Genomic DNA, 72,089 nt, shown 5'->3' on the forward strand with positions numbered 1-72,089 from the left:
ATTTGATTCTAAAAGCTTTGTTTAAATGTGTTTGACTTTCATTTGACTCAATTAGCTTTGTTGAATGTGTTTGACTTTCATTTGATTCAAAAAGCTTTGTTTGAATGAATTTGACTTTCATTTGATTCTAAAAGCTTTGTCGAAAGTGTTTGTCTTTTATTTGACTCAATTAGCTTTGTTGAATGCATTTGACTTTCATTTGATTCAAAAAGCTTTGTTTGAATGTGTTTGACTTTCATTTGACTCAATTAGCTTTGTTGAATGTGTTTGACTTTCATTTGACTCAATTAGCATTGTGGAATGCAATTGACTTTCATTTGATTCAAAAAGCTTTGTTTAGATGAATTTGACTTTCATTTGATTCTAAAAGCTTTGTTGAAAGTGTTTGACTTTCATTTGACTCAATTAGCTTTGTTGAATGCATTTGGCGTTCATTTGACTCAAAAAGCTTTGTTTAAGTGTGTTTAACTTTCATTTGACTCAATTAGCTTTGTTGAATGCATTTCACTTTCATTTGATTCTAAAAGCTTTGTCGAAAGTGTTTGACTTTTATTTAACTCAATTAGCTTTGTTGAATGCATTTGACTTTCATTTAATTCAAAAAGCTTTGTTAGAATGTGTTTGACTTTCATTTGACTCAATTAGCTTTGTTGAATGTGTTTGACATTCATTTGACTCAATTAGCATTGTGGAATGCAATTGGCTTTCATTTGATTCCAAAAGGTTTGTTTGAATGTATTTGACTTTCATTTAAATCCAAAAGCTTTGTTGAAAGTGTTTGACTTTCATTTGACTCAATTAGCTTTGTTGAATGCATTTGGCGTTCATTTGACTCATAAAGCTTTGTTTAAGTGTGTTTAACTTTCATTTGACTCAATTAGCTTTGTTGAATGCATTTCACTTTCATTTGATTCAAAAAGCTTTGTTGGAATTTTTTTGACTTTCATTTGACTCAATTAGCTTTGTTGAATGCATTTGACTTTCATTTGATTCAAAATGCTTTGTTTGACTTTCATTTGACATAATTAGCATTGTTGAAAGTGTTAAACTTTCATTATACTCAATTAGCTTTATTGAATGCCTTTGACTTTCATTTGATTCAAAAAGCTTTGTTTGAATGTGTTTGACTTTCATTAGTCTCAATTAGTTTTGTTGAAAGTGTTTGACTTTTATTTGACTCAATTAGCTTTGTTGAATGCATTTGAATTTCATTTGATTCAAAATGCTTTGTTTGAATGTGTTTGACTTTCATTTGACTCAATTAGCTTTGTTGAATGTGTTTCACTTTTATTTGACTCAATTAGCATTGTGGAATGCATTTGACTTTCATTTGATTCAAAAAACTTTGTTTGAAAGTGTTTGACTTTCATTTGATTCTAAAAGCTTTGTTGAAAGTGTTTGACTTTCATTTGACTCAATTAGCTTTGTTGAATGCATTTGGCGTTCATTTGACTCAAAAAGCTTTGTTTAAGTGTGTTTAACTTTCATTTGACTCAATTAGCTTTGTTGAATGCATTTCACTTTCATTTGATTCTAAAAGCTTTGTCGAAAGTGTTTGACTTTTATTTAACTCAATTAGCTTTGTTGAATGCATTTGACTTTCATTTAATTCAAAAAGCTTTGTTAGAATGTGTTTGACTTTCATTTGACTCAATTAGCTTTGTTGAATGTGTTTGACATTCATTTGACTCAATTAGCATTGTGGAATGCAATTGGCTTTCATTTGATTCCAAAAGGTTTGTTTGAATGTATTTGACTTTCATTTAAATCCAAAAGCTTTGTTGAAAGTGTTTGACTTTCATTTGACTCAATTAGCTTTGTTGAATGCATTTGGCGTTCATTTGACTCATAAAGCTTTGTTTAAGTGTGTTTAACTTTCATTTGACTCAATTAGCTTTGTTGAATGCATTTCACTTTCATTTGATTCAAAAAGCTTTGTTGGAATGTTTTTGACTTTCATTTGACTCAATTAGCTTTGTTGAATGCATTTGACTTTCATTTGATTCAAAATGCTTTGTTTGACTTTCATTTGACATAATTAGCATTGTTGAAAGTGTTAAACTTTCATTATACTCAATTAGCTTTATTGAATGCCTTTGACTTTCATTTGATTCAAAAAGCTTTGTTTGAATGTGTTTGACTTTCATTAGTCTCAATTAGTTTTGTTGAAAGTGTTTGACTTTTATTTGACTCAATTAGCTTTGTTGAATGCATTTGAATTTCATTTGATTCAAAATGCTTTGTTTGAATGTGTTTGACTTTCATTTGACTCAATTAGCTTTGTTGAATGTGTTTCACTTTTATTTGACTCAATTAGCATTGTGGAATGCATTTGACTTTCATTTGATTCAAAAAACTTTGTTTGAAAGTGTTTGACTTTCATTTGATTCAATTAGCTTTGTTAAATGCATTTGACTTTCATTTGATACAAAAAGCTTTGTTTATATGTGTTTGACTTTCATTTGACGCAATTAGCTTTGTTGAATGTGTTTGACTTTCATTTGACCCAATTAGCATTGTGGAATGCAATTGACTTTCATTTGATTCAAAAAGCTTTGTTGAATGTATTTGACTTTCAATTGATTCTAAAAGCTTTATTGAAAGTGTTTGACTGTCATTTGACTCGATTAGCTTTGTTGAATGCATTTGACTTTCATTTGATTCAAAAAGCTTTTTTAAATGTGTTTGACTTTCATTTGACTCAATTAGCTGTGTTGAATGTGTTTCACTTTTATTTGACTCAATTAGCATTGTGGAATGCATTTGACTTTCATTTGATTCAAAAAACTTTGTTTGAAAGTGTTTGACTTTCATTTGATTCAATTAGCTTTGTTAAATGCATTTGACTTTCATTTGATTCAAAAAACTTTGTTTATATGTGTTTGACTTTCATTTGACTCAATTAGCTTTGTTGAATGTGTTTGACTTTCATTTGACCCAATTAGCATTGTGGAATGCAATTGACTTTCATTTGATTCAAAAAGCTTTGTTGAATGTATTTGACTTTCAATTGATTCTAAAATATTTGTTGAAAGTGTTTGACTTTCATTTGACTCGATTAGATTTGTTGAATGCATTTGACTTTCATTTGATTCTAAAAGCTTTGTTTAAATGTGTTTGACTTTCATTTGACTCAATTAGCTTTGTTGAATGCATTTCACTTTCATTTGATTCAAAAAGCTTTGTTGGAATGTTTTTGACTTTCATTTGACTCAATTAGATTTGTTGAATGCATTTGACTTTCATTTGATTCTAAAAGCTTTGTTTAAATGTGTTTGACTTTCATTTGACTCAATTAGCTTTGTTGAATGCATTTCACTTTCATTTGATTCTAAAAGCTTTGTCGAAAGTGTTTGACTTTTATTTAACTCAATTAGCTTTGTTGAATGCATTTGACTTTCATTTAATTCAAAAAGCTTTGTTAGAATGTGTTTGACTTTCATTTGACTCAATTAGCTTTGTTGAATGTGTTTGACATTCATTTGACTCAATTAGCATTGTGGAATGCAATTGGCTTTCATTTGATTCCAAAAGGTTTGTTTGAATGTATTTGACTTTCATTTAAATCCAAAAGCTTTGTTGAAAGTGTTTGACTTTCATTTGACTCAATTAGCTTTGTTGAATGCATTTGGCGTTCATTTGACTCATAAAGCTTTGTTTAAGTGTGTTTAACTTTCATTTGACTCAATTAGCTTTGTTGAATGCATTTCACTTTCATTTGATTCAAAAAGCTTTGTTGGAATGTTTTTGACTTTCATTTGACTCAATTAGCTTTGTTGAATGCATTTGACTTTCATTTGATTCAAAATGCTTTGTTTGACTTTCATTTGACATAATTAGCATTGTTGAAAGTGTTAAACTTTCATTATACTCAATTAGCTTTATTGAATGCCTTTGACTTTCATTTGATTCAAAAAGCTTTGTTTGAATGTGTTTGACTTTCATTAGTCTCAATTAGTTTTGTTGAAAGTGTTTGACTTTTATTTGACTCAATTAGCTTTGTTGAATGCATTTAAATTTCATTTGATTCAAAATGCTTTGTTTGAATGTGTTTGACTTTCATTTGACTCAATTAGCTTTGTTGAATGTGTTTCACTTTTATTTGACTCAATTAGCATTGTGGAATGCATTTGACTTTCATTTGATTCAAAAAACTTTGTTTGAAAGTGTTTGACTTTCATTTGATTCAATTAGCTTTGTTAAATGCATTTGACTTTCATTTGATACAAAAAGCTTTGTTTATATGTGTTTGACTTTCATTTGACTCAATTAGCTTTGTTGAATGTGTTTGACTTTCATTTGACCCAATTAGCATTGTGGAATGCAATTGACTTTCATTTGATTCAAAAAGCTTTGTTGAATGTATTTGACTTTCAATTGATTCTAAAAGCTTTATTGAAAGTGTTTGACTGTCATTTGACTCGATTAGCTTTGTTGAATGCATTTGACTTTCATTTGATTCAAAAAGCTTTTTTAAATGTGTTTGACTTTCATTTGACTCAATTAGCTGTGTTGAATGTGTTTGACTTTCATTTGATTCAAAAAGCTTTGTTTGAATGAATTTGACTTTCATTTGATTCTAAAAGCTTTGTCGAAAGTGTTTGACTTTTATTTGACTCAATTAGCTTTGTTGAATGCATTTGACTTTCATTCGATTCAAAAATCTTTGTTTGAATGTGTTTGACTTTCATTTGACTCAATTAGCTTTGTTGAATGCGTTTGACTTTCATTTGACTCAATTAGCATTGTGGAATGCAATTGACTTTCATTTGATTTAAAAAGCTTTGTTTGGATGAATTTGACTTTCATTTGATTCTAAAAGCTTTGTTGAAAGTGTTTGACTTTCATTTGACTCAATTAGCTTTGTTGAATGCATTTGGCGTTCATTTGACTCAAAAAGCTTTGTTTAAGTGTGTTTAACTTTCATTTGACTCAATTAGCTTTGTTGAATGCATTTCACTTTCATTTGATTCAAAAAGCTTTGTTGGAATGTTTTTGACTTTCATTTGACTCAATTAGCTTTGTTGAATGCATTTGACTTTCATTTGATTCAAAATGCTTTGTTTGACTTTCATTTGACATAATTAGCATTGTTGAAAGTGTTTAACTTTCATTATACTCAATTAGCTTTGTTGAATGCCTTTGACTTTCATTTGATTCAAAAAGCTTTGTTTGAATGTGTTTGACTTTCATTAGTCTCAATTAGTTTTTTGAAAGTGTTTGACTTTTATTTGACTCAATTAGCTTTGTTGAATGCATTTGAATTTCATTTGATTCAAAATGCTTTGTTTGAATGTGTTTGAATTTCATTTGACTCAATTAGCTTTGTTGAATGTGTTTGAATTTTATTTGACTCAATTCGCATTGTGGAATGCATTTGACTTTCATTTGATTCAAAAAACTTTGTTAGAAAGTGTTTGACTTTCATTTGATTCAATTAGCTTTGTTAAATGCATTTGACTTTCATTTGATTCAAAAAGCTTTGTTTATATGTGTTTGACTTCCATTTGACTCAATTAGCTTTGTTGAATGTGTTTGACTTTCATTTTACCCAATTAGCATTGTGGAATGCAATTGACTTTCATTTGATTCAAAAAGCTTTGTTGAATGTATTTGACTTTCAATTGATTCTAAAAGATTTGTTGAAAGTGTTTGACTTTCATTTGACTCGATTAGATTTGTTGAATGCATTTGACTTTCATTTGATTCTAAAAGCTTTTTTTTAAATGTGTTTGACTTTCATTTGACTCAATTAGCTTTGTTGAATGTGTTTGACTTTCATTTGATTCAAAAAGCTTTGTTTGAATGAATTTGACTTTCATTTGATTCTAAAAGCTTTGTCGAAAGTGTTTGACTTTTATTTGACTCAATTAGCTTTGTTGAATGCATTTGACTTTCATTTGATTCAAAAAGCTTTGTTTGAATGTGTTTGACTTTCATTTGACTTAATTAGCTTTGTTGAATGTGTTTGACTTTCATTTGACTCAATTAGCATTGTGGAATGCAATTGACTTTCATTTCATTCAAAAAGCTTTGTTTGGATGAATTTGACTTTCATTTGATTCTAAAAGCTTTGTTGAAAGTGTTTGACTTTTTTAACTCAATTAGCTTTGTTGTATGCATTTGACTTTCATTTGATTCACAAAGCTTTGTTTGAATGTGTTTGACTTTCATTTGACTCAATTAGGTTTGTTGAATGTGTTTGACTTTCATTTGACTCAATTAGCATTGTGGAATGTAATTGACTTTCATTTGTTTCAAAAAGCTTTGTTTGAATGTATTTAACTTTCATTTGATGTTAAAAGCTTTATTGAAAGTGTTTAACTTTCATTATACTCAATTAGCTTTGTTGAATGCATTTGACTTTCATTTGATTCAAAAAGCTTTGTTTAAATGTGTTTGACTTTCATTTGACTCAATTAGGTTTTTGAATGTGTTTGACTTTCATTTGACTCAATTAGCATTGTGGAATGCAATTGACTTTCATTTGATTCAAAAAGCTTTGTTTGAATGTATTTGACTTTCATTTGATTCTAAAAGCTTTGTTGAAAGTGTTTGACTTTTATTTGATTCAAAAAGCTTTGTTTGAATGAATTTGACTTTCATTTGATTTTAAAAGCTTTGTCGAAAGTGTTTGACTTTTATTTGACTCAATTAGCTTTGTTGAATGCATTTGACTTTCATTTAATTCAAAAACCTTTGTTTAAATGTGTTTGACATTTATTTGACTCAATTAGCTTTGTTGAATGTGTTTGACTTTCATTTGATTCAAAAAGCTTTGTTTGAATGAATTTGACATTCATTTGATTCTAAAAGCTTTGTTGAAAGTGTTTGACTTTTACTTTTCTCAATAAGCTTTGTTGAAAGTGGTTGACTTTCATTTGACTCAATTAGCTTTGTTGAATGTGTTTGACTTTCATTTGACTCAATTAGCTTTGTTGAATGTGCTTGACTTTCATTTGACTCAAATAGCATTGTGGAATGCAATTGACTTTCATTTGATTCAAAAAGGTTTGTTTAAATTTATTTGACTTTCATTTCAATCTAAAAGCTTTGTTGAAAGTGTTTGACTTTCATTTGACTCAATTAGCTTTGTTTAATGTATTTGACTTTCATTTGATGAAAATAGCTATGTTTGAATGTGTTTGACTTTCATTTGACTCAATTAACTTTGTTGAATGTGTTTGACTTTCATTTGACTCAATTAGCATTGTGGAATACAATTGACTTACAGTTGATTCAAAAAGCTTTGTTTTAATGTATTTGACTTTCATTTGATTCTAAAAGCTTTGTTGAATGTGTTTCACTTTCATTTGACTCAATTAGCATTGTGCAATGCAATTGACTTTCATTTGATTATAACCACTTTGTTGAAAGTCTTTGACTTTCATTTGACTCAATTAGCTTTGTTAAATGCATTTTACTTTCATTTGATTCAAAAAACTTTGTTTATATGTGTTTGACTTTCATTTGACTCAATTAGCTTTGTTGAATGTGTTTTGACTTTCATTTGACCCAATTAGTATTGTGGAATGCAATTGACTTTCATTTGATTCAAAAAGCTTTGTTGAATGTATTTGACTTTCATTTGATTCTAAAATCTTTGTTGAAAGTGTTTGACTTTCATTTGCTTCGATTAGCTTTGTTGAATGCATTTGACATTCATTTTATTCAAAAAGCTTTGTTTAAATGTGTTTGACTTTCATTTGACTCAAGTAGCTTTGTTGAATGTGTTTGACTTTCATTTGATTCAAAAAGCTTTGTTTGAATGAATTTGACTTTCATTTGATTCTAAAAGCTTTGTTGAAAGTGTTAGACTTTTATTTGACTCAATTAGCTTTATTGAATGCATTTGACTTTCATTTGATTCAAAAAGCTTTGTTTGAATGTGTTTGACTTTCATTTGACTCAATTAGCTTTGTTGAATGTGCTTGACTTTCATTTGACTCAATTAGCATTGTTGAATGCAATTGACTTTCATTTGATTCAAAAAGGTTTGTTTGAATGCATTTGACTTTCATTTGAATCTAAAAGCTTTGTTGAAAGTGTTTGACTTTCATTTGACTCAATTAGCTTTGTTGAATGCATTTAACGTTCATTTGATTCAAAAAGCTTTGTTTAAATGTGTTTGACTTTCATTTGACTCAATTAGCTTTGTTGAATGCATTTCACTTTCATTTGATTCAAAAAGCTTTGTTTGAATGTTTTTGACTTCATTTGACTCAATTAGCTTTGTTGAATGCATTTGACTTTAATTTGATTCAAAATGCTTTGTTTGACTTTCATTTGACTCAATTAGCTTTGTTCAATGTGTTTGACTTTCATTTGATCTAATTAGCTTTGTTGAATGCATTTCACTTTCATTTAATTCAAAAAGCTTTGTTTGAATGTATTTGACTTTAATTTGATTTTAAAGGCTTTGTTGAAAGAGTTTGACTTTCATTTGATTCAATTACCTTTGTTGAATGCATTTGACTTTCATTTGATTCTAAAAGCTTTGTTAAAAGTGTTTGACTTTCATTTGACTCAATTAGCTTTGTTGAATGCATTTCACTTTCATTTGATACAAAAAGCTTAGTTTGAATGTTTTTGGCTTTTATTCGACTCAATTAGCTTTATTAAATGCATTTGACTTTCATTTGATTCGAAAAGCTTTGTTTGAATGTGTTTTGGGTGTTTTTGTCCCTCGGGAGAGTTACAACTCAAAGACTGGTCCGGGAAGCTTCTGTACCTGCAAAACCAACGGAGACACCGTTTGGGTGGTGTTCCGCCTCCGAAGATCAAGTTAGTAACTTGAAGGGGAAAAAGTTGCGGAAATTTAGGAGGGGATCTGCTAGGTTGTCTAGCTCAGTTGTCTCTATCAAAGGGACAGTTGTGTGTAATCAATGAAGGAACGTGCCCTCCAAAAGAGGGGAATCTCCCTATTTATAGGGTCATTGGGATTTGTGCCCCTGATTAGGTGACAGAACCCTAATCATAGATGGGCTGCGCCGTTTTGCGGCTTTCTCGGGATTTGGGCCAGAAGGCCGACATTCCCCCTGACATCTGGGAAGACACATGTCACCCAGGGATTGGACCATTTTGGTCCATTCCTAGGCTGACACGTGTCACCCTCTGATTGGGCCACATGTGAGGGGTAAAATTACCCTAAACATTTGCCCCTCACAGATGTGACGTGGCACGCCACGTGGCATCTGTGACACGTGTCACGCTACGAGTGGTGGTAATTTTACCGCCCATTTTCAGCTTTTCAAATTCTGGGTAAATTACGGGAATACCCCTTCTTTTATCCCCCATATATAGGCGTTTTACCCCTCAGATTCTTATTTACGCTTCACAAATTTCCAAAACAAACTTAGAGAATTTCCTTGAAAGAGAGATCAGAAGTCACCCGTCTGAGTCAGGCGCACTTTTCCGAAGAAACTCAGTCGCATCAACACAGGCGGACCCGTCTACCTTCAGATATCAAATCTAAAGGTACCGTCTCTGACTCTTTCAGCTCTTTTTCATTTTTCCGTTTGTATATATTCCTTGCAATAAATGGATTCATCACCAACACACACGGCACAACCTAGGGTACCGTTCACCAGGAACGGCTGAGTCTAGGACCGGTAGTGCCGTCTTAGGGTGTTGGGACCACCCTCATGCTTGGATTCCGACCATTTGCGCGTCTGTGCAGGACACAATGGCTCGGACAATGCAGACGGCACGAGATCCAGATTACCGAAGTGATGCCTCAGGCGGTCATTCGCCTGATGGGGAGTCGTCTGGCTCTGGACACCAGACGGCTCCGGAGAGATCTCCGCCTCGAGGCCCCCCAACTCCTCCAGATTCCTTTTTGGAGGAGTGTGACCTAAGTGTGGAAGAGACCCACAACCAAGGCGGTGCAGAGGCCGTCTCAATCTCTTCGTCCTCATCTGGGGAGGAGGCGGAAAGTAGTCTCAACGCCTCTTCTTCAGACGACATAGATGATCTTCCTCCCTTTGAGGATAGTGAAGAAGAAGAGAGGAAGACGTGGAAGGAGAAGGAAGATCCGTTTAAGATCCACGTCTCCTCAAAGGACATTGACCTCATGCAAAGAGGTCTTGAAAAATTCTTGCAGACTCACCGCATGGGAGACGGGTGGAAAATAAGGGTGCCTCCCCCAGACGGCACCATTTGTTGGGAAGACGATCAGCGCAACGCAGACGGCTATTTTGGCTGCTATGAGGCCACATTCAAGGCGGGGCTTCGCTTACCTCTTCACCAGGCGGTGAAGGCAATTTTGAGAGGCTACGGCCTCGGCGTCTGGCAACTTACCCCCAATTCTTGGGCAAACATATTGGGGTATGTTGCCGCCTGTGAGTTTCAAGGGGTTCACCCCGGCTGGGAGGCATTTGCCAAAATGCATTATCTAAGTCGCAACCTAGGCGGGTATAGAGCGTGGTATACTCTGACCACGTTCCCCCAATATATGATGACCTTGGACAAAGTGTCCAAGTTCGACGGCTGGAAGAACAGGTTCTACCTGTGTACGGCTCCTACCAGGCGGGAGAATTCCGAACTCCGCCGGTATAATAAAAAGCCCGAGCTAATGGGGCGAAAATGCTGTCTGCCTCGTATCCCGGATGAGGATTACGACGCAATAATCGAGGCTGATCTCTTTGGCCTTAAAGACGCAACTCTGTCTACAGGCGAGACAATAAAGGTTCCAAAAAATTGGATCCCCAAAAGCGCCTGGTTCAGAGACGAGTGCTTCCTAGCCGCCTGCGGGCTAGGGTACATGTTTGAGAGACGTATGCGCCTGCCTTGCTTTCGTTTGTATTACTTTTGTATCGGAAGTCTATTTCTTGAAATTTGTTCTAACTGTTTTCCCGTCTAATCTTTGCAGAAGAAGCTCTGAACATGTTTCCGGAAGAGAAAACCACCAGACGGTCCTCCGCTCAGATCCGCCGGGACTTGGCGGAGGCTCAGGCGAGGGAACTCAGGGCCAAGGTAAACGCCTGACCCCTTTTCACAAGTTTCATTTCTTCGCCTGCTGACAGTATGTTGTAATTTTTCAGGGAGGCATTATAGACAAATCGTTTGAGAAAAATCTCAAACGGGCGAGGGAGGAGACGCCTGTCTCCAAAAAGTCCTCGAAAATGGTCGCCTCCTCCGTCACCACCCCCGTTGCCCCGTCTGGGAGGCAAATGAGGATTGGGGGAAGGAATGAACAAGTGTCAGGCCCCTTTGGCCTGGATATGGTTCCCCGTCTTACTGCAACCGGGGGGATTCCCACGACTGCTAGTGGCTCTCGCCACGCCGGCTCTGCAGGTAAGAATCCTTTTTAATCCCCGCCTGAGCTGGGATGGCCGTTGCGAGTGAAATCACACTCTCAGCAGACGTCATCCTCAGACGGTCGAAACTAGATAGGCGCAGCTTTAGTTACTCAATCTGACGCTGATTATGGTACAGATCGGTCGCCTTGCTGGCCAGACGTCCAGCAGCACGCGCGGGCTATGCTGGAGGCTGTGGGCAAACGGGATAAGGATGCTATCCCAAGGATTGAGACGTTCAATCTGGAACGCATCCTGACCCTTCTGGCTGAGGTAACTTGGCCATTTTTCTTTTATTTTTATCTGTTCTTTATACTCTTTTTTCCGCCTGCATTCCGGAACTTGACTTCTTTTGCAGGCCATGCTGCGGGTAGACGGGCTGAAGCGTCCCTACACCCGCAAGCGGGATGAGGTAAGACGGGCCAATCAGTCTGCCACTACTGCCAATGACGTTGCTTTACACACGTCTATTGTAAATGAACTTAAAACTAAAGCAACCGAAATGACGCAGGCGACCAAGGTCTCAGAGCTGGAGTCGCAGCTGCAGGCGGCTAACCAGAAGGCTGAGGCTGCAGAGGCGGCTCAGAAGAAGGCGGAGGCAGACCTTCCCAAGCTCAGGGAGGACCTCCAGAAGGCCCAGGAGAGCCTCCAGGCGCTCCAAAACGCCTCTTCAGAAAATGCTGATCTGAAGAGTAAAGTGGCCCGTCTGGAGGAGGCGGCAGCCAAGGCCCAGGAGAACTTCAAGGCCACCCTCGAGGCGGAGCAAAACCGCCTGGTCACTGAAATGTCCAACGACCAGGACGCCATGATGAGGATCGCCTGGGAAGCTCTTTACCCTGGGAGGGAGTACGGCGTCTGGGCTCTGGCTCACAAGTATGCTGATGAGGTCATCTACTTGAGAGAGAAGGGGCTGCCTGAGCCGGAATCCTTCAGAGTCTGGGCCGAGACGGAACATCGTGAGCCGGGGGACGAAGCCGAAGCCAATGCTCCAGAGGTTGAGATCCTGGAAGGAGGCGGGAACGACCAGGAGGGGCCGTCTGCGGGGCAATGATTTCAGCGGCTGTGTGCCAAGTCTTACTTTTTTTTATTTTTTTTTTCTTCTGCGGCAGTATGCCAAAAAAACTTGCTTTTCCGGCCTGTGTGCCGAGTAAATTTGTATCTTTACCGGCTGAGGAGCCGTGTTATCAAACAATTTCTTTCTTTCCGGACGGGGTCCGGGTAACAATTGATCCACTACAGTCGTTTGGCTAGGTGGAATATTAATGAATGCACCGACTGAGTCGGTTTTGATATTTTCTGCGCTTGTGTTTGCACTTCATTTTTTATTTTTTGCCTAACTTATCAAAAGCATACGGCTTCAATTTTTTTAATTCTTTGCCTAACTTATCAAAAGTATACGGCTGTCCTTGCCCCTTGACGGCTGTGTGCTTGGTTTTAAGCCGGGTTGCCCCAATGCCAAGTGCACAGCCATACATATACAGGCTTTTCCGCTTCTACCTAGTCGGTTTTGACCGCCTAGGTGAAGTTCACTGAGTCACTTATGCGACTCTTTTGCCCCAAATGAGGCTGCGTACAACTTTAATGCGAAAATACGCTAAGTAAGGAATGCAGTCGGTAAAGGAAACCGTCTGATGTCAATTGGCATCTGGTTCTCCAACCTTAAGACTTCCTTAGTTTGCTTGGGCAGACGGCTATGGACGGCTGACTCAGCTGTCCAATTGCGGCCGCCTGCATTGGTACGTAGAGTTAGCATGTTGGCTTCTCTCTGCGACGATTGCACCCGGGGGGGTGTCGCCGGACGCCTTGTTCCATGTTGGGACAGGCGGTTTTATGGGGTAATCAGCCGTCTGGCCGTTGGCCAATTGTCTTGTTTTAGACCGGCTGTGTAGCCACTGAGCGTTTTTGTGCTCAGCTTAGGTATCTGGCCATTGGCCTCTTTGCCAATCTGGCATACATTCAATTCCCAAGTATCAAACTTAGAAAAACAAACATGCAACCCGTCTATGTTTCAGACGGAAATAAAAACTTAGAGATGAAAACAAAAAGGCCTTTTCTCATTAAAGTACACTTCTTGCTTACAAGAAATTATTACAAAATCTCAGACGTAGTATCTTTTGAGATTGTCTACGTTCCAAGTTCTAGGCAGGCGCCTGCGGTCTGGAGTTTCCAGGCGGTAGGTTCCGTCTCTTACTTCTTCATAAATCCGGTAGGGGCCTTCCCAATTCGGAGTCAGCTTTCCAAGCTCATTGGCCCTACCGGTTGCCTCCATTTTTCGTAACACAAGGTCGTCCACTTTCAAGGGACGCCTGTGTACTCTCTTGTTGTAGGCTCTTGTCATTCTCAGACGGTAAATCTCATGGCGTAAGGCGGCATTGCCCCTACGTTCTGGAAGTGAATCCAATGCTAGACGCATTGCCTCCCAGTTTACCTCTTCATCATATAACATGACTCGAAGAGTAGGCTCATAGTGCTCAATAGGCAAGACGGCCTCAGCACCATAAACCATGAGAAATGGGGTTTCACCGGTTGCCCCTTTTGCAGTTGTCCGGATGGCCCATAGGACATGAATTAATTCCTCAGCCCATAAGCCACCGGCTCTCTCAATTTTCTTCTTTATACCGTCTGAGATTAACTTGTTGAAGGCTTCAACTTGGCCGTTTGCTTGAGGCCGGCCAACAGATGCAAAGTAACTTGAGACCCCCTGATCTCCCAACCAAGTTTTGAGCTGAGGCGTCTCAAATTGAGGCCCATTATCAAACACCATAGACATAGGGACCCCAAACCGGGTGATGATGTTCTTCCAGATGAAGGAGATCACGTCTGAGGTCTTGATATTTTTTACCGCCTCAGCCTCTACCCACTTGGTGAAGTAATCCACAGCCACCAAGATGTAGCGCTTCCCGCCTGGTGCAGGCGTGTAAGGACCCAAGATGTCCATGCCCCATTTGGCAAACAGGATTGGGCTGTGGATGGCCATCAGATCAGTAGCCGGACGGTGAATAAGCTTGCCAAATTTCTGGCACTTGTCACATTTTCTCACCAATTCCTTGGCGTCTGCCTCTAAAGTGGGCCAAAAGTAATGTCGTCTGGCTCTGACGGCTAGGGATTTGCCGCCTATATGGGAGGCGCAGAACCCCGAGTGCAAATCTTCAAGAACTTCCTTCCACTTTTCTGGGGTTACACACTTCAAAAGAGGCTTAAGGAACCCCGCCTTGAAGAGCTCTCCATTTCTTAACTCGAAGTTTGCAGCTCGCTTTTTCAGGACGGCCGCCTCCTGTGGCGAATCAGGAAGTGTCCCGTCTGAGAGATAAGCCCGGATGCCATCCATCCAGGTAGAGCTTCGGTCTAGGACTCCAATGGGATCTTCATAGATGCTTCTTTTTTCAAGTACTTCCCATAAGACTGACCGAGGCGTGTCATGGCAGGCGGAGGATGCAAGTTTAGACAAAGCATCCGCCTGGTTGTTATCTGACCTGGGCACCTGATTCAGATGGAATTCCTCAAGTAACCCCGCCTCATCTTTGACCGCCTGAAGATATTTGATCATAGCCGGGTGAGTTGCTTCAAATGTACCCTCATATTGGCTAACGACCTACTGTGAATCAGAGTAGGCGTCAATTTTTGTGGCCCCTGCCGCCTTACACATGCGGATTCCGGCTAGCAGGGCTTCATATTCCGCCTCATTGTTTGAGGCCTGAAACTTGAACCGTAGTGCATACTCATATCTGTCTCCCTCAGGAGACTCACAAATTACGCTTGCACCACAGCCGTTTTTAGTTGAACTCCCGTCTACGTACACCTTCCAAACCTGTTTGAGGTTATCCGGAGCCACCGGACGGGTCATTTCCACAATGAAGTCGGCAAACGCCTGACCTTTCACTGCCTTTCTTGGTTCGTAAGTGATTTCAAGACTTTGCATTTCAATAGCCCATTTTAACATTCTACCGGATGACTCCAAGGTGGACATTGGCCGTTTGAGTGGCTGGTCGGTGTAAATCACCACCGGATGAGCCAAAAAGTAAGGCTTCAGCTTTTTGAATGCCATGAACAAAGCAAGACCAAATTTTTCCACCACATGGTACCGGAGTTCGGCATTTTTCAGAACATGGCTAATGAAGTAGACTGGGAGTTGAACGCCGTCTCGCTCAGCAAGGAGAACGGCACTGAGAGCATGATCTGAGACGGCTAAATACATATACAACGTCTCCCTAGCTAGAGGACTGACCAGCCTAGGCAGAGAGTGCAAGTGCTCTTTCAACTTTTGGAATGCCGCCTCAGCATCGTCTCCCCATTCGAACCTGGTCTTCTTCCTGATTGCTTGGAAGAAGTAGAGGCATTTGTCACCTGACCGGCTGAGGAACCTTCCCAAGGCGGCCAAGCAACCGGTTAGTCTTTGAACTTCTTTGACAGAACGGGTTGACTTCATGTCAATCACCGCCTGTATCTTTTCGGGGTTAGCCTCTATCCCCCTTTGATCAATCAGGAATCCGAGAAACTTCCTAGACTCAACACCAAAGACGCATTTCTTGGGGTTTAACATGACCTTATGCCGCCTGAGGGTGGTGAATGTTTCTCGGAGATCAGCAAGGTGATCCGCCTGCTGCTTGGATTTGACTATCATGTCATCTATGTACGCCTCCATATTCCTCCCAATTTGATTAATGAAGACCGTATTAATCATCCGTTGGAAAGTGGCAGGCGCATTCTTCAAGCAAAACGGCATCACAGTATAGCAGAATAACCCCAAGTCAGTGACGAAGGCCGTCTTCTCTTGATCCTTTTTCCAGAGGGGTATCTGATGGAAGCCGGAATAGGCATCCATGAAGCTCATCAAGGCATGACCGCCTGTAGAGTCGACCAGATTGTCGATCTTTAGAAGCGGGTAACTGTCTTTTGGACACGCCTTGTTGAGATCTGTGTAGTCTACACACATGCGCCAGGTTCCATTCGGCTTCTTGACAAGGACCACATTGGCCACCCAGTCGGGAAAATTACAGGGCCGAATGAACCTGGCGTCTAGCAGCTTTTTGACTTCGGCAGCTGCCGCCTGACTTCTTTCCTCGCCATGGTTTCTTTTCTTTTGCCTGATGGGCTTCTTTTTGGGATCCACGACGAGTTTGTGGACAGCGAGATCCGGACTGACGCCTGGCATCTCTTCCACTTCAAAGGCAAAAATGTCTTTGAACTCTTGCAGCAGAAGGTGCAAGCTTGCACCCAGAGTAGCATAAGCAACCGTCCCAACCTTCACCGTACGCTCTGGACGGGTGTCGTTCAGAACGAGATCAATACTTTCTCCAGCCGGTTGGGGACGGAGCTCGTCTGACCGTTCACCGGTCAGTGATTGCTATTTCTTCTCTTTCTTCACCTCCACCAGCAGAGGCGCCTTTCTTTTCTTACCAACGGCTGGTGGGGCTGGGTTGGCTTCCTTGACATCGTCAAGGTCTATTGGTTCCTTCCCTTGGCCGTCTGAGGCCACAGTATCTTTTACGGCTGAGAGGTAGCACTCCCTTGCCGTCTTCTGATCCCCGTTCAGGGAACCAACAGAGCCATCATCCCGCTCATACTTAATGAGCATGAGAGATGGGATGATGACCGCCTTAGCTTCGTTGAGGGTTGGCCTTCCAAGGATGATATTATAGGCGGTCAACTCCTCAACGACCAAGAATCTGACGACTATATGCCGCCCTTGGCCTTTTTCACCCAGCCGGATGGGCAAGTCGACTCTACCGGCTGGGTAGACCATCCCACCCCCAAAACCAACCAAGGGGTGGGTGACCGGATGCATGCTACTGGCATTATATTTTAGCTTCTGCAGGCACCGGAGACTGATTATATCTGACGAGCTGCCGGTGTCAATAAGGATCCGTCCAACCAGCTGGTTGGCAACCTTACATTCAATGACAACCGGGTCGTCATGCGGACGGCGGACGCTGCCCCTATCCTTCTCAGTTATAAGAACGTCTGGGAAGGTGGAGGAGGCAGACGCCTGCTCATCATCATCCTTATCCATCTTTCGAAGATGGCTCTTGGTGCCCCGGATGGTAGGGCCACCACATGAAAATCCGCCTGCTATAGTGTAGACCGGATCCTTGTCAGTTTCCGAGCTACTAGCCGGATGGGGGTCAGCCTTGGAGGCCTGACCCTTACTCTTCTTCTTTGCCCCGACAGGGGACTTAGAGATGTAGGACTTGAGGAGCCCCTTCTCAGCCAGACGGTCCAACGTCCGCTGCAGACTGAAGCAGTCGTTGGTGTCATGGCCAACCTCCTCATGGAAGTGGCAAAATTTATTTTTGTTCCGAGACTGGACGGAACTCTTCATCGGATTCGGCTTCTCAATAGACAGCCGGTCCTTCACCTCCATGAAAATGGAGTTGCAGTCTTTGTTAAACTCGTACTTGGGGACGTACGGTTTAAACTCTTTTTATTCTTCTTCTGGGACGGCTGGTCAGACTCACTAACCGCCCAGACTTCTTTTCTCTTCTTGCTCTCTTCTTTTTTGTTACCCGGCTGAGCAGACCGGCTTTCCTTTTGCTTGTCATACTTCTTGGAGTCTGACTGGCTACCAGGCGAGCAGAGGTCGGTAGCCTGGATGTAGCTCTCCGCCTCCCTCAGGGCCGCCTGTAGCGTAAATGCCCCTTTTCGGACAAGATCGAACTTAAAAGCCGACCCATCCTTCAGACCCTTGAAGAAGTCTGTGAAAGCTACCTCGTCAGACAGCCCCTGGATCTGTATTCTGACTAGATTGAACCGCCTGACATATGAGCGTAGCCCTTCTCTCTCACCCTGCCTGACGGTGCTCAAATCAAGGCTCGTCTTTTTGGCAGGGATGTTCATCGAGAAGTTGGTAGCAAACAAGAAGGCTAGCCTCTTGAAGCTGTCAACAGAGCCGGCTGGCAAGTTGCCAAACCACTGCTGGGCAATGCCCTTCAGTGTAGCCGGGAAACATCGACACCAGGTGGCATCGTCCCATCCTTGTAAGCACATAAGGTTGGTGTATGCCATCAGGTGGTCTTCAGGGTTGGTGGTACCATCATAGGCGCCCACCAATACATTCTTAACCTTGACCGGCTGAGCCGCCTCGGTTATATTGGCTGCAAAGGCAGACGGTTTCTCACCTAGCCTCATTAGCCGAAGCTGCCAGTCTAGAGGCTGGGCAGGAGGATACGCCGCCTGACCCCCAAAAGGAGGCGGCTGCATGAATTGAAGGCCATACTGCCCATACTGCGCCTGAGGTGCGTATGGCATTGACCCTATCATCAGTTGAGGATCGGTGTTGACGGATTTACCGCCTGTCCGACTCTCATGCAAGGACATTGAATTCCTTGCTGAAGCTTGTTTAAAGCTGTCTGGAAAGCTCGAGGTAGAGGCTGACTCAGACTGCTGTTGCCTCCTTCGATTAATGACTTCTCTTGCATCGAAGGTAGGCGTCTTCTTGCCCTCCGGCTGGGGTCGCCGAGGCATCAAAATTTTAGACCAGTCAAGTTTTGCGGTTGCCTTCTCCTTTGGGTGAGGAGTTGGCTGCCTGTCCTTGACTGGCTTCTTCTTCTTCCCGTCATTGGGAGTCTTTTTAGCCGGCTGACTCTTGCTAGAGCCTGCCTTGTTTTGGTTGATCATGGCCTTGATCTCACCTTTGAAAGAGTTCATGAATTTCATGAGCTCATCTCGGGTGACTGGAGCCTGACCTTTGGCCTTCTGGGTTTCCCCTTCTGGCCTTCCAGATGGGCGCCTTCTTGGCCCCGCCTGGTCTTCATTTCGCTCCAGCTGATCCTTGGAACGAACAGACTTAGAGATGAGGGAGCCATCCTTAGATATGTAAGTCTCCACATCATCATCTTCATCTTCTTCCTCCTCCTCAGTGAATACCTCTGGCTGAGGCTGAGGTGGAGGCTGGGGGATTTCAAACCCCACCGGCTGAATAACCGGGTTATCGTTCGGGGCACCCGTCTGAGTGCCCAGACGTAGAGAGGTAGAATTGAGAATCGGTACAGAATTTTCAACCATCTTGAGGTACTCTCCCCACAGACGGCGCCAAATGTTTTGGGTGTTTTTGTCCCTCGGGAGAGTTACAACTCAAAGACTGGTCCGGGAAGCTTCTGTACCTGCAAAACCAACGGAGACACCGTTTGGGTGGTGTTCCGCCTCCGAAGATCAAGTTAGTAACTTGAAGGGGAAAAAGTTGCGGAAATTTAGGAGGGGATCTGCTAGGTTGTCTAGCTCAGTTGTCTCTATCAAAGGGACAGTTGTGTGTAATCAATGAAGGAACGTGCCCTCCAAAAGAGGGGAATCTCCCTATTTATAGGGTCATTGGGATTTTTGCCCCTGATTAGGTGACAGAACCCTAATCATAGATGGGCTGCGCCGTTTTGCGGCTTTCTCGGGATTTGGGCCTGAAGGCCGACATTCCCCCTGACATCTGGGAAGACACGTGTCACCCAGGGATTGGACCATTTTGGTCCATTCCTAGGCTGACACGTGTCACCCTTTGATTGGGCCACGTGTGAGGGGTAAAATTACCCTAAACAGAATGTATTTGACTTTCATTTGATTCTAAAAGCTTTGTTGAAAGTGTTTGACTTTCATTTGACTCAATTCGCTTGGTTGAATGCATTTGACATTCATATGATTCAAAAAGCTTTGTTTGAATGTGTTTAACTTTCATTTGACTCAATTAGGTATGTTGAATGTGTTTGACTTTCATTTGACTCAAATAGCATTGTGGAATACAATTGACTTTCATTTGATTCAAAAAGATTTGTTTGAATGTATTTGACTTTTAATTGATTTTAAAAGCTTTGTTGAAAGTGTTTAACTTTCATTATACTCAATTAGCTTTGTTTAAATGTGTTTGACTTTCATATGATTCAAAAATCTTTGTTTGAATGTGTTTGACTTTCATTTGACTCAATTAGGTTTGTAAAATGTGTTTGACTTTCACTTGACTCAATTAGCATTGTGGAATGCAATTGACTTTCATTTGACTCAATTAACTTTGTTTAATGCACTTGACTTTCATTTGACTTAATTAGCTTTGTTGAATGTGTTTGACTTTCATTTGACTCAATTAGCATTGTGGAATGCAATTGACTTTCATTTGATTCAAAAAGCTTTGTTTGAATGTATTTGACTTTCATTTGATTCAAAAAACTTTGTTTGAAAGTGTTTGACTTTCATTTGATTCAATTAGCTTTGTTGAATGCATTTAACTTTCATTTGATTCAAAAAGCTTTGTTTGAATGTGTTTGACTTTCATTTGACTCAATTAGCTTTGTTGAATGTGTTTGACTTTCATTTGACTCAATTAGCATTGTGGAATGCAATTGACTTTCATTTGATTCAAAAAGCTTTGTTTGAATGAGTTTGACTTTCATTTGATTCAAAAAGCTTTGTTTTAATGTATTTGACTTTCATTTGAATCTAAAAGCTTTGTTGAAAGTGTTTGACTTTCATTTGACTCAATTAGCTTTGTTTAATGTATTTGACTTTCATTTGATGAAAATAGCTTTGTTTGAATGTGTTTGACTTTCATTTGACTCAATTAACTTTGTTGAATGTGTTTGACTTTCATTTGACTCAATTAGCATTGTGGAATACAATTGACTTACATTTGATTCAAAAAGCTTTGTTTTAATGTATTTCACTTTCATTTGATTCTAAAAGCTTTGTTGAATGTGTTTCACTTTCATTTGACTCAATTAGCATTGCGCAATGCAATTGACTTTCATTTGATTATAAACACTTTGTTGAAAGTCTTTGACTTTCATTTGACTCAATTAGCTTTGTTAAATGCATTTTACTTTCATTTGATTCAAAATGCTTTGTTTATATGTGTTTGACTTTCATTTGACTCAATTAGCTTTGTTGAATGTGTTTTGACTTTCATTTGACCCAATTAGTATTCTGGAATGCAATTGACTTTCATTTGATTCAAAAAGCTTTGTTGAATGTATTTGACTTTCAGTTGATTCTAAAAGCTTTGTTGAAAGTGTTTGACTTTCATTTGACTCGATTAGCTTTGTTGAATGCATTTGACTTTCATTTTATTCAAAAAGCTTTGTTTAAATGTGTTTGACTTTCATTTGACTCAAGTAGCTTTGTTGAATGTGTTTGACTTTCATTTGATTCAAAAAGCTTTGTTTGAATGAATTTGACTTTCATTTGATTCTAAAAGCTTTGTTGAAAGTGTTTGACTTTTATTTGACTCAATTACCTTTGTTAAAAGTGGTTGACTTTCATATGACTCAATTAGCTTTGTTGAATGTGTTTGACTTTCATTTGACTCAATTAGCATTGTGGAATGCAATTGACTTTCAATTGATTCAAAAAGGTTTGTTTGAGTGTATTTGACTTTCATTTGAATCTAAAAGCTTTGTTGAAAGTGTTTGACTCTCATTTGACTCTATTAGCTTTGTTGAATGCATTTGACGTTCATTTAATTCAAAAGGCATTGTTTAAATATGTTTGACTTTCATTTGACTCAATTAGCTTTGTTGAATGTGTTTGACTTTCATTTGATTCACAAAGCTTTGTTTGAATGAATTTAACTTTCATTTGATTCTCAAAGCTTTGATGAAAGTGTTTGACTTTTATTTGACTCAATTAGCTTTATTGAATGCATTTGACTTTCATTTGATTCAAAAAGCTTTGTTTGAATGTGTTTGACTTTCATTTGACTCAATTAGCTTTGTTGAATGTGCTTGACTTTCATTTGAGTCAATTAGCATTGTGGAATGCAATTGACTTTCATTTGATTCAAAAAGGTTTGTTTGAATGTGTTTGACTTTCATTTGACTCAATTAGCTTTGTTGAATGTGTTTGACTTTCATTTTACTCAATTAGTATTGTGGAACGCAATTGACTTTCATTTGATTCAAAAAGCTTTGTTTGGATGAATTTAACTTTCATTTGATTCTAAAAGCTTTGTTGAAAGTGTTTGACTTTCATTTGACTCAATTAGCTTTGTTGAATGCATTTGGCGTTCATTTGACTCACAAAGCTTTGTTTAAGTGTGTTTAACTTTCATTTGACTCAATTAGCTTTGTTGAATGCATTTCACTTTCATTTGATTCTAAAAGCTTTGTCGAAAGTGTTTGACTTTTATTTGGCTCAATTAGCTTTGTTGAATGCATTTGACTTTCATTTGATTCAAAAAGCTTTGTTTGAATGTGTTTGACTTTCATTTAACTCAATTAGCTTTGTTGAATGTGTTTGACTTTCATTTGACTTAATTAGCATTGTGGAATGCAATTGGCTTTTTTTTTATTCTAAAAGGTTTGTTTGAATGTATTTGACTTTCATTTGAATTCAAAAGCTTTGTTGAAAGTTTTTGACTTTCATTTGACTCAATTAGCTTTGTTGAATGCATTTGGCGTTCATTTGACTCAAAAAGCTTTGTTTAAGTGTGTATAACTTTCATTTGACTCAATTAGCTTTGTTGAATGCATTTCACTTTCATTTGATTCAAAAAACTTTGTTGGAATGTTTTTGACTTTCATTTGACTCAATTAGCTTTGTTGAATGCATTTGACTTTCATTTGATTCAAAATGCTTTGTTTGACTTTCATTTGACATAATTAGCATTGTTGAAAGTGTTTAACTTTCATTATACTCAATTAGCTTTGTTGAATGCCTTTGACTTTCATTTGATTCAAAAAGCTTCGTTTGAATGTGTTTGACTTTCATTAGTCTCAATTAGTTTTGTTGAAAGTGTTTGACTTTTATTTAATTCAATTAGCTTTGTTGAATGCATTTGAATTTCATTTGATTCAAAATGCTTTGTTTGAATGTGTTTGACTTTCATTTGACTCAATTAGCTTTGTTGAATGTGTTTGACTTTTATTTGACTCAATTAGCATTGTGGAATGCATTTGACTTTCATTTGATTCAAAAAACTTTGTTTGAAAGTGTTTGACTTTCATTTCATTCAATTAGCTTTGTTAAATGCATTTGACTTTCATTTGATTCAAAAAGCTTTGTTTATATGTGTTTGACTTTCATTTGACTCAATTAGCTTTGTTGAATGTGTTTGACTTTCATTTGACCCAATTAGCATTGTGGAATGCAATTGACTTTCATTTGATTCAAAAAGCTTTGTTGAATGTATTTGACTTTCAATTGATTCTAAAAGATTTGTTGAAAGTGTTTGACTTTCATTTGACTCGATTAGATTTGTTGAATGCATTTGACTTTCATTTGATTCTAAAAGCTTTGTTTAAATGTGTTTGACTTTCATTTGACTCAATTAGCTTTGTTGAATGTGTTTGACTTTCATTTGATTGAAAAAGCTTTGTTTAAATGAATTTGACTTTCATTTGATTCTAAAAGCTTTGTCGAAAGTGTTTGACTTTTATTTGACTCAATTAGCTTTGTTGAATGCATTTGACTTTCATTTGATTCAAAAAGCTTTGTTTGAATGTGTTTGACTTTTATTTGACTCAATTAGATTTGTTGAATGTGTTTGACTTTCATTTGACTCAATTGGCATTGTAAAACGCAATTGACTTTCATTTGATTCAAAAAGCTTTGTTTGGATGAATTCGACTTTCATTTGATTCTAAAAGCTTTGTTGAAAGTGTTTGACTTTCATTTCACTGAATTAGCTTTTTTGAATGCATTTGGCGTTCATTTGACTCAAAAGACTTTGTTTAAGTGTGTTTAACTTTTATTTGACTCAATTAGCTTTGTTGAATGCATTTCACTTTCATTTGATTCTAAAAGCTTTGTCGAAAGTGTTTGACTTTTATTTGACTCAATTAGCTTTGTTGAATGCATTTGACTTTCATTTGATTCAAAATGCTTTGTTTGAATGTGTTTGACTTTCATTTGACTCAATTAGCTTTGTTGAATGTGTTTGACTTTCATTTGACTCAATTAGCATTGTGGAATGCAATTGGCTTTCATTTGATTCCAAAAGGTTTGTTTGAATGTATTTGACTTTCATTTGAATCCAAAAGCTTTGTTTTAATGTATTTGACTTTCATTTGATTCTAAAAGCTTTGTTGAATGTGTTTCACTTTCGTTTGACTCAATTAGCATTGTGCAATGCAATTGACTTTCATTTGATTATAAACACTTTGTTGAAAGTCTTTGACTTTCATTTGACTCAATTAGCTTTGTAAAATGCATTTTACTTTCATTTGATTCAAAAAGCTTTGTTTATATGTGTTTGACTTTCATTTGACTCAATTAGCTTTGTTGAATGTGTTTTGACTTTCATTTGACCCAATTAGTATTGTGGAATGCAATTGACTTTCATTTGATTCAGAAAGCTTTGTTGAATGTATTTTACTTTCATTTGATTCTAAAAGCTTTGTTGAAAGTGTTTGACTTTCATTTGACTCGATTAGCTTTGTTGAATGCATTTGACTTTCATTTTATTCTAAACGCTTTGTTTAAATGTGTTTGACTTTCATTTGACTCAAGTAGCTTTGTTGAATGTGTTTAACTTTCATTTGATTCAAAAAGCTTTGTTTGAATGAATTTGACTTTCATTTGATTCTAAAAGCTTTGTTGAAAGTGTTTGACTTTTATTTGACTCAATTAGCTTTGTTGAAAGTGGTTGACTTTCATTTGACTCAATTAGCTTTGTTGAATGTGTTTGACTTTCATTTGACTCAATTAGCATTGTGGAATGCAATTGACTTTCAATTGATTCAAAAAGGTTTGTTTGAGTGTATTTGACTTTTATTTGAATCTAAAAGCTTTGTTGAAAGTGTTTGACTCTCATTTGACTCTATTAGCTTTGTTGAATGCATTTGACGTTCATTTAATTCAAAAGGCATTGTTTAAATATGTTTGACTTTCATTTGACTCAATTAGCTTTGTTGAATGTGTTTGACTTTCATTTGATTCACAAAGCTTTGTTTGAATGAATTTAACTTTCATTTGATTCTAAAAGCTTTGATGAAAGTGTTTGACTTTTATTTGACTTAATTAGCTTTATTGAATGCATTTGACTTTCATTTGATTCAAAAAGCTTTGTTTGAATGTGTTTGACTTTCATTTGACTCAATTAGCTTTGTTGAATGTGCTTGACTTTCATTTGATTCAATTAGCATTGTGGAATTCAATTGACTTTCATTTGATTCAAAAAGGTTTGTTTGAATGTGTTTGACTTTCATTTGACTCAATTAGCTTTGTTGAATGTGGTTGACTTTCATTTTACTCAATTAGTATTGTGGAACGCAATTGACTTTCATTTGATTCAAAAAGCTTTGTTTGGATGAATTTCACTTTCATTTGATTCTAAAAGCTTTGTTGAAAGTGTTTGACTTTCATTTGACTCAATTAGCTTTGTTGAATGCATTTGGCGTTCATTTGACTCACAAAGCTTTGTTTAAGTGTGTTTAACTTTAATTTGACTCAATTAGCTTTGTTGAATGCATTTCACTTTCATTTGATTCTGAAAGCTTTGTCGAAAGTGTTTGACTTTTATTTGGCTCAATTAGCTTTGTTGAATGCATTTGACTTTCATTTGATTCAAAAAGCTTTGTTTGAATGTGTTTGACTTTCATTTAACTCAATTAGCTTTGTTGAATGTGTTTGATTTTCATTTGACTCAATTAGCATTGTGGAATGCAATTGGCTTTTTTTTTATTCCAAAAGGTTTGTTTGAATGTATTTGACTTTCATTTGAATCCAAAAGCTTTGTTGAAAGTGTTTGACTTTCATTTGACTCAATTAGCTTTGTTGAATGCATTTGGCGTTCATTTGACTCAAAAAGCTTTGTTTAAGTGTGTATAACTTTCATTGACTCAATTAGCTTTGTTGAATGCATTTCACTTTCATTTGATTCAAAAAACTTTGTTGGAATGTTTTTGACTTTCATTTGACTCAATTAGCTTTGTTGAATGCATTTGACTTTCATTTGATTCAAAATGCTTTGTTTGAATGTGTTTGACTTTCATTTGACTCAATTAGCTTTGTTGAATGTGTTTGACTTTTATTTGACTCAATTAGCATTGTGGAATGCATTTGACTTTCATTTGATTCAAAAAACTTTGTTTGAAAGTGTTTGACTTTCATTTCATTCAATTAGCTTTGTTAAATGCATTTGACTTTCATTTGATTCAAAAAGCTTTGTTTATATGTGTTTGACTTTCATTTGACTCAATTAGCTTTGTTGAATGTGTTTGACTTTCATTTGACCCAATTAGCATTGTGGAATGCAATTGACTTTCATTTGATTAAAAAAGCTTTGTTGAATGTATTTGACTTTCAATTGATTCTAAAAGATTTGTTGAAAGTGTTTGACTTTCATTTGACTCGATTAGATTTGTTGAATGCATTTGACTTTCATTTGATTCTAAAAGCTTTGTTTAAATGTGTTTGACTTTCATTTGACTCAATTAGCTTTGTTGAATGTGTTTGACTTTCATTTGATTGAAAAAGCTTTGTTTGAATAAATTTGACTTTCATTTGATTCTAAAAGCTTTGTCGAAAGTGTTTGACTTTTATTTGACTCAATTAGCTTTGTTGAATGCATTTGACTTTCATTTGATTCAAAAAGCTTTATTTGAATATGTTTGACTTTTATTTTACTCAATTAGCTTTGTTGAATGTGTTTGACTTTCATTTGACTCAATTAGCATTGTGGAATGCAATTGACTTTCATTTGATTCAAAAAGCTTTGTTTGGATGAATTTGACTTTCATTTGATTCTAAAAGCTTTGTTGAAAGTGTCTGACTTTCATTTGACTCAATTAGCTTTGTTGAATGCATTTGGCGTTCATTTGACTCAAAAAGCTTTGTTTAAGTGTGTTTAACTTTCATTTGACTCAATTAGCTTTGTTGAATGCATTTCACTTTCATTTGATTCTAAAAGCTTTGTCGAAAGTGTTTGACTTTTATTTGACTCAATTAGCTTTGTTGACTGCATTTGACTTTCATTTGATTCAAAAAGCTTTGTTTGAATGTGTTTGACTTTCATTTGACTCAATTAGCTTTGTTGATTGTGTTTGACTTTCATTTGACTCAATTAGCATTGTGGAATGCAATTGGCTTTCATTTGATTCCAAAAGGTTTGTTTGAATGTATTTGACTTTCATTTGAATCCAAAAGCTTTGTTGAAAGTGTTTGACTTTCATTTGACTCAATTAGCTTTGTTGAATGCATTTGGCGTTCATTTGACTAAAAAAGCTTTGTTTAAGTGTGTTTAACTTTCATTTGACTCAATTAGCTTTGTTGAATGCATTTCACTTTCATTTGATTCAAAATGCTTTGTTGGAATGTTTTTGACTTTCATTTGACTCAATTAGCTTTGTTGAATGTGTTTGACTTTTATTTGACTCAATTAGCTTTGTTAAAAGTGGTTGACTTTCATTTGACTCAATTAGCTTTATTGAATGCATTTCACTTTCATTTGATTCAAAAAGCTTTGTTGGAATGTTTTTGAATTTCATTTGACTCAATTAGCTTTGTTGAAAGTGTTTGACTTTTATTTGACTCAATTAGCTTTGTTGAAAGTGGTTGACTTTCATTTGACTCAATTAGCTTTGTTGAATGTGTTTGACTTTCATTTGACTCAATTAGCATTGTGGAATGCAATTGACTTTCAATTGATTCAAAAAGGTTTGTTTGAATGTATTTGACTTTCATTTGAATCTAAAAGCTTTGTTGAAAGTGTTTGACTCTCATTTGACTCTATTAGCTTTGTTGAATGCATTTGACGTTCATTTGATTCAAAAGGCATTGTTTAAATGTGTTTGACTTTCATTTGACTCAATTAGCTTTGTTGAATGTGTTTGACTTTCATTTGATTCACAAAGCTTTGTTTGAATGAATTTAACTTTCATTTGATTCTAAAAGCTTTGTTGAAAGTGTTTGACTTTTATTTGACTCAATTAGCTTTATTGAATGCATTTGACTTTCATTTGATTCAAAAAGCTTTGTTTGAATGTGTTTGACTTTCATTTGACTCAATTAGCTTTGTTGAATGTGCTTGACTTTCATTTGACTCAATTAGCATTGTGGAATGCAATTGACTTTCATTTGATTCAAAAAGGGTTTGTTTGAATGTGTTTGACTTTCATTTAACTCAATTAGCTTTGTTGAATGTGTTTGACTTTCATTTGACTCAATTAGCATTGTGGAACGCAATTGACTTTCATTTGATTCAAAAAGCTTTGTTTGGATGAATTTGACTTTCATTTGAATCTAGAAGCTTTGTTGAAAGTGTTTGACTTTCATTTGACTCAATTAGCTTTGTTGAATGCATTTGGCGTTCATTTGACTAAAAAAGCTTTGTTTAAGTGTGTTTAACTTTCATTTGACTCAATTAGCTTTGTTGAATGCATTTCACTTTCATTTGATTCTAAAAGCTTTGTCGAAAGTGTTTGACTTTTATTTGGCTCAATTAGCTTTGTTGAATGCATTTGACTTTCATTTGATTCAAAAAGCTTTGTTTGAATGTGTTTGACTTTCATTTGACTCAATCAGCTTTGTTGAATGTGTTTGACTTTCATTTGACTCAATTAGCATTGTGGAATGCAATTGGCTTTTATTTGATTCCAAAAGGTTTGTTTGAATGTATTTGAATTTCATTTGAATCCAAAAGCTTTGTTGAAAGTGTTTGACTTTCATTTGACTCAATTAGCTTTGTTGAATGCATTTGGCGTTCATTTGACTCAAAAAGCTTTGTTTAAGTGTGTATCACTTTCATTTGATTCAATTAGCTTTGTTGAATGCATTTCACTTTCATTTGATTCAAAAAGCTTTGTTGGAATGTTTTTGACTTTCATTTGACTCAATTAGCTTTGTTGAATGCATTTGACTTTCATTTGATTCAAAATGCTTTGTTTGACTTTCATTTGACATAATTAGCATTGTTGAAAGTGTTTAACTTTCATTATACTCAATTAGCTTTGTTGAATGCCTTTGACTTTCATTTGATTCAAAAAGCTTTGTTTGAATGTGTTTGACTTTCATTAGTCTCAATTAGTTTTGTTGAAAGTGTTTGACTTTTATTTGACTCAATTAGCTTTGTTGAATGCATTTGAATTTCATTTGATTCAAAATGCTTTGTTTGAATGTGTTTGACTTTCATTTGACTCAATTAGCTTTGTTGAATGTGTTTGACTTTTATTTGACTCAATTAGCATTGTGGAATGCATTTGACTTTCATTTGATTCAAAAAACTTTGTTTGAAAGTGTTTGACTTTCATTTCATTCAATTATCTTTGTTAAATGCATTTGACTTTCATTTGATTCAAAAAGCTTTGTTTATATGTGTTTGACTTTCATTTGACTCAATTAGCTTTGTTGAATGTGTTTGACTTTCATTTGACCCAATTAGCATTGTGGAATGCAATTGACTTTCATTTGATTCAAAAAGCTTTGTTGAATGTATTTGACTTTGAATAGATTCTAAAAGATTTGTTGAAAGTGTTTGACTTTCATTTGACTCGATTAGATTTGTTGAATGCATTTGACTTTCATTTGATTCTAAAAGCTTTGTTTAAATGTGTTTGACTTTCATTTGACTCAATTAGCTTTGTTGAATGTGTTTGACTTTCATTTGATTGAAAAAGCTTTGTTTGAATGAATTTGACTTTCATTTGATTCTAAAAGCTTTGTCGAAAGTGTTTGACTTTTATTTGACTCAATTAGCTTTATTGAATGCATTTGACTTTCATTTGATTCAAAATGCTTTGTTTGAATGTGTTTGACTTTTATTTGACTCAATTAGCTTTGTTGAATGTGTTTGACTTTCATTTGACTCAATTAGCATTGTGGAATGCAATTGACTTTCATTTGATTCAAAAAGCTTTATTTGGATGAATTTGACTTTCATTTGATTCTAAAAGCTTTGTTGAAAGTGTTTGACTTTCATTTGACTCAATTAGCTTTGTTGAATGCATTTGGCGTTCATTTGACTCAAAAAGCTTTGTTTAAGTGTGTTTAACTTTCATTTGACTCAATTAGCTTTGTTGAATGCATTTCACTTTCATTTGATTCTAAAAGCTTTGTCGAAAGTGTTTGACTTTTATTTGACTCAATTAGCTTTGTTGAATGCATTTGACTTTCATTTGATTCAAAAAGCTTTGTTTGAATGTGTTTGACTTTCATTTGACTTTCATTTGACTCAATTAGCATTGTGGAATGCAATTGGCTTTCATTTGATTCCAAAAGGTTTGTTTAAATGTATTTGACTTTCATTTGAATCCAAAAGCTTTGTTGAAAGTGTTTGACTTTCATTTGACCCAATTAGCATTGTGGAATGCAATTGACTTTCATTTGATTCAAAAAGCTTTGTTGAATGTATTTGACTTTCAATAGATTCTAAAAGATTTGTTGAAAGTGTTTGACTTTCATTTGACTCGATTAGATTTGTTGAATGCATTTGACTTTCATTTGATTCTAAAAGCTTTGTTTAAATGTGTTTGACTTTCATTTGACTCAATTAGCTTTGTTGAATGTGTTTGACTTTCATTTGATTGAAAAAGCTTTGTTTGAATGAATTTGACTTTCATTTGATTCTAAAAGCTTTGTCGAAAGTGTTTGACTTTTATTTGACTCAATTAGCTTTATTGAATGCATTTGACTTTCATTTGATTCAAAATGCTTTGTTTGAATGTGTTTGACTTTTATTTGACTCAATTAGCTTTGTTGAATGTGTTTGACTTTCATTTGACTCAATTAGCATTGTGGAATGCAATTGACTTTCATTTGATTCAAAAAGCTTTATTTGGATGAATTTGACTTTCATTTGATTCTAAAAGCTTTGTTGAAAGTGTTTGACTTTCATTTGACTCAATTAGCTTTGTTGAATGCATTTGGCGTTCATTTGACTCAAAAAGCTTTGTTTAAGTGTGTTTAACTTTCATTTGACTCAATTAGCTTTGTTGAATGCATTTCACTTTCATTTGATTCTAAAAGCTTTGTCGAAAGTGTTTGACTTTTATTTGACTCAATTAGCTTTGTTGAATGCATTTGACTTTCATTTGATTCAAAAAGCTTTGTTTGAATGTGTTTGACTTTCATTTGACTTTCATTTGACTCAATTAGCATTGTGGAATGCAATTGGCTTTCATTTGATTCCAAAAGGTTTGTTTAAATGTATTTGACTTTCATTTGAATCCAAAAGCTTTGTTGAAAGTGTTTGACTTTCATTTGACCCAATTAGCATTGTGGAATGCAATTGACTTTCATTTGATTCAAAAAGCTTTGTTGAATGTATTTGACTTTCAATAGATTCTAAAAGATTTGTTGAAAGTGTTTGACTTTCATTTGACTCGATTAGATTTGTTGAATGCATTTGACTTTCATTTGATTCTAAAAGCTTTGTTTAAATGTGTTTGACTTTCATTTGACTCAATTAGCTTTGTTGAATGTGTTTGACTTTCATTTGATTGAAAAAGCTTTGTTTGAATGAATTTGACTTTCATTTGATTCTAAAAGCTTTGTCGAAAGTGTTTGACTTTTATTTGACTCAATTAGCTTTATTGAATGCATTTGACTTTCATTTGATTCAAAATGCTTTGTTTGAATGTGTTTGACTTTTATTTGACTCAATTAGCTTTGTTGAATGTGTTTGACTTTCATTTGACTCAATTAGCATTGTGGAATGCAATTGACTTTCATTTGATTCAAAAAGCTTTATTTGGATGAATTTGACTTTCATTTGATTCTAAAAGCTTTGTTGAAAGTGTTTGACTTTCATTTGACTCAATTAGCTTTGTTGAATGCATTTGGCGTTCATTTGACTCAAAAAGCTTTGTTTAAGTGTGTTTAACTTTCATTTGACTCAATTAGCTTTGTTGAATGCATTTCACTTTCATTTGATTCTAAAAGCTTTGTCGAAAGTGTTTGACTTTTATTTGACTCAATTAGCTTTGTTGAATGCATTTGACTTTCATTTGATTCAAAAAGCTTTGTTTGAATGTGTTTGACTTTCATTTGACTTTCATTTGACTCAATTAGCATTGTGGAATGCAATTGGCTTTCATTTGATTCCAAAAGGTTTGTTTAAATGTATTTGACTTTCATTTGAATCCAAAAGCTTTGTTGAAAGTGTTTGACTTTCATTTGACTCAATTAGCTTTGTTGAATGCATTTGGCGTTCATTTGACTCAAAAAGCTTTGTTTAAGTGTGTTTAACTTTCATTTGACTCAATTAGCTTTGTTGAATGCATTTCACTTTCATTTGATTCAAAAAGCTTTGTTGGAATGTTTTTGACTTTCATTTGACTCAATTAGCTTTGTTGAATGTGTTTGACTTTTATTTGACTCAATTAGCTTTGTTGAAAGTGGTTGACTTTCATTTGACTCAATTAGCTTTGTTGAATGCATTTCACTTTCATTTGATTCAAAAAGCTTTGTTGGAATGTTTTTGACTTTCATTTGACTCAATTAGCTTTGTTGAAAGTGTTTGACTTTTATTTGACTCAATTAGCTTTGTTGAAAGTGGTTGACTTTCATTTGACTCAATTAGCTTTGTTGAATGTGTTTGACTTTCATTTGACTCAATTAGCATTGTGGAATGCAATTGACTTTCAATTGATTCAAAAAGGTTTGTTTGAATGTATTTGACTTTCATTTGAATCTAAAAGCTTTGTTGAAAGTGTTTGACTCCCATTTGACTCTATTAGCTTTGTTGAATGCATTTGACGTTCATTTGATTCAAAAGGCATTGTTTAAATGTGTTTGACTTTCATTTGACTCAATTAGCTTTGTTGAATGTGTTTGACTTTCATTTGATTCACAAAGCTTTGTTTGAATGAATTTAACTTTCATTTGATTCTAAAAGCTTTGTTGAAAGTGTTTGACTTTTATTTGACTCAATTAGCTTTATTGAATGCATTTGACTTTCATTTGATTCAAAAAGCTTTGTTTGAATGTGTTTGACTTTCATTTGACTCAATTATCTTTGTTGAATGTGCTTGACTTTCATTTGACTCAATTAGCATTGTGGAATGCAATTGACTTTCATTTGATTCAAAAAGGGTTTGTTTGAATGTGTTTGACTTTCATTTGACTCAATTAGCTTTGTTGAATGTGTTTGACTTTCATTTGACTCGATTAGCATTGTGGAACGCAATTGACTTTCATTTGATTCAAAAAGCTTTGTTTGGATGAATTTGACTTTCATTTGATTCTAAAAGCTTTGTTGAAAGTGTTTGACTTTCATTTGACTCAATTAGCTTTGTTGAATGCATTTGGCGTTCATTTGACTAAAAAAGCTTTGTTTAAGTGTGTTTAACTTTCATTTGACTCAATTAGCTTTGTTGAATGCATTTCACTTTCATTTGATTCTAAAAGCTTTGTCGAAAGTGTTTGACTTTTATTTGGCTCAATTAGCTTTGTTGAATGCATTTGACTTTCATTTGATTCAAAAAGCTTTGTTTGAATGTGTTTGACTTTCATTTGACTCAATTAGCTTTGTTGAATGTGTTTGACTTTCATTTGACTCAATTAGCATTGTGGAATGCAATTGGCTTTTATTTGATTCCAAAAGGTTTGTTTGAATGTATTTGAATTTCATTTGAATCCAAAAGCTTTGTTGAAAGTGTTTGACTTTCATTTGACTCAATTAGCTTTGTTGAATGCATTTGGCGTTCATTTGACTCAAAAAGCTTTGTTTAAGTGTGTATCACTTTCATTTGATTCAATTAGCTTTGTTGAATGCATTTCACTTTCATTTGATTCAAAAAGCTTTGTTGGAATGTTTTTGACTTTCATTTGACTCAATTAGCTTTGTTGAATGCATTTGACTTTCATTTGATTCAAAATGCTTTGTTTGACTTTCATTTGACATAATTAGCATTGTTGAAAGTGTTTAACTTTCATTATACTCAATTAGCTTTGTTGAATGCCTTTGACTTTCATTTGATTCAAAAAGCTTTGTTTGAATGTGTTTGACTTTCATTAGTCTCAATTAGTTTTGTTGAAAGTGTTTGACTTTTATTTGACTCAATTAGCTTTGTTGAATGCATTTGAATTTCATTTGATTCAAAATGCTTTGTTTGAATGTGTTTGACTTTCATTTGACTCAATTAGCTTTGTTGAATGTGTTTGACTTTTATTTGACTCAATTAGCATTGTGGAATGCATTTGACTTTCATTTGATTCAAAAAACTTTGTTTGAAAGTGTTTGACTTTCATTTCATTCAATTAGCTTTGTTAAATGCATTTGACTTTCATTTGATTCAAAAAGCTTTGTTTATATGTGTTTGACTTTCATTTGACTCAATTAGCTTTGTTGAATGTGTTTGACTTTCATTTGACCCAATTAGCATTGTGGAATGCAATTGACTTTCATTTGATTCAAAAAGCTTTGTTGAATGTATTTGACTTTCAATAGATTCTAAAAGATTTGTTGAAAGTGTTTGACTTTCATTTGACTCGATTAGATTTGTTGAATGCATTTGACTTTCATTTGATTCTAAAAGCTTTGTTTAAATGTGTTTGACTTTCATTTGACTCAATTAGCTTTGTTGAATGTGTTTGACTTTCATTTGATTGAAAAAGCTTTGTTTGAATGAATTTGACTTTCATTTGATTCTAAAAGCTTTGTCGAAAGTGTTTGACTTTTATTTGACTCAATTAGCTTTATTGAATGCATTTGACTTTCATTTGATTCAAAAAGCTTTGTTTGAATGTGTTTGACTTTTATTTGACTCAATTAGCTTTGTTGAATGTGTTTGACTTTCATTTGACTCAATTAGCATTGTGGAATGCAATTGACTTTCATTTGATTTAAAAAGCTTTATTTGGATGAATTTGACTTTCATTTGATTCTAAAAGCTTTGTTGAAAGTGTTTGACTTTCATTTGACTCAATTAGCTTTGTTGAATGCATTTGGCGTTCATTTGACTCAAAAAGCTTTGTTTAAGTGTGTTTAACTTTCATTTGACTCAATTAGCTTTGTTGAATGCATTTCACTTTTATTTGATTCTAAAAGCTTTGTCGAAAGTGTTTGACTTTTATTTGACTCAATTAGCTTTGTTGAATGCATTTGACTTTCATTTGATTCAAAAAGCTTTGTTTGAATGTGTTTGACTTTCATTTGACTTTCATTTGACTCAATTAGCATTGTGGAATGCAATTGGCTTTCATTTGATTCCAAAAGGTTTGTTTGAATGTATTTGACTTTCATTTGAATCCAAAAGCATTGTTGAAAGTGTTTGACTTTCATTTGACTCAATTAGCTTTGTTGAATGCATTTGGCGTTCATTTGACTCAAAAAGCTTTGTTTAAGTGTGTTTAACTTTCATTTGACTCAATTAGCTTTGTTGAATGCATTTCACTTTCATTTGATTCAAAAAGCTTTGTTGGAATGTTTTTGACTTTCATTTGACTCAATTAGCTTTGTTGAATGTGTTTGACTTTTATTTGACTCAATTAGCTTTGTTGAAAGTGGTTGACTTTCATTTGACTCAATTAGCTTTGTTGAATGCATTTCACTTTCATTTGATTCAAAAAGCTTTGTTGGAATGTTTTTGACTTTCATTTGACTCAATTAGCTTTGTTGAAAGTGTTTGACTTTTATTTGACTCAATTAGCTTTGTTGAAAGTGGTTGACTTTCATTTGACTCAATTAGCTTTGTTGAATGTGTTTGACTTTCATTTGACTCAATTAGCATTGTGGAATGCAATTGACTTTCAATTGATTCAAAAAGGTTTATTTGAATGTATTTAACTTTCATTTGAATCTAAATGCTTTGTTGAAAGTGTTTGACTCCCATTTGACTCTATTAGCTTTGTTGAATGCATTTGACGTTCATTTGATTCAAAAGGCATTGTTTAAATGTGTTTGACTTTCATTTGACTCAATTAGCTTTGTTGAATGTGTTTGACTTTCATTTGATTCACAAAGCTTTGTTTGAATGAATTTAACTTTCATTTGATTCTAAAAGATTTGTTGAAAGTGTTTGACTTTTATTTGACTCAATTAGCTTTATTGAATGCATTTGACTTTCGTTTGATTCAAAAAGCTTTGTTTGAATGTGTTTGACTTTCATTTGACTCAATTAGCTTTGTTGAATGTGCTTGACTTTCATTTAACTCAATTAGCATTGTGGAATGCAATTGACTTTCATTTGATTCAAAAAGGGTTTGTTTGAATGTGTTTGACTTTCATTTGACTCAATTAGCATTGTGAAATGCAATTGACTTCCATTAGATTCAAAAAGGTTTGTTTGAATGTATTTGACTTTCATTTTATTCTAAAAGCTTTGATGAAAGTGTTTGACTTTCATTTGACTCAATTAGCTTGGTTGAATTCATTTGATTTTCGTTTGATTCAAAAAGCTTTGTTTGAATGTGTTTGACTTTCATTTGAATCTAAAAGCTTTGTTGAAAGTGTTTGACTCCCATTTGACTCTATTAGCTTTGTTGAATGCATTTGACGTTCATTTGATTCAAAAGGCATTGTTTAAATGTGTTTGACTTTCATTTGACTCAATTAGCTTTGTTGAATGTGTTTGACTTTCATTTGATTCACAAAGCTTTGTTTGAATGAATTTAACTTTCATTTGATTCTAAAAGCTTTGTTGAAAGTGTTTGACTTTTATTTGACTCAATTAGCTTTATTGAATGCATTTGACTTTCATTTGATTCAAAAAGCTTTGTTTGAATGTGTTTGACTTTCATTTGACTCAATTAGCTTTGTTGAATGTGCTTGACTTTCATTTGACTCAATTAGCATTGTGGAATGCAATTTACTTTCATTTGATTCAAAAAGGGTTTGTTTGAATGTGTTTGACTTTCATTTGACTCAATTAGCTTTGTTGAATGTGTTTGACTTTCATTTGACTCAATTAGCATTGTGGAACGCAATTGACTTTCATTTGATTCAAAAAGCTTTGTTTGGATGAATTTGACTTTCATTTGATTCTAAAAGCTTTGTTGAAAGTGTTTGACTTTCATTTGACTCAATTAGCTTTGTTGAATGCATTTGGCGTTCATTTGACTAAAAAAGCTTTGTTTAAGTGTGTTTAACTTTCATTTGACTCAATTAGCTTTGTTGAATGCATTTCACTTTCATTTGATTCTAAAAGCTTTGTCGAAAGTGTTTGACTTTTATTTGGCTCAATTAGCTTTGTTGAATGCATTTGACTTTCATTTGATTCAAAAAGCTTTGTTTGAATGTGTTTGACTTTCATTTGACTCAATTAGCTTTGTTGAATGTGTTTGACTTTCATTTGACTCAATTAGCATTGTGGAATGCAATTGGCTTTCATTTGATTCCAAAAGGTTTGTTTGAATGTATTTGACTTTCATTTGAATCCAAAAGCTTTGTTGAAAGTGTTTGACTTTCATTTGACTCAATTAGCTTTGTTGAATGCATTTGGCGTTCATTTGACTCAAAAAGCTTTGTTTAAGTGTGTATAACTTTCATTTGACTCAATAAGCTTTGTTGAATGCATTTCACTTTCATTTGATTCAAAAAGCTTTGTTGGAATGTTTTTGACTTTCATTTGACTCAATTAGCTTTGTTGAATGCATTTGACTTTCATTTGATTCAAAATGCTTTGTTTGACTTTCATTTGACATAATTAGCATTGTTGAAAGTGTTTAACTTTCATTATACTCAATTAGCTTTGTTGAATGCCTTTGACTTTCATTTGATTCAAAAAGCTTTGTTTGAATGTGTTTGACTTTCATTAGTCTCAATTAGTTTTGTTGAAAGTGTTTGACTTTTATTTGACTCAATTAGCTTTGTTGAATGCATTTGAATTTCATTTGATTCAAAATGCTTTGTTTGAATGTGTTTGACTTTCATTTGACTCAATTAGCTTTGTTGAATGTGTTTGACTTTTATTTGATTCAATTAGCATTGTGGAATGCATTTGACTTTCATTTGATTCAAAAAACTTTGTTTGAAAGTTTTTGACTTTCATTTCATTCAATTAGCTTTGTTAAATGCATTTGACTTTCATTTGATTCAAAAAGCTTTGTTTATATGTGTTTGACTTTCATTTGACTCAATTAGCTTTGTTGAATGTGTTTGACTTTCATTTGACCCAATTAGCATTGTGGAATGCAATTGACTTTCATTTGATTCAAAAAGCTTTGTTGAATGTATTTGACTTTCAATAGATTCTAAAAGATTTGTTGAAAGTGTTTGACTTTCATTTGACTCGATTAGATTTGTTGAATGCATTTGACTTTCATTTGATTCTAAAAGCTTTGTTTAAATGTGTTTGACTTTCATTTGACTCAATTAGCTTTGTTGAATGTGTTTGACTTTCATTTGATTGAAAAAGCTTTGTTTGAATGAATTTGACTTTCATTTGATTCTAAAAGCTTTGTCGAAAGTGTTTGACTTTTATTTGACTCAGTTAGCTTTATTGAATGCATTTGACTTTCATTTGATTCAAAAAGCTTTGTTTGAATGTGTTTGACTTTTATTTGACTCAATTAGCTTTGTTGAATGTGTTTGACTTTCATTTGACTCAATTAGCATTGTGGAATGCAATTGACTTTCATTTGATTCAAAAAGCTTTGTTTGGATGAATTTGAATTTCACTTGATTCTAAAAGCTTTGTTGAAAGTGTTTGACTTTCATTTGACTCAATTAGCTTTGTTGAATGCATTTGGCGTTCATTTGACTCAAAAAGCTTTGTTTAAGTGTGTTTAACTTTCATTTGACTCAATTAGCTTTGTTGAATGCATTTCACTTTCATTTGATGCAAAAAGCTTTGTTGGAATGTTTTTAACTTTCATTTGACTCAATTAGCTTTGTTGAATGCATTTCACTTTCATTTGATTCTAAAAGCTTTGTCGAAAGTGTTTGACTTTTATTTAACTCAATTAGCTTTGTTGAATGCATTTGACTTTCTTTTGATTCAAAAAGCTTTGTTTGAATGTGTTTGACTTTCATTTGACTTTCATTTGACTCAATTAGCATTGTGGAATGCAATTGGCTTTCATTTGATTCCAAAAGGTTTGTTTGAATGTATTTGACTTTCATTTGAATCCAAAAGCTTTGTTGAAAGTGTTTGACTTTCATTTGACTCAATTAGCTTTGTTGAATGCATTTGGCGTTCATTTGACTCAAAAAGCTTTGTTTAAGTGTGTTTAACTTTCATTTGACTCAATTAGCTTTGTTGAATGCATTTCACTTTCATTTGATTCAAAAAGCTTTGTTGGAATGTTTTTGACTTTCATTTGACTCAATTAGCTTTGTTGAATGTGTTTGACTTTTATTTGACTCAATTAGCTTTGTTGAAAGTGGTTGACTTTCATTTGACTCAATTAGCTTTGTTGAATGCATTTCACTTTCATTTGATTCAAAAAGCTTTGTTGGAATGTTTTTGACTTTCATTTGACTCAATTAGCTTTGTTGAAAGTGTTTGACTTTTATTTGACTCAATTAGCTTTGTTGAAAGTGGTTGACTTTCATTTGACTCAATTAGCTTTGTTGAATGTGTTTGACTTTCATTTGACTCAATTAGAGCATTGTGGAATGCAATTGACTTTCAATTGATTCAAAAAGGTTTGTTTGAATGTATTTGACTTTCATTTGAATCTAAAAGCTTTGTTGAAAGTGTTTGACTCTCATTTGACTCTATTAGCTTTGTTGGATGCATTTGACGTTCATTTGATTCAAAAGGCATTGTTTAAATGTGTTTGACTTTCATTTGACTCAATTAGCTTTGTTGAATGTGTTTGACTTTCATTTGATTCACAAAGCTTTGTTTGAATGAATTTAACTTTCATTTGATTCTAAAAGCTTTGTTGAAAGTGTTTGACTTTTATTTGACTCAATTAGCTTTATTGAATGCATTTGACTTTCATTTGATTCAAAAAGCTTTGTTTGAATGTGTTTGACTTTCATTTGACTCAATTAGCTTTGTTGAATGTGCTTGACTTTCATTTGACTCAATTAGCATTGTGGAATGCAATTGACTTTCATTTGATTCAAAAAGGTTTGTTTGAATGTGTTTGACTTTCATTTGACTCAATTAGCTTTGTTGAATGTGTTTGACTTTCATTTGATTCACAAAGCTTTGTTTGAATGAATTTAACTTTCATTTGATTCTAAAAGCTTTGTTGAAAGTGTTTGACTTTTATTTGACTCAATTAGCTTTATTGAATGCATTTGACTTTCATTTGATTCAAAAAGCTTTGTTTGAATGTGTTTGACTTTCATTTGACTCAATTAGCTTTGTTGAATGTGCTTGACTTTCATTTGACTCAATTAGCATTGTGGAATGCAATTGACTTTTATTCGATTCAAAAAGGTTTGTTTGAATGTGTTTGACTTTCATTTGACTCAATTAGCTTTGTTGAATGTGTTTGACTTTCATTTGACTCAATTAGCATTGTGGAACGCAATTGACTTTCATTTGATTCAAAAAGCTTTGTTTGGATGAATTTGACTTTCATTTGATTCTAAAAGCTTTGTTGAAAGTGTTTGACTTTCATTTGACTCAATTAGCTTTGTTGAATGCATTTGGCGTTCATTTGACTCAAAAAGTTTTGTTTAAGTGTGTTTAACTTTCATTTGACTCAATTAGCTTTGTTGAATGCATTTCACTTTCATTTGATTCTAAAAGCTTTGTCGAAAGTGTTTGACTTTTATTTGGCTCAATTAGCTTTGTTGAATGCATTTGACTTTCATTTGATTCAAAAAGCTTTGTTTGAATGTGTTTGACTTTCATTTGACTCAATTAGCTTTGTTGAATGTGTTTGACTTTCATTTGACTCAATTAGCATTATGGAATGCAATTGGCTTTCATTTGATTCCAAAAGGTTTGTTTGAATGTATTTGACTTTCATTTGAATCCAAAAGCTTTGTTGAAAGTGTTTGACTTTCATTTGACTCAATTAGCTTTGTTGAATGCATTTGCCGTTCATTTGACTCAAAAAGCTTTGTTTAAGTGTGTATAACTTTCATTTGACTCAATAAGCTTTGTTGAATGCATTTCACTTTCATTTGATTCAAAAAGCTTTGTTGGAATGTTTTTGACTTTCATTTGACTCAATTAGCTTTGTTGAATGTGTTTGACTTTTATTTGACTCAATTAGCTTTGTTGAAAGTGGTTGACTTTCATTTAACTCAATTAGCTTTGTTGAATGCATTTCACTTTCATTTGATTCAAAAAGCTTTGTTGGAATGTTTTTGACTTTCATTTGACTCAATTAGCTTTGTTGAAAGTGTTTGACTTTTATTTGACTCAATTAGCTTTGTTGAAAGTGGTTGACTTTCATTTGACTCAATTAGCTTTGTTGAATGTGTTTGACTTTCATTTGACTTAATTAGCATTGTGGAATGCAATTGACTTTCAATTGATTCAAAAAGGTTTGTTTGAATGTATTTGACTTTCATTTGAATCTAAAAGCTTTGTTGAAAGTGTTTGACTCCCATTTGACTCTATTAGCTTTGTTGAATGCATTTGACGTTCATTTGATTCAAAAGGCATTGTTTAAATGTGTTTGACTTTCATTTGACTCAATTAGCTTTGTTGAATGTGTTTGACTTTCATTTGATTCACAAAGCTTTGTTTGAATGAATTTAACTTTCATTTGATTCTAAAAGCTTTGTTGAAAGTGTTTGACTTTTATTTGACTCAATTAGCTTTATTGAATGCATTTGACTTTCATTTGATTCAAAAAGCTTTGTTTGAATGTGTTTGACTTTCATTTGACTCAATTAGCTTTGTTGAATGTGCTTGACTTTCATTTGACTCAATTAGCATTGTGGAATGCAATTGACTTTCATTTGATTCAAAAAGGGTTTGTTTGAATGTGTTTGACTTTCATTTGACTCAATTAGCTTTGTTGAATGTGTTTGACTTTCATTTGACTCAATTAGCATTGTGGAACGCAATTGACTTTCATTTGATTCAAAAAGCTTTGTTTGGATGAATTTGACTTTCATTTGATTCTAAAAGCTTTGTTGAAAGTGTTTGACTTTCATTTGACTCAATTAGCTTTGTTGAATGCATTTGGCGTTCATTTGACTAAAAAAGCTTTGTTTAAGTGTGTTTAACTTTCATTTGACTCAATTAGCTTTGTTGAATGCATTTCACTTTCATTTGATTCTAAAAGCTTTGTCGAAAGTGTTTGACTTTTATTTGGCTCAATTAGCTTTGTTGAATGCATTTGACTTTCATTTGATTCAAAAAGCTTTGTTTGAATGTGTTTGACTTTCATTTGACTCAATTAGCTTTGTTGAATGCATTTGGCGTTCATTTGACTCAAAAAGCTTTGTTTAAGTGTGTTTAACTTTCATTTGACTCAATTAGCTTTGTTGAATGCATTTCACTTTCATTTGATGCAAAAAGCTTTGTTGGAATGTTTTTAACTTTCATTTGACTCAATTAGCTTTGTTGAATGCATTTCACTTTCATTTGATTCTAAAAGCTTTGTCGAAAGTGTTTGACTTTTATTTGACTCAATTAGCTTTGTTGAATGCATTTGACTTTCATTTGATTCAAAAAGCTTTGTTTGAATGTGTTTGACTTTCATTTGACTTTCATTTGACTCAATTAGCATTGTGGAATGCAATTGGCTTTCATTTGATTCCAAAAGGTTTGTTTGAATGTATTTGACTTTCATTTGAATCCAAAAGCTTTGTTGAAAGTGTTTGACTTTCATTTGACTCAATTAGCTTTGTTGAATGCATTTGGCGTTCATTTGACTCAAAAAGCTTTGTTTAAGTGTGTTTAACTTTCATTTGACTCAATTAGCTTTGTTGAATGCATTTCACTTTCATTTGATTCAAAAAGCTTTGTTGGAATGTTTTTGACTTTCATTTGACTCAATTAGCTTTGTTGAATGTGTTTGACTTTTATTTGACTCAATTAGCTTTGTTGAAAGTGGTTGACTTTCATTTGACTCAATTAGCTTTGTTGAATGCATTTCACTTTCATTTGATTCAAAAAGCTTTGTTGGAATGTTTTTGACTTTCATTTGACTCAATTAGCTTTGTTGAAAGTGTTTGACTTTTATTTGACTCAATTAGCTTTGTTGAAAGTGGTTGACTTTCATTTGACTCAATTAGCTTTGTTGAATGTGTTTGACTTTCATTTGACTCAATTAGCATTGTGGAATGCAATTGACTTTCAATTGATTCAAAAAGGTTTGTTTGAATGTATTTGACTTTCATTTGAATCTAAAAGCTTTGTTGAAAGTGTTTGACTCTCATTTGACTCTATTAGCTTTGTTGGATGCATTTGACGTTCATTTGATTCAAAAGGCATTGTTTAAATGTGTTTCACTTTCATTTGACTTAATTAGCTTTGTTGAATGTGTTTGACTTTCATTTGATTCACAAAGCTTTGTTTGAATGAATTTAACTTTCATTTGATTCTAAAAGCTTTGTTGAAAGTGTTTGACTTTTATTTGACTCAATTAGCTTTATTGAATGCATTTGACTATCATTTGATTCAAAAAGCTTTGTTTGAATGTGTTTGACTTTCATTTGACTCAATTAGCTTTGTTGCATGTGCTTGACTTTCATTTGACTCAATTAGCATTGTGGAATGCAATTGACTTTCATTTGATTCAAAAAGGTTTGTTTGAATGTGTTTGACTTTCATTTGACTCAATTAGCTTTGTTGAATGTGTTTGACTTTCATTTGATTCACAAAGCTTTGTTTGAATGAATTTAACTTTCATTTGATTCTAAAAGCTTTGTTGAAAGTGTTTGACTTTTATTTGACTCAATTAGCTTTATTGAATGCATTTGACTTTCATTTGATTCAAAAGGCTTTGTTTGAATGTGTTTGACTTTCATTTGACTCAATTAGCTTTGTTGAATGTGCTTGACTTTCATTTGACTCAATTAGCATTGTGGAATGCAATTGACTTTCATTTGATTCAAAAAGGTTTGTTTGAATGTGTTTGACTTTCATTTGACTCAATTAGCTTTGTTGAATGTGTTTGACTTTCATTTGACTCAATTAGCATTGTGGAACGCAATTGACTTTCATTTGATTCAAAAAGCTTTGTTTGGATGAATTTGACTTTCATTTGATTCTAAAAGCTTTGTTGAAAGTGTTTGACTTTCATTTGACTCAATTAGCTTTGTTGAATGCATTTGACGTTCATTTGACTCAAAAAGCTTTGTTTAAGTGTGTTTAACTTTCATTTGACTCAATTAGCTTTGTTGAATGCATTTCACTTTCATTTGATTCTAAAAGCTTTGTCGAAAGTGTTTGACTTTTATTTGGCTCAATTAGCTTTGTTGAATGCATTTGACTTTCATTTGATTCAAAAAGCTTTGTTTGAATGTGTTTGACTTTCATTTGACTCAATTAGCTTTGTTGAATGTGTTTGACTTTCATTTGACTCAATTAGCATTATGGAATGCAATTGGCTTTCATTTGATTCCAAAAGGTTTGTTTGAATGTATTTGACTTTCATTTGAATCCAAAAGCTTTGTTGATAGTGTTTGACTTTCATTTGACTCAATTAGCTTTGTTGAATGCATTTGGCGTTCATTTGACTCAAAAAGCTTTGTTTAAGTGTGTATAACTTTCATTTGACTCAATAAGCTTTGTTGAATGCATTTCACTTTCATTTGATTCAAAAAGCTTTGTTGGAATGTTTTTGACTTTCATTTGACTCAATTAGCTTTGTTGAATGCATTTGACTTTCATTTGATTCAAAATGCTTTGTTTGACTTTCATTTGACATAATTAGCATTGTTGAAAGTGTTTAACTTTCATTATACTCAATTAGCTTTGTTGAATGCCTTTGACTTTCATTTGATTCAAAAAGCTTTGTTTGAATGTGTTTGACTTTATTAGTCTCAATTAGTTTTGTTGAAAGTGTTTGACTTTTATTTGACTCAATTAGCTTTGTTGAATGCATTTGAATTTCATTTGATTCAAAATGCTTTATTTGAATGTGTTTGACTTTCATTTGACTCAATTAGCTTTGTTGAATGTGTTTGACTTTTATTTGACTCAATTAGCATTGTGGAATGCATTTGACTTTCATTTGATTCAAAAAACTTTGTTTGAAAGTGTTTGACTTTCATTTCATTCAATTAGCTTTGTTAAATGCATTTGACTTTCATTTGATTCAAAAAGCTTTGTTTATATGTGTTTGACTTTCATTTGACTCAATTAGCTTTGTTGAATGTGTTTGATTTTCATTTGACCCAATTAGCATTGTGGAATGCAATTGACTTTCATTTGATTTAAAAAGCTTTGTTGAATGTATTTGACTTTCAATTGATTCTAAAAGATTTGTTGAAAGTGTTTGACTTTCATTTGACTCGATTAGATTTGTTGAATGCATTTGACTTTCATTTGATTCTAAAAGCTTTGTTTAAATGTGTTTGACTTTCATTTGACTCATTTAGCTTTGTTGAATGTGTTTGACTTTCATTTGATTGAAAAAGCTTTGTTTGAATGAATTTGACTTTCATTTGATTCTAAAAGCTTTGTCGAAAGTGTTTGACTTTTATTTGACTCAATTAGCTTTGTTGAATGCATTTGACTTTCATTTGATTCAAAAAGCTTTGTTTGAATGTGTTTGACTTTTATTTGACTCAATTAGCTTTGTTGAATGTGTTTGAATTTCATTTGACTCAATTAGCATTGTGGAATGCAATTGACTTTCATTTGATTCAAAAAGCTTTGTTTTGATGAATTTGACTTTCATTTGATTCTAAAAGCTTTGTTGAAAGTGTTTGACTTTCATTTGACTCAATTAGCTTTGTTGAATGCATTTGGCGTTCATTTGACTCAAAAAGCTTTGTTTAAGTGTGTTTAACTTTCATTTGACTCAATTAGCTTTGTTGAATGCATTTTACTTTCATTTGATTCTAAAAGCTTTGTCGAAAGTGTTTGACTTTTATTTGACTCAATTAGCTTTGTTGAATGCATTTGACTTTCATTTGATTCAAAAAGCGTTGTTTGAATGTGTTTGATTTTCATTTGACTCAATTAGCTTTGTTGAATGTGTTTGACTTTCATTTGACTCAATTAGCATTGTGGAATGCAATTGGCTTTCATTTGATTCCAAAAGGTTTGTTTGAATGTATTTGACTTTCATTTGAATCCAAAAGCTTTGACTCAATTAGCTTTATTGAATGCATTTGGCGTTCATTTGACTCAAAAAGCTTTGTTTAAGTGTGTTTAACTTTCATTTGACTCAATTAGCTTTGTTGAATGCATTTCACTTTCATTTGATTCAAAAAGCTTTGTTGGAATGTTTTTGACTTTCATTTGACTCAATTAGCTTTGTTGAATGTGTTTGACTTTTATTTGACTCAATTAGCTTTGTTGAAAGTGGTTGACTTTCATTTGACTCAATTAGCTTTTTTGAATGCATTTCACTTTCATTTGATTCAAAAAACTTTGTTGGAATGTTTTTGAATTTCATTTGACTCAATTAGCTTTATTGAAAGTGTTTGACTTTTATTTGACTCAATTAGCTTTGTTGAAAGTGGTTGACTTTCATTTGACTCAATTACCTTTGTTGAATGTGTTTGACTTTCATTTGACTCAATTAGCATTGTGGAATGCAATTGACTTTCAATTGATTCAAAAAGGTTTATTTGAATGTATTTGACTTTCATTTGAATCTAAAAGCTTTGTTGAAAGTGTTTGACTCTCATTTGACTCTATTAGCTTTGTTGAATGCATTTGACGTTCATTTGATTCAAAAGGCAAAAATGTGTTTGACTTTCATTTGACTCAATTAGCTTTGTTGAATGTGTTTGACTTTCATTTGATTCACAAAGCTTTGATTGAATGAATTTAACTTTCATTTGATTCTAAAAGCTTTGTTGAAAGTGTGTGACTTTTATTTGACTCAATAAGCTTTATTGAATGCATTTGACTTTCATTTGATTCAAAAAGCTTTGTTTGAATGTGTTTGACTTTCATTTGACTCAATTAGCTTTGTTGAATGTGATTGACTTTCATTTGACTCAATTAGCATTGTGGAATGCAATTGACTTTCATTTGATTCAAAAAGGTTTGTTTGAATGCATTTGACTTTCATTTGAATCTAAAAGCTTTGTTGAAAGTGTTTGACTTTCATTTGACTCAATTAGCTTTGTTGAATGCATTTAACGTTCATTTGATTCAAAAAGCTTTGTTTAAATGTGTTTGACTTTCATTTGACTCAATTAGCTTTGTTGAATGCATTTCACTTTCATTTGATTCAAAAAGCTTTGTTTGAATGTTTTTTACTTTCATTTGACTCAATTAGCTTTGTTGAACGCATTTGACTTTAATTTGATTCAAAATGCTTTGTTTGACTTTCATTTGACTCAATTAGCTTTGTTCAATGTGTTTGACTTTCATTTGATCTAATTAGCTTTGTTGAATGCATTTCACTTTCATTTAATTCAAAAAGCTTTGTTTGAATGTATTTGACTTTCATTTGATTTTAAAGGCTTTGTTGAAAGTGTTTGACTTTCATTTGATTCAATTACCTTTGTTGAATGCATTTGACTTTCATTTGATTCTAAAAGCTTTGTTAAAAGTGTTTGACTTTCATTTGACTCAATTAGCATTGTGGAACGCAATTGACTTTCATTTGATTCAAAAAGCTTTGTTTGGATGAATTTGACTTTCATTTGATTCTAAAAGCTTTGTTGAAAGTGTTTGACTTTCATTTGACTCAATTAGCTTTGTTGAATGCATTTGGCGTTCATTTGACTAAAAAAGCTTTGTTTAAGTGTGTTTAACTTTCATTTGACTCAATTAGCTTTGTTGAATGCATTTCACTTTCATTTGATACAAAAAGCTTAGTTTGAATGTTTTTGGCTTTTATTTGACTCAATTAGCTTTATTAAATGCATTTGACTTTCATTTGATTCAAAAAGCTTTGTTTGAATGTATTTGACTTTCATTTGATTCTAAAAGCTTTGTTGAAAGTGTTTGACTTTCATTTGACTCAATTCGCTTGGTTGAATGCATTTGACATTCATATGATTCAAAAAGCTTTGTTTGAATGTGTTTAACTTTCATTTGACTCAATTAGGTATGTTGAATGTGTTTGACTTTCATTTGACTCAAATAGCATTGTGGTATACAATTAACTTTCATTTGATTCAAAAAGATTTGTTTGAATGTATTTGACTTTCAATTGATTTTAAAAGCTTTGTTGAAAGTGTTTAACTTTTATTATACTCAATTAGCTTTGTTTAAATGTGTTTGACTTTCATATGATTCAAAAATCTTTGTTTGAATGTGTTTGACTTTCATTTGACTCAATTAGGTTTGTTGAATGTGTTTGACTTTCACTTGACTCAATTAGCATTGTGGAATGCAATTGACTTTGATTTGTTTCAAAAAGCTTTGTTTGAATGTATTTAACTTTCAATTGATTTTAAAAGCTTTGTTAAATATGTTTAACTTTCATTATACTCAATTAACTTCGTTTAATGCACTTGACTTTCATTTGACTTAATTAGCTTTGTTGAATGTGTTTGACTTTCATTTGACTCAATTAGCATTGTGGAATGCAATTGACTTTCATTTGATTCAAAAAGCTTTGTTTGAATGTATTTGACTTTCATTTGATTCAAAAAACTTTGTTTGAAAGTGTTTGACTTTCATTTGATTCAATTAGCTTTGTTGAATGCATTTAACTTTCATTTGATTCAAAAAGCTTTGTTTGAATGTGTTTGACTTTCATTTGACTCAATTAGCTTTGTTGAATGTGTTTGACTTTCATTTGACTCAATTAGCATTGTGGAATGCAATTGACTTTCATTTGATTCAAAAAGCTTCGTTTGAATGAGTTTGACTTTCATTTGATTCTAAAAGCTTTGTTGAAAATGTTTGACTTTTTTTGACTCAATTAGCTTTTTTGTATGCATTTGACTTTCATTTGATTCACAAAGCTTTGTTTGAATGTGTTTGACTTTCATTTGACTCAATTAGGTTTGTTGAATGTGTTTGACTTTCTTTTGACTCAATTAGAATTGTGGAATACAATTGACTTTCATTTCATTCAAAAAGCTTTGTTTGAATGTATTTGACTTTCATTTGATTTTAAAAGCTTTGTTGAAAGTGTTTAACTTTCATTATACTCAATTACCTTTGTTGAATGCATTTGACTTTCATTTGATTCAAAAAGCTTTGTTTGAATGTGTTTGACTTTCATTAGTCTCAATTAGTTTTGTTAAAGTGTTTGACTTTTATTTGACTCAATTAGCATTGTGTAATGCATTTGACTTTCATTTGATTCATAAAACTTTGTTTGAAAGTGTTTGACTTTCATTTCATTCAAATAGCTTTGTTAAATGCATTTGACTTTCATTTGATTCAAAAAGCTTTGTTTGTATGTGTTTGACTTTCATTTGACTCAATTAGCTTTGTTGAATGTGTTTGACTTTCATTTGACCCAATTAGCATTGTGGAATGCAATTGACTTTCATTTGATTCAAAAAGCTTTGTTGAATGTATTTGACTTTCAATTGATTCTAAAAGATTTGTTGAAAGTGTTTGACTTTCATTTGACTCGATTAGATTTGTTGAATGCATTTGACTTTCATTTGATTCTAAAAGCTTTGTTTAAATGTGATTGACTTTCATTTGACTAAATTAGCTTTGTTGAATGTGTTTGACTTTCATTTGATTCAAAAAGCTTTGTTTGAATGAATTTGACTTTTATTTGATTTTAAAAGCTTTGTCGAAAGTGTTTGACTTTTATTTGACTCAATTAGCTTTGTTGAATGCATTTGACTTTCATTTGATTCAAAAAGCTTTGTTTGAATGTGTTTGACTTTCATTTGACTCAATTAGCATTGTTGAATGTGTTTGACTTTCATTTGACTCAATTAGCATTGTGGAACGCAATTGACTTTCATTTGATTCAAAAAGCTTTGTTTGGATGAATTTGACTTTCATTTGATTCTAAAAGCTTTGTTGAAAGTGTTTGACTTTCATTTGACTCAATTAGCTTTGTTGAATGCATTGGGCGTTCATTTGACTCAAAAAGCTTTGTTTAAGTGTGTTTAACTTTCATTTGACTCCATTAGCTTTGTTGAATGCATTTCACATTCATTTGATTCTAAAAGCTTTGTCGAAAGTTTTTGACTTTTATTTGACTCAATTAGCTTTGTTGAATGCATTTGACTTTCATTTGATTTAAAAAGCTTTGTTTGAATGTGTTTGACTTTCATTTGACATAATTAGCTTTGTTGAATGTGTTTGACTTTCATTTGACTTAATTAGCATTGTGGAATGCAATTGGCTTTCATTTGATTCCAAAAGGTTTGTTTGAATGTATTTGAGTTTCTTTTGAATCCAAAAGCTTTGTTGAAAGTATTTCACTTTCATTTGACTCAATTAGCTTTGTTGAATGCATTTGGCGTTCATTTGACTCAAAAAGCTTTGTTTAAGTGTGTTTAACTTTCATTTGACTCAATTAGCTTTGTTGAATACATTTCACTTTCATTTGATTCAAAAAGCTTTGTTGGAATGTTTTTGACTTTCATTTGACTCAATTAGCTTTGTTGAATGCATTTGACTTTCATTTGATTAAAAATGCTTTGTTTGACTTTCATTTGACATAATTAGCATTGTTGAAAGTGTTTAACTTTCATTATACTCAATTAGCTTTGTTCAATGCCTTTGACTTTCATTTGATTCAAAAAGCTTTGTTTGAATGTGTGTGACTTTTATTAGTCTCAATTAGTTTTGTTGAAAGTGTTTGACTTTTATTTGACTCAATTAGCTTTGTTGAATGCATTTGAATTTCATTTGATTCAAAATGCTTTGTTTGAATGTGTTTGACTTTCATTTGACTCAATTAGCTTTGTTAAATGTGTTTGACTTTTATTTGACTCAATTAGCATTGTGGAATGCATTTGACTTTCATTTGATTCAAAAAACTTTGTTTGAAAGTGTTTGACCTTCATTTGATTCAATTAGCTTTGTTAAATGCATTTGACTTTCATTTGATTCAAAAAGCTTTGTTTATATGTGTTTGACTTTCATTTGACTCAATTAGCTTTGTTGAATGTGTTGGACTTTCATTTGACCCAATTAGCATTGTGGAATGCTGTTGACTTTCATTTGATTCAAAAAGCTTTGTTGAATGTATTTGACTTTCAATTGATTCTAAAAGCTTTGTTGAAAGTGTTTGACTTTCATTTGGCTCGATTAGCTTTGTTGAATGCATTTGACTTTCATTGATTCAAAAAGCTTTTTTAAATGTGTTTGACTTTCATTTGACTCAATAAGCTTTGTTGAATGTGTTTGACTTTCATTTGATTCAAAAAGCTTTGTTTGAATGAATTTGACTTTCATTTGATTCTAAAAGCTTTCTCGAAAGTGTTTGACTTTTATTTGACTCAATTAGCTTTGTTGAATGCATTTGACTTTCATTTGATTCAAAAATCTTTGTTTGAATGTGTTTGACTTTCATTTGACTCAATTAGCTTTGTTGAATGTGTTTGACATTCTTTTGACTCAATTAGCATTGTGGAATGCAATTGACTTTCATTTGATTCAAAAACCTTTGTTTGGATGAATTTGACTTTCATTTGATTCTAAAAGCTTTGTTGAAAGTGTTTGACATTTTTAACTCAATTAGCTTTGTTGTATGCATTTGACTTTCATTTGATTCACAAAGCTTTGTTTGAATGTGTTTGACTTTCATTTGACTCAATTAGGTTTGTTGAATGAGTTTGACTTTCATTTGACTCAATTAGCATTGTGGAATGTAATTGACTTTCATTTGTTTCAAAAAGCTTTGTTTGAATGTATTTAACTTTCATTTGATGTTAAAAGCTTTATTGAAAGTGTTTAACTTTCATTATACTCAATTAGCTTTGTTGAATGCATTTGACTTTCATTTGATTCAAAAAGCTTTGTTTGAATGTGTTTGACATTCATTTGACTCAATTAGGTTTGTTGAATGTGTTTGACTTTCATTTGACTCAATTAGCATTGTGGAATGCAATTGACTTTCATTTGATTCTAAAAGCTTTGTTTGAATGTATTTGACTTTCATTTGTTTCTAAAAGCTTTGTTGAAAGTGTTTGACTTTTATTTGACTCAATTAGCTTTATTGAATGCATTTGACTTTCATTTGATTCAAAAATCTTTGTTTGAATGTGTTTGACTTTCATTTGACTCAATTAGCTTTGTTGAATGTGCTTGACTTTCATTTGACTCAATTAGCATTGTGGAATGCAATTGACTTTCATTTGATTCAAAAAGGTTTGTTTGAATGCATTTGACTTTCATTTGAATCTAAAAGCTTTGTTGAAAGTGTTTGACTTTCATTTGACTCAATTAGCTTTGTTGAATGCATTTAACGTTCATTTGATTCAAAAAGCTTTGTTTAAATGTGTTTGACTTTCATTTGATTCAATTACCTTTGTTGAATGCATTTGACTTTCATTTGATTCTAAAAGCTTTGTTAAAAGTCTTTGACTTTCATTTGACTCAATTAGCTTTGTTGAATGCATTTCACTTTCATTTGATACAAAAAGCTTAGTTTGAATGTTTTTGGCTTTTATTTGACTCAATTAGCTTTATTAAATGCATTTGACTTTCATTTGATTCGAAAAGCTTTGTTTGAATGTATTTGACTTTCATTTGATTCTAAAAGCTTTGTTGAAAGTGTTTGACTTTTATTTGACTCAATTCGCTTGGTTGAATGCATTTGACATTCATATGATACAAAAAGCTTTGTTTGAATGTGTTTAACTTTCATTTGACTCAATTAGGTATGTTGAATGTGTTTGACTTTCATTTGACTCAAATAGCATTGTGGTATACAATTAACTTTCATTTGATTCAAAAAGATTTGTTTGAATGTATTTGACTTTCAATTGATTTTAAAAGCTTTGTTGAAAGTGTTTAACTTTTATTATACTCAATTAGCTTTGTTTAAATGTGTTTGATTTTCATATGATTCAAAAATCTTTGTTTGAATGTGTTTGACTTTCACTTGACTCAATTAGCATTGTGGAATGCAATTGACTTTGATTTGTTTCAAAAAGCTTTGTTTGAATGTATTTGACTTTCAATTGATTTTAAAAGCTTTGTTGAATATGTTTAACTTTCATTATACTAAATTAACTTTGTTTAATGCACTTGACTTTCATTTGACTTAATTAGCTTTGTTGAATGTGTTTGACTTTCATTTGACTCAATTAGCATTGTGGAATGCAATTGACTTTCATTTGATTCAAAAAGCTTTGTTTGAATGTATTTGACTTTCATTTGATTCAAAAAACTTTGTTTGAAAGTGTTTGACTTTCATTTGATTCAATTAGCTTTGTTGAATGCATTTAACTTTCATTTGATTCAAAAAGCTTTGTTTGAATGTGTTTGACTTTCATTTGACTCAATTAGCTTTGTTGAATGTGTTTAACTTTCATTTGACTCAATTAGCATTGTGGAATGCAATTGACTTTCATTTGATTCAAAAAGCTTTGTTTGAATGAGTTTGACTTTCATTTGATTCTAAAATCTTTGTTGAAAGTGTTTGACTTTTTTTGACTCAATTAGCTTTTTTGTATGCATTTGACTTTCATTTGATTCACAAAGCTTTGTTTGAATGTGTTTGACTTTCATTTGACTCAATTAGGTTTGTTGAATGTGTTTGACTTTCTTTTGACTCAATTAGAATTGTGGAATACAATTGACTTTCATTTCATTCAAAAAGCTTTGTTTGAATGTATTTGACTTTCATTTGATTTTAAAAGCTTTGAACTTTCATTATACTCAATTACCTTTGTTGAATGCATTTGACTTTCATTTGATTCAAAAAGCTTTGTTTGAATGTGTTTGACTTGCATTTGATTCAATTAGCTTTGTTAAATGCATTTGACTTTCATTTGATTCAAAAAGCTTTGTTTATATGTGTTTGACTTTCATTTGACTCAATTAGCTTTGTTGAATGTGTTTGACTTTCATTTGACCCAATTAGCATTGTGGAATGCAATTGACTTTCATTTGATTCAAAAAGCTTTGTTGAATGTATTTGACTTTCAATTGATTCTAAAAGATTTGTTGAAAGTGTTTGACTTTCATTTGACTCGATTAGATTTGTTGAATGCATTTGACTTTCATTTGATTCTAAAAGCTTTGTTCAAATGTGATTGACTTTCATTTGACTAAATTAGCTTTGTTGAATGTGTTTGAGTTTCATTTGATTCTAAAAGCTATGTTTGAATGAATTTGACTTTCATTTGATTTTAAAAGCTTTGTCGAAGGTGTTTCACTTTTATTTGACTCAATTAGCTTTGTTGAATGCATTTGACTTTCATTTGATTCAAAAAGCTTTGTTTGAATGTGTTTGACTTTCATTTGACTCAATTAGCTTTGTTGAATGTGTTTGACTTTCATTTTACTTAATTAGCATTGTGGAATGCAATTGGCTTTCATTTGATTCCAAAAGGTTTGTTTGAATGTATTTGACTTTTATTTGAATCCAAAAGCTTTGTTGAAAGTTTTTGACTTTCATTTGACTCAATTAGCTTTGTTGAATGCATTTGGCGTTCATTTGACTCAAAAGGCTTTGTTTAAGTGTGTTTAATTTTCATTTGACTCAATTAGCTTTGTTGAATACATTTCACTTTCATTTGATTCAAAAAGCTTTGTTGGAATGTTTTTGACTTTCATTTGACTCAATTAGCTTTGTTGAATGCATTTGACTTTCATTTGATTCAAAATGCTTTGTTTGACTTTCATTTGACATAATTAGCATTGTTGAAAGTGTTTAACTTTCATTATACTCAATTAGCTTTGTTCAATGCCTTTGACTTTCATTTGATTCAAAAAGCTTTGTTTGAATGTGTTTGACTTTCATTAGTCTCAATTAGTTTTGTTGAAAGTGTTTGACTATTATTTGACTCAATTAGCTTTGTTGAATGCATTTGAATTTCATTTGATTCAAAGTGCTTTGTTTGAATGTGTTTGACTTTCATTTGACTCAATTAGCTTTGTTGAATGTGTTTGACTTTTATTTGACTCAATTAGCATTGTGGAATGCATTTGACTTTCATTTGATTCAAAAAACTTTGTTTGAAAGTGTTTGACTTTCATTTGATTCAATTAGCTTTGTTAAATGCATTTGACTTTCATTTGATTCAAAAAGCTTTGTTTATATGTGTTTGACTTTCATTTGACTCAATTAGCTTTGTTGAATGTGTTTGACTTTCATTTGACCCAATTAGCATTGTGGAATGCAATTGACTTTCATTTGATTCAAAAAGCTTTGTTGAATGTATTTGACTTTCAATTGATTCTAAAAGCTTTGTTGAAAGTGTTTGACTTTCATTTGACTCGATTAGCTTTGTTGAATGCATTTGACTTTCATTGATTCAAAAAGCTTTTTTAAATGTGTTTGACTTTCATTTGACTCAATAAGCTTTGTTGAATGTGTTTGACTTTCATTTGATTCAAAAAGCTTTGTTTGAATGAATTTGACTTTCATTTGATTCTAAAAGCTTTGTCGAAAGTGTTTGACTTTTATTTGACTCAATTAGCTTTGTGGAATGCATTTGACTTTCATTTTATTCAAAAATCTTTGTTTGAATGTGTTTGACTTTCATTTGACTCAATTAGCTTTAATGAATGTGTTCGACTTTCATTTGATTCAAAAAGCTTTGTTTGAATGAATTTGACATTCATTTGATTCTAAAAGCTTTGTTGAAAGTGTTTGACTTTTACTTTTCTCAATAAGCTTTGTTGAAAGTGGTTGACTTTCATTTGACTCAATTAGCTTTGTTGAATGTGTTTGACTTTCATTTGACTCAATTAGCATTGTTGAATGTGCTTGACTTTAATTTGACTCAATTAGCATTGTGGAATACTATTGACTTACATTTGATTCAAAAAGCTTTGTTTTAATGTATTTGACTTTCATTTGATTCAAAAAGCTTTGTTTATATGTGTTTGACTTTCATTTCACTCAATTAGCTTTGTTGAATGTGTTTTGACTTTCATTTGACCCAATTAGTATTGTGGAATGCAAATGACTTTCATTTGATTCAAAAAGCTTTATTGAATGTATTTGACTTTCATTTGATTCTAAAAGCTTTGTTGAAAGTGTTTGACTTTCATTTAACTCGATTAGCTTTGTTGAATGCATTTGACTTTCATTTTATTCAAAAAGCTTTGTTTAAATGTGTTTGACTTTCATTTGACTCAAGTAGCTTTGTTGAATGTGTTTGACTTTCATTTGATTCAAAAAGCTTTGTTTGAATGAATTTGACTTTCATTTGATTCTAAAAGCTTTGTTGAAAGTGTTTGACTTTTATTTGACTCAATTACCTTTGTTAAAAGTGGTTGACTTTCATTTGACTCAATTAGCTTTGTTTGAATGTGTTTGACTTTCATTTGACTCGATTAGCTTTGTTGAATGCATTTGACTTTCATTTTATTCAAAAAGCTTTTTTAAATGTGTTTGACTTTCATTTGACTCAATAAGCTTTGTTGAAAGTGTTTGACTTTCATTTGATTCAAAAAGCTTTGTTTGAATGAATTTGACTTTCATTTGATTTTAAAAGCTTTGTCGAAAGTGTTTGACTTTTATTTGACTCAATTAGCTTTGTTGAATGCATTTGACTTTCATTTAATTCATAAAGCTTTGTTTAAATGTGTTTGACATTTATTTGACTCAATTAGCTTTGTTGAATGTGTTTGACTTTCATTTGATTCAAAAAGCTTTGTTTGAATACATTTTACATTCATTTGATTCTAAAAGCTTTGTTGAGAGTGTTTGACTTTTACTTTTCTCAATAAGCTTTGTTGAAAGTGGTTGACTTTCATTTGACTCAATTAGCTTTGTTGAATGTGTTTGACTTTCATTTGACTCAACTAGCTTTGTTGAATGTGCTTGACTTTAATTTGACTCAATTAGCATTGTGGAATGCAATTGACTTTCATTTGATTCAAAAAGGTTTGTTTGAATGTATTTGACTTTCATTTGAATCTAAAAGCTTTGTTGAAAGTGTTTGACTTTCATTTGACTCAATTAGCTTTGTTGAATGCATTTGAAGTTCATTTGATTCAAAAAGCTTGATTTAAATGTGTTTGACTTTCATTTGACTCAATTAGCTTTGTTGAATGCATATCACTTTCATATGATTCAAAAAGCTTTGTTTTAATGTTTTTGACTTTCATTTGGTTCACAAAGCTTTATTAAATGTATTTGACTTTCATTTGGTTCACAAAGCTTTGTTTAAATGTGTTTGACTTTCATTTGACTCAATTAGTTTTGTTGAATGTGTTTGACTTTCCTTTGACTCAATTAGCATTGTGGAATGCAATTGACTTTCATTTGATTCAAAAAGATTTGTTTGAATGTATTTGACTTTCGTTTGATTCTCAAAGCTTTGTTGAAAGTGTTTGACTTTCATTTGACTCAATTAGCTTTGTTGAATGTATTTGACTTTCATTTGATGAAAATAGCTTTGTTTGAATGTGTTTGACTTTCATTTGGCTCAATTAACTTTGTTAAATGTGTTTGACTCTCATTTGACTCAATTAGCATTGTAAAATACAATTGACTTTCATTTGATTCAAAAAGCTTTGTTTTAATGTATTTGACTTTCATTTGATTCTAAAAGCTTTGTTGAATGTGTTTCACTTTCATTTGACTCAATTAGCATTGTGCAATGCAATTGACTTTCATTTTATTATAAACGCTTTGTTGAAAGTCTTTGACTTTCATTTGACTCAATTAGCTTTGTTGAATGCATTTGACTTTCATTTGATTCAAAAAGCTTTGTTTATATGTGTTTGACTTTCATTTGACTCAATTAGCTTTGTTGAATGTGTTTTGACTTTCATTTGACCCAATTAATATTTAAGAATGCAATTGACTTTCATTTGATTCGAAAAGCTTTGCTGAATGTATTTGACTTTCATTTGATTCTAAAAGCTTTCATTTTATTCAAAAAGCTTTGTTTAAATGTGTTTGACTTTCATTTGACTCAAGTAGCTTTGTTGAATGTGTTTGACTTTCATTTGATTTAAAAAGCTTTGTTTGAATGAATTTGACTTTCATTTGATTCTAAAAGCTTTGTTGAAAGTGTTTGACTTTTATTTCACTCAATTAGCTTTGTTGAAAGTGGTTGACTTTCATTTGACTCAATTAGCTTTGTTGAATGTGTTTGACTTTCATTTGACTCAATTAGCATTGTGGAATGCAATTGACTTTCAATTGATTCAAATAGGTTTTTTTGAATGTATTTGACTTTCATTTGAATCTAGAAGCTTTGTTGAAAGTGTTTGACTCTCATTTGACTCTATTAGCTTTGTTGAATGCATTTGACGTTCATTTGATTTAAAAAGCATTGTTTAAATGTGTTTGACTTTCATTTGACTCAATTAGCTTTGTTGAATGTGTTTGACTTTCATTTGATTCAAAAAGCTTTGTTTGAATGAATTTAACTTTCATTTGATTCTAAAAGCTTTGTGGAAAGTGTTTGACTTTTATTTGACTCAATTAGCTTTATTGAATTCATTTGACTTTCATTTGATTCAAAAAGCTTTGTTTGAATCTGTTTGACTTTCATTTGACTGAATTAGCTTTGTTGAATGTGCTTGACTTTCATTTGACTCAATTACCATTGTGGAATGCAATTGACTTTCATTTGATTCAAAAAGGTTTGTTTGAATGTATTTGACTTTCATTTGAATCTAAAAACTTTTTTGAAAGTGTTTGACTTTCATTTGACTCTATTAGCTTTGTTGAATGCATTTGACGTTCATTTGATTCAAAAAGCATTGTTTAAATGTGTTTGACTTTCATTTGACTCAATTAGCTTTGTTGAATGCATTTCACTTTCATTTGATTCAAAAAGCTTTGTTTGAATGTTTTTGACTTTTATTTGACTCAATTAGCTTTGTTGAATGCATTTGACTTTAATTTGATTCAAAATGCTTTGTTTGACTTTCATTTGACTCAATTAGCTTTGTTCAATGTGTTTGACTTTCATTTGACTCAATTAGCTTTGTTGAATGCATTTCACTTTCATTTGATTCAAAAAGCTTTGTTTGAATGTATTTGACTTTCATTTGATTTTAAAAGCTTTGTTGAAAGTGTTTGACTTTCATTTGACTCAATTACCTTTGTTGAATGCATTTGACTTTCATTTGATTCAAAAAGCTTTGTTTAAAAGTTTTTGACTTTCATTTAACTCAATTAGCTTTGTGGAATGTGTTTGACTTGCATTTGATTCAAAATGCTTTGTTAGAATGTATTTGACATTCATTTGATTCTAAAAGCTTTGTTACAAGTGTTTGACTTTCATTTGACTCAATTAGCTTTGTTGAATGCATTTCACTTTCATTTGATACAAAAAGCTTAGTTTGAATGTTTTTGGCTTTCATTTGACTCGATTAACTTTATTAAATGCATTTGACTTTCATTTGATTCGAAAAGCTTTGTTTGAATGTTTTTGACTTTCATTTGATTCTAAAAGCTTTGTTGAAAGTGTTTGACTTTCATTTGACTCAATTAGCTTGGTTGAATGCATTTGACATTCATATGATTCAAAAAGCTTTGTTTGAATGTGTTTAACTTTCATTTGACTCAATTAGGTTTGTTGAATGTGTTTGACTTTCATTTGACTGAAAAAGCATTGTGGAATACAATTGACTATCATTTAATTCAAAAAACTTTGTTTGAAAATGTTTGACTTTCATTTGATTCAAAAAACTTTGTTTGAAAGTGTTTGACTTTCATTTGATTCAATTAGCTTTTTTAAATGCATTTGACTTTCATTTGATTCAAAAAGCTTTGTTTATATGTGTTTGACTTTCATTTGACTCAATTAGCTTTGTTGAATGTGTTTGACTTTCATTTGACCCAATTAGCATTGTGGAATGCAATTGACTTTCATTTGATTCTAAAAGCTTTGTTGAATGTATTTGACTTTCAATTGATTCTAAAAGATTTGTTGAAAGTGTTTGACTTTCATTTGACTCGATTAGATTTGTTGAATGCATTTGACTTTCATTTGATTCTAAAAGCTTTGTTTAAATGTGTTTGACTTTCATTTGACTCACTTAGCTTTGTTGAATGTGTTTGACTTTCATTTGATTCAAAAAGCTTTGTTTGAATGAATTTGACTTTCATTTGATTCTAAAAGCTTTGTTGAAAGTGTTTGACTTTTATTTGACTCAATTAGCTTTGTTGAATGCATTTGACTTTCATATGATTCAAAAAGCTTTGTTTGAATGTGTTTGACTTTCATTTGACTCAATTAGGTTTGTTGAATGTGTTTGACTTTCATTTGACTCAATTAGCATTGTGGAATGCAATTGACTTTCATTTGATTTAAAAAGCTTTGTTTGAATGTATTTGACTTTCATTTGATTCTAAAAGCTTTGTTGAAAGTGTTTGACTTTCATTTGATTCAAAAAGCTTTGTTTGAATGAATTTGACTTTCATTTGATTTTAAAAGCTTTGTCGAAAGTGTTTGACTTTTATTTGACTCAATTAGCTTTGTTGAATGCATTTGACTTTCATTGAATTCAAAAAGCTATGTTTAAATGTGTTTGACATTTATTTGACTCAATTAGCTTTTATGAATGTGTTTGACTTTTATTTGATTCAAAAAGCTTTGTTTGAATGAATTTGACATTCATTTGATTCTAAAAGCTTTGTTGAAAGTGTTTGACTTTTACTTTTCTCAATAAGCTTTGTTGAAAGTAGTTGACTTTCATTTGACTCAATTAGCTTTGGTGAATGTGCTTGACTTTAATTTGACTCAATTAACATTGTGGAATGCAATTGACTTTCATTTGATTCAAAAAGGTTTGTTTAAATGTATTTGACTTTCATTTGAATCTAAAAGCTTTGTTGAAAGTGTTTGACTTTCATTTGACTCAATTAGCTTTGTTGAATGCATTTGACGTTCATTTGATTCAAAAAGCTTGATTTAAATGTGTTTGACTTTCATTTGACTCAATTAGCTTTGTTGAATGCATTTCACTTTCATATGATTCAAAAAGCTTTGTTTTAATGTTTTTGACTTTCATTTGACTCAATTAGTTTTGTTGAATGCATTTGACTTTCATTTGATTCATAATGCTTTGTTTAAATGTGTTTGACTTTCATTTGACTCAATTAGCTTTGTTGAATGTGTTTGACTTCCATTTGATTCAAAAAGCTTTGTTTGAATGAATTTGACTTTCATTTGATTCTAAAAGCTTTGTTGAAAGTGTTTGACTTTTATTTTTCTCAATAAGCTTTGATGAAAGTGGTTGACTTTCATTTGACTCAATTAGCTTTGTTGAATGTGTTTGACTTTCATTTGACTCAATTAGCTTTGTTGAATGTGCTTGACTTTAATTTGACTCAATTAGCATTGTGGAATGCAATTGACTTTCATTTGATTCAAAAAGGTTTGTTTGAATGTATTTGACTTTCATTTGAATCTAAAAGCTTTGTTGAAAGTGTTTGACTTTCATTTGACTCAATTAGCTTTGTTGAATGCATTTGACGTTCATTTGATTCAAAAAACTTGATTTAAATGTGTTTGACTTTCATATGACTCAATTAGCTTTGTTGAATGCATTTCATTTTCATTTGATTCAAAAAGCTTTGTTTGAATGTATTTGACTTTCATTTGACTCAATTAGCTTTATTAAATGCATTTGACTTTCATTTGATTCAAAATGCTTAGTTTGAATGTGTTTGACTTTCATTTGACTCAATTAGCTTTGTTGAATGTGTTTGACTATCATTTGTCTCAATTAGCTTTGTTGAATGTGTTTGACTTTCATTTGTCTCAATTAGCTTTGTTGAATTTTTTTGACTTTCATTTGACTCAATTAGCATTGTGGAATGCAATTGACATTCATTTGATTCAAAAAGCTTTGTTTGAAAGTGTTTGACTTTCATTTGACTCAATTAGCTTTATTAAATGCATTTGACTTTCATTTGGTTCAAAAAGCTTTGTTTAAATGTGTTTGACTTTCATTTGACTCAATTAGATTTGTTGAATGTGTTTGACTTTCATTTAACTCAATTAGCATTGTGGAATGCAATAGACTTTCATTTGATTCAAAAAGATTTGTTTGAATGTATTTGACTTTCGTTTGATTCTCAAAGATTTGTTGAAAGTGTTTGACTTTCATTTGACTCAATTAGCTTTGTTGAATGCATTTGACTTTCATTTGATTAAAAAAGCTTTATTTGAATGTGTTTGACTTTCATTTGACTCAATTATCTTTGTTAAATGTGTTAGACTTTCATTTGACTCAATTAGCATCGTGGAATGCAATTGACTCTTATTTGATTAAAATAGCTTAGTTTTAATGTATTTGACTTTCATTTGATTCTAAAAGCATTGTTGAATGTGTTTGACTTACATTTTACTCAATTAGCATTGTGGATGAAAATTGACTTGCATTTGATTAAAAAAACTTTGTTAGAAATTTTTTGACTTTCATTTGATTCTAAAAGCTTTGTTGAAAGTCTTTGACTTTCATTTGATTTTAAATGCTTGGTTTAATGCATTTGACTTTCATATGATTCAAAAAGCTTTGTTTGAATGTGTTTGACTTTCATTTGACTCAATTAGGTTTGTTGAATGTGTTTGACTTTCATTTGACTCAATTAGGTTTGTTGAATGTGTTTGACTCAATTAGCATTGTGGAATGCAATTGACTTTCATTTGATTCAAAAAGCTTTGTTTGAATGTATTTGAATTTCAATTTATTTTAAAAGCTTTGTTGAAAGTGTTTAACTTTCATTATACTCAATTAGCTTTGTATAATGCATTTGACTTTCATTTGATTCTAAAAGCTTTGTTGAAAGTGTTTGACTTTCATTTGACTCAATTAGCTTTGTTGAATGTGTTTGACTTTCATTTAACCCAATTAGCATTGTGGAATGCAATTGACTTTCATTTGATTCAAAAAGCTTTGTTGAATGTATTTGACTTTCATTTGATTCTAAAAGCTTTGTTAAAAGTGTTTGACTTTCATTTGACTCGATTAGCTTTGTTGAATGCATTTGACTTTCATTTGATTCAAAAAGCTTTGTTTAAATGTGTTTGACTTTCATTTGACTAAATTAGCTTAGTTAAATGTGTTGGACTTTCATTTGATTCAAAAAGCTTTGTTTGAATGAATTTGCCTTTCATTTGATTCTAAAAGCTTTGTTGAAAGTGTTTGACTTTTATTTGACTCAATTAGCTTTGTTGAGAGTGTTTGACTTTTATTTGACTCAATTAGCTTTGTTGAATGTGTTTGACTTTCATTTGACTCAATTAGCTTTGTTGAATGCATTTGACTTTCATTTGATTCAAAAAGCTTTGTTTGAATGTGTTTGACTTTCATTTGACTCAATTAGCTTTATTGAATGTGTTAGACTTTCATTTGACTCAATTACCATTGTGGAATGCAATTGACTTTCATTTGATTCAAAAAGCTTTGTTTTAAAGTGTTTGACTTTCATTTGACTCAATTAGCTTTATTAAATGTATTTGACTTTCATTTGGTTCACAAAGCTTTGTTAAATGTGTTTGACTTTCATTTGACTCAATTAGTTTTGTTGAATGTGTTTGATTTTCATTTGACTCAATTAGCATTGTGGAATGCAATTGACTTTCATTTGATTCAAAAAGATTTGTTTGAATGTATTTGACTTTCGTTTGATTTTCAAAGCTTTGTTGAAAGTGTTTGAATTTCATTTGACTCAATTAGCTTTGTTGAATGTATTTGACTTTCATTTGATGAAAATAGCTTTGTTTGAATGTGTTTGACTTTCATTTGACTCAATTAACGTTGTTGAATGTGTTTGACTTTCATTTGACTCAATTAGCATTGTGGAATACAATTGACTTTCATTTGATTCAAAAAGCTTTGTTTGAATGTATTTGACTTTCATTTGAATCTAAAAGCTTTGTTGAAAGTGTTTGACTTTCATTTGACTCAATTAGCTTTGTTGAATGCATTTGACGTTCATTTGATTCAAAAAACTTGATTTAAATGTGTTTGACTTTCATATGACTCAATTAGCTTTGTTGAATGCATTTCATTTTCATTTGATTCAAAAAGCTTTGTTTGAATGTATTTGACTTTCATTTGACTCAATTAGCTTTATTAAATGCATTTGACTTTCATTTGATTCAAAATGCTTAGTTTGAATGTGTTTGACTTTCATTTGACTCAATTAGCTTTGTTGAATGTGTTTGACTTTCATTTGTCTCAATTAGCTTTGTTGAATGTGTTTGACTTTCATTTGTCTCAATTAGCTTTGTTGAATTTTTTTGACTTTCATTTGACTCAATTAGCATTGTGGAATGCAATTGACATTCATTTGATTCAAAAAGCTTTGTTTGAAAGTGTTTGACTTTCATTTGACTCAATTAGCTTTATTAAATGCATTTGACTTTCATTTGGTTCAAAAAGCTTTGTTTAAATGTGTTTGACTTTCATTTGACTGAATTAGATTTGTTGAATGTGTTTGACTTTCATTTAACTCAATTAGCATTGTGGAATGCAATAGACTTTCATTTGATTCAAAAAGATTTGTTTGAATGTATTTGACTTTCGTTTGATTCTCAAAGCTTTGTTGAAAGTGTTTGACTTTCATTTGACTCAATTAGCTTTGTTGAATGCATTTGACTTTCATTTGATTAAAAAAGCTTTGTTTGAATGTGTTTGACTTTCATTTGACTCAATTATCTTTGTTGAATGTGTTAGACTTTCATTTGACTCAATTAGCATCGTGGAATGCAATTGACTTTCATTTGATTAAAATAGCTTAGTTTTGATGTATTTGACTTTCATTTGATTCTAAAAGCATTGTTGAATGTGTTTGACTTACATTTTACTCAATTAGCATTGTGGATGAAAATTGACTTGCATTTGATTAAAAAAACTTTGTTAGAAATTTTTTGACTTTCATTTGATTCTAAAAGCTTTGTTGAAAGTCTTTGACTTTCATTTGATTTTAAATGCTTGGTTGAATGCATTTGACTTTCATATGATTCAAAAAGCTTTGTTTGAATGTGTTTGACTTTCATTTGACTCAATTAGGTTTGTTGAATGTGTTTGACTTTCATTTGACTCAATTAGGTTTGTTGAATGTGTTTGACTCAATTAGCATTGTGGAATGCAATTGACTTTCATTTGATTCAAAAAGCTTTGTTTGAATGTATTTGAATTTCAATTTATTTTAAAAGCTTTGTTGAAAGTGTTTAACTTTCATTATACTCAATTAGCTTTGTATAATGCATTTGACTTTCATTTGATTCTAAAAGCTTTGTTGAAAGTGTTTGACTTTCATTTGACTCAATTAGCTTTGTTGAATGTGTTTGACTTTCATTTAACCCAATTAGCATTGTGGAATGCAATTGACTTTCATTTGATTCAAAAAGCTTTGTTGAATGTATTTGACTTTCATTTGATTCTAAAAGCTTTGTTAAAAGTGTTTGACTTTCATTTGACTCGATTAGCTTTGTTGAATGCATTTGACTTTCATTTGATTCAAAAAGCTTTGTTTAAATGTGTTTGACTTTCATTTGACTCAATTAGCTTAGTTAAATGTGTTGGACTTTCATTTGATTCAAAAAGCTTTGTTTGAATGAATTTGCCTTTCATTTGATTCTAAAAGCTTTGTTGAAAGTGTTTAACTTTTATTTGACTCAATTAGCTTTGTTGAGAGTGTTTGACTTTCATTTGACTCAATTAGCTTTGTTGAATGTGTTTGACTTTCATTTGACTCAATTAGCTTTGTTGAATGCATTTGACTTTCATTTGATTCAAAAAGCTTTGTTTGAATGTGTTTGACTTTCATTTGACTCAATTAGCTTTATTGAATGTGTTAGACTTTCATTTGACTCAATTACCATTGTGGAATGCAATTGACTTTCATTTGATTCAAAAAGCTTTGTTTTAAAGTGTTTGACTTTCATTTGACTCAATTAGCTTTATTAAATGTATTTGACTTTCATTTGGTTCACAAAGCTTTGTTAAATGTGTTTGACTTTCATTTGACTCAATTAGTTTTGTTGAATGTGTTTGATTTTCATTTGACTCAATTAGCATTGTGGAATGCAATTGACTTTCATTTGATTCAAAAAGATTTGTTTGAATGTATTTGACTTTCGTTTGATTTTCAAAGCTTTGTTGAAAGTGTTTGAATTTCATTTGACTCAATTAGCTTTGTTGAATGTATTTGACTTTCATTTGATGAAAATAGCTTTGTTTGAATGTGTTTGACTTTCATTTGACTCAATTAACGTTGTTGAATGTGTTTGACTTTCATTTGACTCAATTAGCATTGTGGAATACAATTGACTTTCATTTGATTCAAAAAGCGTTGTTTGAATGTATTTGACTTTCATTTGAATCTAAAAGCTTTGTTGAAAGTGTTTGACTTTCATTTGACTCAATTAGCTTTGTTGAATGCATTTGACTTTCATTTGTTTCTAAAAGCTTTGTTGAATGTGTTTCACTTTCATTTGACTCAATTAGCATTGTGCAATGCAATTGACTTTCATTTGATTATAAACGCTTTGTTGAAAGTCTTTAACTTTCATTTGACTCAATTAGCTTTGTTGAATGCATTTGACTTTCATTTGATTCAAAAAGCTTTGTTTATATGTGTTTGACTTTCATTTGACTCAATTAGCTTTGTTGAATGTGTTTTGACTTTCATTTGACCCAATTAGTATTGTGGAATGCAATTGACTTTCATTTGATTCGAAAATCTTTGTTGAATGTATTTGACTTTCATTTGATTCTAAAAGCTTTCATTTTATTCAAAAAGCTTTGTTTAAATGTGTTTGACTTTCATTTGACTCAAGTAGCTTTGTTGAATGTGTTTGACTTTCATTTAACCCAATTAGCATTGTTGAATGCAATTGACTTTCATTTGATTCAAAAAGCTTTGTTGAATGTATTTGACTTTCATTTGATTCTAAAAGCTTTGTTAAAAGTGTTTGACTTTCATTTGACTCGATTAGCTTTGTTGAATGCATTTGACTTTCATTTGATTCAAAAAGCTTTGTTTAAATGTGTTTGACTTTCATTTGACTCAATTAGCTTAGTTAAATGTGTTTGACTTTCATTTGATTCAAAAAGCTTTGTTTGAATGAATTTGACTTTCATTTAATTCTAAAAGCTTTGTTGAAAGTGTTTGACTTTTATTTGACTCAATTAGCTTTGTTGAAAGTGGTTGACTTTCATTTGACTCAATTAGCTTTGTTGAATGTGTTTCACTTTCATTTGACTCAATTAGCATTGTGGAATGCAATTGACTTTCATTTGATTTAAAAAGGTTTGTTTGAATGTATTTGACTTTCATTTGAATCTAAAAGCTTTGTTGAAAGTGTTTGACTTTCATTTGACTCTATTAGCTTTGTTGAATGCATTTGACATTCATTTGATTCAAAAAGCATTGTTTAAATGTGTTTGACTTTCATTTGACTCAATTAGCTTTGATGAATGCATTTCACTTTCATTTGATTCAAAAAGCTTTGTTTGAATGTTTTTGACTTTCATTTGACTCAATTAGCTTTGTTGAATGCATTTGACTTTAATTTGATTCAAAATGCTTTGTTTGACTTTCATTTTACTCAATTAGCTTTGTTCAATGTGTTTGACTTTCATTTGACTCAATTAGCTTTGTTGAATGCATTTCACTTTCATTTGATTCAAAAAGCTTTGTTCGAATGCATTTGACTTTCATTTGATTTTAAAGGCTTTGTTGAAAGTGTTTGACTTTCATTTGACTCAATTACCTTTGTTGAATGCATTTGACTTTCATTTGATTCAAAAAGCTTTGTTTAAAAGTATTTGACTTTCATTTAACTCAATTAGCTTTGTTGAATGTGTTTGACTTTCATTTGATTCTAAAAGCTTTGTTAAAAGTGTTTGACTTTCATTTGACTCAATTAGCTTTGTTGAATGCATTTCACTTTCATTTGATACAAAAACCTTAGTTTGAATGTTTTTGGCTTTCATTTGACTCAATTAACTTTATTAAATGCATTTGACTTTCATTTGATTCGAAAAGCTTTGTTTGAATGTATTTGACTTTCATTTGATTCTAAAAGCTTTGTTGAAAGTGTTTGAATTTCATTTGACTCAATTAGCTTGGTTGAATGCATTCGACATTCATATGATTCAAAAAGCTTTGTTTGAATGTGTTTAACTTTCATTTGACTCAATTAGGTTTGTTGAATGTGTTTGACTTTCATTTGACTCAAATAGCATTGTGGAATACAATTGACTTTCATTTGATTCAAAAAGCTTTGTTTAAATGTATTTGACTTTCATTTGATTCTAAAAGCTTTGTTGAAAGTTTTTAACTTTCATTATACTCAATTAGCTTTATTTAAATGTGTTTGACTTTCATATGATTCAAAAATCTTTGTTTGAATGTGTTTGACTTTCATTTGACTCAATTAGGTTTGTTGAATGTGTTTGACTTTCACTTGACTCAATTAGCATTGTGGAATGCAATTAAATTTCATTTGTTTCAAAAAGCTTTGTTTGAATGTATTTGACTTTCAATTGATTTTAAAAGTCTGTTGAACGTGTTTAACTTTCATTATACTCAATTAGCTTTATTTAAATGTGTTTGACTTTCATATGATTCAAAAATCTTTGTTTGAATGTGTTTGACTTTCATTTGACTCAATTAGGTTTGTTGAATGTGTTTGACTTTCACTTGACTCAATTAGCATTGTGGAATGCAATTAAATTTCATTTGTTTCAAAAAGCTTTGTTTGAATGTATTTGACTTTCAATTGATTTTAAAAGTCTGTTGAACGTGTTTAACTTTCATTATACTCAATTAGCTTGGTTTAATGCACTTGACTTTCATTTGACTTAATTAGCTTTGTTGAATGTGTTTGACTTTCATTTGACTCAATTAGCATTTTGGAATGCAATTGACTTTCATTTGATTCCAAAAGCTTTGTTTGAATGTATTTGACTATCATTTGATTCAAAAAACTTTTTTTGAAAGTGTTTGACTTTCATTTGATTCAATTAGCTTTGTTGAACGCATTTAACTTTCATTTGATTCAAAAAGCTTTGTTTGAATGTGTTTGACTTTCATTTGACTCAATTAGCTTTGTTGAATGTGTTTGACTTTCATTTGACTCAATTAGCATTGTGGAATGCAATTGACTTTCATTTGATTAAAAAAGCTTTGTTTGAATGAGTTTGACTTTCATTTGATTCTAAAAGCTTTGTTGAAAGTGTTTGACTTTTTTTGACTCAATTAGCTTTTTTGTATGCATTTGACTTTCATTTGATTCACAAAGCTTTGTTTGAATGTGTTTGACTTTCATTTAAATCAATTAGGTTTGTTGAATGTGTTTGACTTTCTTTTGACTCAATTAGAATTGTGGAATACAATTGACTTTCATTTCATTCAAAAAGCTATGTTTGAATGTATTTGACTTTCATTTGATTTTAAAAGCTTTGTTGAAAGTGTTTAACTTTCATTATACTCAATTAGCTTTGTTGAATGCATTTGACTTTCATTTGATTCAAAAAGCTTTGTTTGAATGTGTTTGACTTTCATTAGTCTCAATTAGTTTTGTTGAATGTGTTTGACTATTATTTGACTCAATTAGCATTGTGGAATGCATTTGACTTTCATTTGATTCAAAAAACTTTGTTTGAAAGTGTGACTTTCATTTGATTCAATTAGCTTTGTTAAATGCATTTGACTTTCATTTGATTCAAAAAGCTTTGTTTATATGTGTTTGACTTTCATTTGACTCAATTAGCTTTGTTGAATGTGTTTGACTTTCATTTGACCCAATTAGCATTGTGGAATGCAATTGACTTTCATTTGATTAAAAAAGCTTTGTTGAATGTATTTGACTTTCAATTGATTCTAAAAGATTTATTGAAAGTGTTTGACTTTCATTTGACTCGATTAGATTTGTTGAATGCATTTGACTTTCATTTGATTCTAACAGCTTTGTTTAAATGTGTTTGACTTTCATTTGACTCAATTAGCTTTGTTGAATGTGTTTGACTTTCATTTGATTCAAAAAGCTTTGTTTGAATGAATTTGACTTTCATTTGGTTCTAAAAGCTTTGTTGAAAGTGTTTGACTTTTATTGGACTCAATTAGCTTTGTTGATTGCATTTGACTTTCATTTGATTCAAAAAGCTTTGTTTGAATGTGTTTGACTTTCGTTTGACTCTTAGCTTTGTTGAATGTGTTTGACTTTCATTTGACTCAATTAGCATTGTGGAATGCAATTGACTTTCATTTGATTCAAAAAGCTTTGTTTGGATGAATTTGACTTTTATTTGATTCTAAAAGCTTTGTTGAATGCATTTGGCGTTCATTTGACTCAAAAAGCTTTGTTTAAGTGTGTTTAACTTTCATTTGACTCAATTAGCTTTGTTGAATGCATTTCAGTTTCATTTGATTCAAAAAGCTTTGTTGAAATGTTTTTGACTTTCATTTGACTCAATTAGCTTTGTTGAATGCATTTGACTTTTATTTGATTCAAAATGCTTTGTTTTACTTTCATTTGACTCAATTAGCTTTGTTGAATGTGTTTGACTTTCATTTGACTCAATTAGCTATGTTGAGTGCATTTCACTTTCATTTGATTCAAAAAGATTTGTTTGAATGTTTTTTACTTTCATTTGACTCAATTAGCTTTATTAAATGCATTCGACTTTCATTTGATTCAAAATGCTTTGTTTGAATGTGTTTGACTTTCATTTGACTCAATTAGCTTTGTTGAATGTGTTTGACTTTCATTTGATCAAAAACGCTTTGTTTGATTGAATTTGACTTTCATTTGATTCTAAAAGCTTTGTCGAAAGTGTTTGACTTTTATTTGACTCAATTAGCTTTGTTGAATGCATTTGACTTTCATTTGATTCAAACAGCTTTGTTTGAATGTGTTTGACTTTCATTTGACTCAATTAGCTTTGTTGAATGTGTTTGACTTTCATTTGACTCAATTAGAATTGTGGAATACAATTGACTTTCATTTCATTCAAAAAGCTTTGTTTGAATGTATTTGACTTTCATTTGATTTTAAAAGCTTTGTTGAAAGTGTTTAACTTTCATTATACTCAATTAGCTTTGTTAAATGCATTTGACTTTCATTTGATTCAAAAAGCTTTGTTTGAATGTGTTTGACTTTCATTAGTCTCAATTAGTTTTATTGAAAGTGTTTGACTTTTATTTGACTCAATTAGCATTGTGGAATGCATTTGACTTTCATTTGATTCAAAAAACTTTGTTTGAAAGTGTTTGACTTTCATTTGATTCAATTAGCATTGTTAAATGCATTTGACTTTCATTTGATTCAAAAAGCTTTGTTTATATGTGTTTGACTTTCATTTGACTCAATTAGCTTTGTTGAATGTGTTTGACTTTCTTTTGACTTAATTAGAATTGTGGAATACAATTGACTTTCATTTCATTCAAAAAGCTATGTTTGAATGTATTTGACTTTCACTTGATTTTAAAAGCTTTGTTGAAAGTGTTTAACTTTCATTATACTCAATTAGCTTTGTTGAATGCATTTGACTTTCATTTGATTCAAAAAGCTTTGTTTGAATGTGTTTGACTTTCATTTGACTCAATTAGGTTTGTTGAATGTGTTTGACTTTCATTTGACTCAATTAGCATTGTGGAATGTGTTTGACTTTCATTTGACTCAATTAGCTTTGTGGAATGCAATTGACTTTCATTTGATTCAAAAAGCTTTGTTTGAATGTATTTGAATTTCAATTTATTATAAAAGCTTTGTTGAAAGTGTTTAACTTTCATTATACTCAATTAGCTTCGTTTAATGCATTTGACTTTCATTTGATTCTAAAAGCTTTGTTGAAAATGTTTGACTTTCATTTGACTCAATTAGCTTTGCTGAATGTGTTTGACTTTCATTTAACCCAATTAGCATTGTGGAATGCAATTGACTTTTATTTGATTCAAAAAGCTTTG

Source organism: Chenopodium album, chromosome 26, assembly GCF_948465745.1.
Source record: "Chenopodium album chromosome 26, dcCheAlbu1.1, whole genome shotgun sequence".
Classification (NCBI taxonomy): Eukaryota; Viridiplantae; Streptophyta; class Magnoliopsida; order Caryophyllales; family Amaranthaceae; genus Chenopodium; species Chenopodium album.